The sequence below is a fragment of the Neovison vison genome, chromosome 13, assembly GCF_020171115.1.
Source record: "Neovison vison isolate M4711 chromosome 13, ASM_NN_V1, whole genome shotgun sequence".
NCBI lineage: Eukaryota > Metazoa > Chordata > Mammalia > Carnivora > Mustelidae > Neogale > Neogale vison.
Window position 1 is genome coordinate 59,420,797 of NC_058103.1, and position 72,089 is coordinate 59,492,885.

Sequence of the window (72,089 nt, forward strand, 5' to 3'; positions counted from 1 at the left end):
CTCCTGCAAAGGGTATACAGAGGGTGGTTGTCACATTCACTTCCTAATCCCTGTCAGCCAAGAAGAGGATGTAGAGCAACCAGAAGCATTTATTTGGAGTTTTAGGAATTGCAATTTCAGAGACACAGGATAGATTGGAATTGAAAGCATCTTCTAAATTGCAAATGGGCAGTGTGAGTTTATAAGGGCAAAAACTACACAGTTACATAACTTGTTTTGAATGAATTATGATTGGTACTTGCAGAGTTAAACTATCTAATACTCTATTGGCTATTTAGGTATTAGATGTTACATTATCTCTGTTTCAGTCCAAAGTAGAAGAATGTGTTCCAGAGGATGATTCAGGTGCAATTGACTGACAAGCTGCAACTGACAAAAATCCAAAAGTCTATGGTGTTCGAAAATTTGAAAAAAGAGACTTCCATAAGCCTTGCTTCCTTAATATCCTCCCAATCCTATTTTGAATGATTCTCTTAGCAATGCTTACTTCACTTGGGAATCTTCTTTCTCATTCCATAGTGGCCAACATGAGAAATGATTTAGGTAACTCACATGTTAGTAGCATGACATGATGGTAAACAACGTCAGGTGGCTTTGTGACAGAGGTGTCTGTGGTGAGTATTTGCAACAGAGAGGTCAAAGCTTTTTTATTTAATTTTAGTGTTTCTATTTTTTATTTTATTGTTTTAAAATTTTAATTCCAGTGTAATAACATACAGTATAATATTAATTTCAGATGTACTATATAGTGATTTAGCAATTCTGTACATTACTTAGTGCATAACATAATAAGTATACTCTTTAATCCTTTTCACCTATTTCACTCATTCCCTCACCTGCCTCCCCTCTGGTAACCATCAATTTATACTCTAAAGTTAAGAGTCTGTTTTGTTTGTTTGTTTGTCTCTTTTTCCTTTATTCATTTGTTTTGTTTCTTAAATTCCATATATGAGTGAAATCATATGCTATTTGTCTTTCTCTGACTGACTTATTTCACTTAGCACTATATCCTCTAGTCCCATCTGTTTTGTTGTAAAATGGCAACATTTGGTTGTTTTTTATGGCAGAGTAATAGTCCATTGTGTGTGTGTGTGTGTGTGTGTGTGTGTGTGTATACGTGTGTTTGTTCATGTGTGTTCTTTATTCATTCATATATCAACACTTGGGTTGCTTCTATAATTTGGTTATTGTAAATAATTCTGTAATAAACATGAGGGTGCATATATCTTTTTGAATTTTTTTCATATTCTTTTCTGAAAGATTTTATTTATTTATTTGAGAGAGAGAGAGAGAAAGAGAGAATGTAGGAGTGGGGTAGGACCAAAGGGACAAAGCAGATTCCCCATGAGTGCAGAACCCAACACAGGCCCAATCCCAGAACCCTGATGTCATGATCTGAGTTGAAGTCAAATGTTTAACTGAAGCCACCCAGGAACTCCCAGGGTTTTCTTTGGGTAAATACCCAGTTGTGTAATTACTGGATCATATGGTCCTTCCATACTGTTTTGATTTGCATGTTCCTGATGATTAGTGATGTCGAGCATATTTTCATGTATCTATTGGCCTTCTTTGGAGAAATGTCTGTTCATGTTTTCTGCCCATCTTTAATTGGATTATTTGGGTTTTTCTTATTGTTGAGTTGTTTAAGTTCTTTATATATTTTTCATACTAACCATTTATCAGAGATGTCATTTGCAAGTATTTTCTTAAATTCAGTAGGTTGTCTTTCAGTTTTGTTGATTGTTTTCATCACTGTGAGAGCCTTTTAAAAATATTTTATTTATTTATTTGACAGAGAGAGAGAGAGAGAGAGAATAAGCAGGAGGGAGTAGCAGAAAGAGAGAAAAGGAGGCCCTCTGTGGAGCAGGGAGCCCAATGTGGGGCTTAATCCAGGATCCCAGGATCATGACCTGACCCTTAGGCAGATGCTTAAATGACTGAGCTATCCAGCAACCCCTGTGCAGAGCTCTTTATTTTGATGTAGTCCCAATAGTTTATGTTTGCTTTTGTTTTCCTTGCCTCAGGAGACATATCTAGAAAAATATTCCTATGGCTGATAACAGAGAAACTATTACCTATGTGCTCTTCAAGGATTTTTATGTTTTCAGGTCTCATATTTAGATCTTCAATCCATTTTGGGTTTATTTTTGTGTGTAGTTTAAGAAAGTGGTCTAGTTTTCATTCTTTTGCATGTAGCTGTCCAGTTTTCCCAACACAATTTGTTGAAAAGACTGTCTTTTTCCCATTGGATATTCTTTCCTGCTTTGTTGAATTGATTGATCAAATAATTATGGATTTATTTCTGGATTCTCTATTCTGTTCTGTTGATTTATGTGTCTATTTTTGTGCCAGTACCACACTGTTTTTATTACTATAGCTTTGCAGTGACTCTTGAAATCTGGAATTGTGATACCTCCAATATTGTTCTTCTTTTTCAAGATTGTTTTGGCTCTTCAGGGTGTTTTGTAGTTTCATACAAATTTTAGAATTTTTTTGTTCTGATTACATGAAAATTGCTCTTAGTATTTCGATAGAGATTGCATTAATTCTATAGCTTGATTTAGATAGTATGGACAGTTTAACAATATTTGTCTCCCAATCCATGAGCATGGAATATCTTTCCATTGGTTTTTGTAATCCTCAATTTTTTCATCAGTGTTTTACAGTTTTCACAGTATAGGTTTTTCACTACTTAAGTTTATTCCTAGGCATTTTATTATTTTGGTATAATTGTTAATGGGATTGTTTTCTTAATTTGTCTTTCTGCTGCTTAATTTATACTAGTATATAAAATGCAATGGATTCTGTACCTTCATTTTTGTATCCTGGAATCTTACTGAATTCATTTATCAGTTCTAGTAGTTTTATGGTGGAGTCTGTTGGTTTCCTATTATGCCATTTGCAAATAGTGAAAGTTTATTTCTTCCTTATCAATCTGGTTTCCTTTTATTCCTTTTTGTTGTCTAATTGCCATGGCTAGGACTTCTAGTATTATGTTGAATAAAAGTGGTGACAGTGGACATCCTTGTCTTGTTCTTGATCTTAGGGGAATCGTTCTCAGTTTTTTACCATTAAGGATGGTGTTGGCTATGGAGTTTTCATATATGGCCTTTATACGTGGAAGTATGTTCCCTCTAAACCTACATTGTTGGTTTTTTTTTTTTTAAGCATGAATAGATGTACTTTTTCAAATACTTTTTCTGTGTCTATTGAAAGGATCATATGGTTCTTATCTTTTCTGTTATTGATGTGATGTATCATGTTGATTGATTTGCAAATATTGAACAACCCTTGCAACTGGGAATAAATCCCACTAGATCATGGTGAATGGTTTTTTTAATGTGTATTGGATTCCGTCTGCTACTATTTTGTTGAGGATTTTTCATCTGTGTTCATCAGAGATGTTGGCTTTTCACTTTCTTTTTTAGTGGTGTTTTTATCTGGTTTTGGTATCAGGGTAATGCTGGCCTCCTAGAATGAATTTGGAAGCTTTCTGTCCTCTTCTGTTTTCTGGACTAGTTTGAGAAGAATAGGTATTAACTCTTCTTTAAATGTTTAGCAGAATTTTCCTGTGAAGTCCTCTGGTCTTAAACTTTTGTTTGTTGGGAGTTTTTTGATTACTGCTTCAATTTCATTGCTGATAATAGGTCTATTCATTTTTAATTTTTTCCTGATTCAGTTTTGGGAGGTTATATATTTCTAGGAATATTTCCATTTCTTCTAGATTGTCCAATTGGTTAGCATATAGTTTTTCATAACATTCTCTTATTATCCTTTGTATTTCTGTGGTGTCAATCATTTTTCCTCTTTCCTTTCTGATTTTGTTTATTTGAATCGTCTCCTTTTTTTTCTTTTTTGATGACTTTGGCTTAAGGTTTATCAATTTTGTTGATCTTTTTAGAGAACCATCTCCTTGTTTCATTGATCTGTTACATTGCTTTTTTGGTTTCTATATCATTTACTTCTGCTCCCATCTTTATTATTTCCTTCCTTCTACTGGTTCGGGGTTTTGTTTTTTTCTTTTTCTAGATCCTTTAAGTGTAAGGTTAGGTTGTTTATTTGAGATTTTTCTTGCTTCTTGAGTTAGGCCTGTATTGCTATACCCTTCTCTCTTAGAACAGCGTTTGTTGCAGCCCAGAGATTTTGGACTTTTGTGCTCTCATTTTCATTTATCCATGTAATTTTTTATTTCCTTTTTGATTTTTTAGTTGATCCATTCACTTTTTTAGTAGCATGTTATTTAACTTCCCATGTGTTTGTGATCTTTCCAGATTTTTTTCTTGTGGTTATCTAGTTTCATAGCATTATGTTTGGAAAAGATGTATGGTATGAACTTCAGTCTTTTTGTATTCGTTGAGATTTGTTTTGTGGCCTCATATGTTATCTATGTTGGAGAATGTTCCATGTACATTTGAAAAGAATGTGTATTCTGCTATTTTACGATGGAATGTTCTGAATATATCTGTTAGATCCGCATGATCCAACATGTCATTCAAATCTACTGTTTCCTTGCTGATTTTGTTTGGATGAGCTAACCATTAATGTAAGTGGAGTGTTAAAGTTTCCTAGTATTATGTATTACTATCAATTACTTCTTTTATGTTTATTATTAGCTGGTTTATGTATTTGGGTGCTCCCATGTTGGGTGCATAAATATTTACAGTTGTTCTATCTTCTTATCAGATTGTCTGAATCTGAATGAATCATGAATGAATCACTGAATGATTACGCAGTGTCCTTCTCTGTGTCTTATAACAATCTCTGTTTTAAAGTCTATTTTGTCTGATATAAGTTTTGCTATACTGACTTTCTTTTCACTTCCATTTGCATGCTAAATGCTTTTCCATCCCTTCACTTTCGATCTGCATGTGTCTTTAGGTCTGAAATGAGTCTTTTGTAGGCAGCTTTAGATGAATCTAGCTTTTTTATCATTCTGTCACCCTATGTCTTAAAATTGGAGCATTAATCCATTTACATTCAGGGTAATTGTTGATAGGTATGTACTTATTGCTATTTTGTTTCTGCTTTGTAGTTGTTTTTGTAGTTCTTCTCTGTTCCTTTCTCTTCTTACTCTCCTCTCTCAATTTTTGCTGTCCTTTATTGGTGACGTACTTGGATTCCTTTTTCTTTATTTTTTGCATATCTGTTACCGGTTTTGGATTTGCAGTTACCATTAGGTTTGTATATAACATCTTATTCGCATAGCAGTCTATATTAAGTTGATGGTCAGTTAAATTTGAAACTATTCTTTACTCTTCTACACCCCACATTTCAGGTATATGGTGTCCTACTTTATATCCTTTACTTTTTGAATCCCTTGACTGATTTTATAGATATACTTATTTTTATTGCTTTTGTATTTCCTACTTTTCTTACTCCTACTTATAGTCTTTCCTTTCCATTAAAAAAATGCCCTTTAACATTTCTTATAGGTCTGATTTAGTGGTCATGAATTCCTTTAACTTCTGTTTATCTGGAAAACTCCTCATCTCCCTTTACATTCTGAACGATAGTCTTCTGGATAGAGTGTTTTTGGTGCAGGCTTTCCCCCTTTCCACCTTTGAATATATTATGCCACTTCCGTCCAGATTGCAAAATTCCTGCTAAAAAAGCAGCTGATAACACTGTGGGGCTTCCCTTGTATGTAACTGTTCTCTTTTCTCTTGCTGCTTCTAAAATTCTCTCTTTATCACTACTTTTTGCCATTTTAATTACTATGTATCTTGGTGTGGACCTCCTTGGGTTGATTTTGTTAGGGGATTTTTTGTATCTCCTGGATTTGGATTTCTCTTTCCTTCCCCAGACTCAAGAAGTTTTTAGCTATTATTTCTTCAAATAAATACTCTGCCCCCCTCTCCTTCTCCTCCTCCTCTCCCCCATTCCTCCTCCTCTTCTTCTTCTTCTGGGATCTCTATAATCTGAATGTTATTATGCTTGAGGGTGTTATTGAGTTCCCTTAGTCTATTTTCATTTTGTCTTAGTCTTATTTATTTATTTATTTATTTTGGTCTCCTGTTCAGCTTGATTGCCTTCCATTGTTCTGTCCTTCAGGTCACTGTTTTGTTTTGTTTTGTTTTGTGGCCTCATATGTTATCTATGTTGGAGAATGTTCCATGTACATTTGAAAAGAATGTGTATTCTCATCTGATTCCTCTACTCTACTACTCATTTCCTCTAGTGTATTTTTAATTTCAGTTATTGAGTGCTTCATCTATATTTGGTTCTTTTTTACGTGTTCAATCTCTGTCTAGGGTCTTCCTGAAGTCCTCTTTTCTCAAGCCTGGTGAGTATCTTTATGACCATTACCTACCTCTGTTTCATTTAGCTCTCTTGCTGTGATTTTGTCTTAACTTTTCATTTGGGACATATTCCTGTCTCCTCATTTTGTCTAATTCTGTATCTTTTCCTATGTGTTAGAAAAGTCAGCTACATCTCCTGCTTTTGAGAGTAGTGACTATGCAGAAGAGGTTCTGTAGCTCCCTGTGGTGCTGTGTCCCTTGTTTATCAGAACCTGGCACTTCATGGGTATCTCCTATGTATGTTGTGCCAGCACCAAGTCTGCCATTGGAGGAAGGCTACAGCTGCTTTAAAAATCCTATCTTAGCCCTGGCTAGAGGGGGCAGGTTTTCAGAAGAGCCAGGGAAGGACACATGGTGTTAGCAAGCATTGCCTGGGTCTGTTGTGGGAGGAGACTTGGAGGGAGACCTGCCTATAGGGTGCCAGTCAATGGAAGTGTTCAGGGACGGGGTGGTGTTCAGGGACAAGCTAGGTAAAGAGTGTTCCTGCCACCCTGGTTGCTGTAGATCTCTGTGTTTCTAGTCTGGGGGAGCAGGGGAGGGAAATGGTGCCCATCAGCTCTTTTGTTGAAGTCTCTCAAAGATCCCTTTCCCTCCAGCACTTACTCTGAGGTTAGTAAATAAATCTTCACATATACCCCAGGTGCCACTCAAACTTTGCTGCTGTATTGTGTCTCCATGGGGCTGTGTGTTGCGCTCTCTCTTTAAGGTGGGGATTTGGTTTCTTATTGCCCTCTGGCTCTCCCAGAGCAGAGCCCACTGATTTTTAAAGTTCCAAATGGTAAGCCCTGCTGATTGTAAGAACTTGCAAAGTTAGGCCCCTCTGATTTTCAAAATCAAGTATTCTAGGGATTTGTCTTCTCAATGCATATCCCCTGTGTCTGTGGTACCTGGTATGGCATCTTTTCCTTTCCTTTCTCTGTACCTGCGGAGTTCCCTCCCTTCCATGGACAGCCCTGTGGGTCAGTTTGACTCTCTACCGAGTCTCTGCCATTCCTACCCTCTTCAGTTGACCTCTTCCCTTGCTTTGAAGAGTTTGTTCTGGCAGTCTTTGGGTCATTTTCTGGGTTATTTATACTGACATGGGTGTTAATTAGCTGTATCTGTGGGATGTAGTAGGTTTAGGATACTCCTACTTTGCTGTCTTCCCCAGAAGTGATGAAAACTACTTTTTTTTTTAAAAAAAAGATTCATTTATTTTTTGAGAGAGAAATTGAGAGCAAGAGCACAGTGGGGGAGGGGTAGAGGAAGAGGGAGAGAGAGTTCCAAGCAGACTCTATGTTGAATGCAGAGCTGATGCAGGGCTCGATCTCACAACCCTGAGATCATGACCAGAGTCAAAACTAAGAGTCAGACACATAACCAATTGTGCCATCCAGCTTCCCCAAAGCTTCTTTAAAGAAAACTTTATGTTAATTTTAAGAGAATGCGGGTATTTTATTATAGGGCATTAATGTCTTGAAACAGAAAGAGTATAAGGATTTTTGTGTCTTGTAAACATTTTTTTTAAATAAAAAATTTATTTAATTGAGAGAGAGACCATGAGCCAGGTGAGCAGAGGGAGAGGAAGAAGCAGACTTCCCACTGAGCAGGGAGCCTGGGACGGGGCTATATCCCAGGACCCTGAGGTCATGACTCTGAGCCCAAGGCAGACATTTAACCTACTAAGCCACCTCGGTGCTCCTACATTGGTTTTTAAATAGAATTTTCCTCTTAAAATTCTTTTCTATTTTGAGTATCATACATGGTACTTATTAAAAAGTGTGGAATATGGGCTTTTAGGGACATTCAGAAGGGGTCTTGAGTTGGGGGCTGAGACATAATACATGGTCATAGGACAAAGAAAAGTTCTCTGGTTATGCCTGGGTGCACTTGCTGGAAAAGGACACAGACAGGCTGACATACAAAATTATACTCTGATGCATTTGTTGCTTTTCTCTCCTTATTTGTCTTCCTGGAATTAGGAGAAAACTAGTTGCTCTTGTCCCCTAAGGCACTTTAGTGTGAGAAATTTTCACCAATTTGAAGAAAAATGGAAAAAAATAAAGACAACATAATGAGTTTTTCATAATGTTAATTTTCTGCTTCAATTTAAACAAATTCTTCTTTGAGAACTTCTTGTCTTGTTGTTTTTAAATGGTTCTTTTCTGAAATGACAGCAAGAGTGGATAGCAGCTGATTTTCTTTAATCTGTTCACCAGGCCAAGCAAACAAACAAACAAAAAAAAGGTAAATATATGTTGGCATTTAAATTTTTATTTGTCCCTCAAATCCAAAGCCTGAGGTCAGAGACATCCATGTCAGAGATGCATTTAAAGCTAGGTTTATCCTGCAGTGCGGGAAGGCCTGGGGCCTGGGTTTGGCCAGCTCCTCCTCACTGACCCAGGTCCCGTGACTGCTGCCCTTCTGAATTAAATATCCATGCCAGTGAATGGAATGTGATATAGTTGAATTCCTCCTGATAAGCTGTCTGAAGGGCTGTGAAATGTGACTGCTTTGACTGACGCTCCCATTTTCTCTTCCTCAAAATAAGTCAGATTGACAGGATTCAAAGGGGACATGAAATTGGTTCTTATGGCCTGATTCAGCAAGAAAGCCAGGATCTGCAGGATCCTGCTCCATGAAAAACATTCTGATACGAGGAATGAGCGATTGTAAGGCCTGCCTCCACGAGCTGAGGAAGTTTTTCTGTACCCATAGCTGATAAACTGCTTTTGCAACTGGATCCTAGTCAGGATCCTATGTTGGTCCTAGTCAGGACTCCAGTGCTCCTGAGGCTTTCAGACTTCCTGCCTTGTGCGTGAGCAGATAGCATTCAGCCAGGAGTCATGCTCATACCCTTATTACAGGAATTTTCCAAATAGCTTCTGAGGCATCAGCTATTAGGGAATAATCTGATGATAATTTATACTTTATAACACAGTTAGTACTCCCATTACATATTTATCTCGGACTGGAAAACAAACTATCAGGTGAGGTAAAATATTTATAGAGTTTCTTCTAGAACCTTTGTCCAGGTTCTTCTCTTTTCCTTCTGGGATTGCCACTGTGCCAGCCTGAGTCTCTGATAATGCCAGTTTGACTATGAAGAGCGACAGTATATTCTGTTTGTCTTAACACTTAGATTATCAAGGAACTTTTGCATTCTGGAACTGACTTGGGGGGATCTGTCCTTATCTTTCCTATACAATGGAGCCCTTTTTCCTTAGTTGGGGTGAAGAACTTAGATCTGCCTCCTATTGTGGTAATGAATGCAGAAGGATGAAGTGGAAGGGAGATTTCAGATATTCCCAAAGGGAAATGACCTGGCCTCTGGTCTGTCCTACTCCATTCCTGATTGTAGGCATGTGCTCTCCCATCCCCATCACCTGATAATAAAGCCAGGCAGTACATAAGGCCTCAGACAAAAGGTCCATTAGGCATCCCTGTGATTAAAGTTGATTAGCTAGAAGTCACTGGGAATTTTAGTCCAAGACCAGTGGTGAATCAGATCCAATTTGCATAAACTATGAGGGCTTCATTAAGGCTAATCATTTTCTCTATCCTTTGGTAATAAATCATCCTTCTATGGGGCTCATTTAGATGGAGCTTGAGGATTTTGCCTTCAGAATTCAACACATTAAGATCACTTTAGCTGTGCTCTTTGGCCTCATTTGCTGGGATGGCAGCTGTCTGGAGTCCCATATCGAGCTACATCCTTGAAAAAACTTCCTAGAAATGTAAGCAGTGATTGATTGGGGTCCATGTGCCAGCAGCCAAGACCCATACAATAATGAAGTGTACATCTTTTAAAGCACCAGTAGAACACATCTTACTTGTTTAAACTGATGAAGTACTCAGGCCACATAGCGCATTGTGTTGAGCCAACTGATGATTTAGTAATTTTGCATACTCTTCTTGAAATAAGTCTATCTAAATCCAGGAAACCTGACCAGGTGTGACCTTCCAGAGCTCTTATGTAGATGATTCTTTCTTTGCAATTACTTGTGAGAATGAGGAGATGCTGCTTATTTTGTCCCAAAGATGATTCCTTTTGGTCTCCTGTAATTTGTACATGCTTCCCTGTGTGCCTGGAGCCCTTCCCGTCCCCTCACAGTCCTCTTTGCCTGTGCCTATTGAATATCCTTTCTGCTTATTTATCTGTTGTGCTCTGTGAAAACAGGGATTCCAGTAATTATGTATGGATAAATTGTGAGTTATGAGATGGTGGCTCTAATGGAATATTATACAGCCCATTGAAAGAATGATATGGATATGTAAAGATGCCCTTCTATTTCGTAATATAGTTATTGAAAAAAAGCAAGCTAAAAAATATTGTGCATAGGATGATCCCATTTTTTGTAAAAAAAAATAGTGCTTATGTGTATATTCATGGAGAAGGAAAAAGTGTAAGTATACAGAAACTGGATATAGGGTAAAAAGGTGGGGCTTTTGTTTTTAACTTCATAAATTTATATATTTTAATCTGTTAGATTGAATCTGTATTACTATTATAAGCTGAAAACCCAGTAAACAGTTTTAAAAACCGTGAAATTATAGATGATGGTTGCTAATTATTATTATTTTAAAAAAAAACACTGTATTCATTTTCTAGAGGTACTACAACAAATTACCCTAACCTGGATGGTTTAATAAAAGAGAAATTCTTTCATGGTTCTGGAGGTTAGAAGTCAGAAATGGAGTTAGAGCCATGTTCCCTCCAAAGGCTCTAGGAAAAGAATCATTCTTTGCCTCTTTAGCAGTTATCAGTAATCCTTGGCATTCCTTGGCTTGTGGACACATCACTCCAATCTCTGTCTCCATTTTCACATGGACTTTTCCTCTGTGCTTTGCTGGATCTTTATATTTCCTTCTTATAAGGACAGCAGTCATTGGACTTAAGGTCCTCCTCAATCCCATATGACCTTATCTTAACAAAACTAATTATGTCTGCAAAGACCCTATTTCCAAGTAAGGTCAAGTTCTGAGGTTCTGGATGGAGATGAATTTGGGGGGGGGACATAATTCACCCCATTACAAACACTAACTAGGGCCACAACTAACAAGCTTTGTGTGTTAAAACATCTTTTCTGAAGACTGTGGTCTGGACTGCTATGTCACCAATAGTCTGTGGTCCCTCATTGGACTGGTGCAAGATGTTGCACCATCCAAGTGATGATGCAACATCCAAGTGATGTTGCCACTGCTACGGTTTTGGAGAACCTAACAATCCTTCAATGCCTCACTCTTCTAGCCTTAGACCAGAATCCGCTTGACCCTACCATGCCAGTTCTGGGATGAAGCAACTTTTAGTTCCTTTTTAAATCTCTACTTTTACTTTTGGTATGAGGTTTTCCTTGATTTACAAATTTAATTTCTTTTTCCTTCCTTCCTTCCTTCTTCTCTCTTTCCTTCCCTCCCTTCTTCCTTCCCTCCCTTTTTCCTTCCTTCCTTATTATTGTCTACTATATACAAGCTCTGTAGGGGACAAAAAATGAATTTCCTTGCTTTTGAGGCTCTCATAGTCTGGCTTATGAATGTCAATACTGTACTTAGAAATTCTAAGAGACACATTTTAACATTTCTAGTATATGTGCTGCAAAGCGAGCACACATTTTACCATTTCTAAAACCTGGATATTTCTTACAGTCGATGGTGTGACATAGTTTAATTGATAGCATTAAAATTTCCTGATGTTAAATAAAATTACATGTCTTACAGTTAATGCCTTCAGATTCAATGAGATATGGTAGCATGAGAAATTGGGCAAATTACCTGCCATTGCACTTGATAAAAATCTGCTGTGAATGATTGTGAGTTAGGAAATAGGAATCTGTAGTTATTTTATTTAAATATAGTTTTTAAAAAGAAAAATATTTATGCTTACAGGTTTACTATTGTTGTCACTTTTTTAGTTGAGGTATAATGGACCTATAACTTTGTATTAGTTTTAGTTGTGCAACATAGTGATTCAATCTTTGTCTATTTTGCAAAATAATCATAGTGAGTCTGGTTCACATTTGTTACCATACATAGTTACCCAAGTTTTTTTCTTTGGAAAACTTTTAAGATCTACTGTTGGCAACTTTCAAATATATAATAAAGTATTATTAACTATAGTTACCATACTGTACATTACATTATCATGACTTTATTTACTTTATAACTGGAAGTTCATATTTCTGACTCTATTCACTCATTTAACCTACCCCATACTTCCTGCCTCTGTTGACCATCAATCTGTTTTCTGTATCTATGAGCTTTTTTAAAAAGACTTTTTATATTCCATATGTAAGTGAGATCTAATAGTATTTGTCTTAGTCTGACTTATTTCACTTAGCATGATGACCTTAAAGTCCCTCCCTATTGCAAATGGCTATTTCATTCTTTTTTTTTATGGCTGAATAATATTCTCTTTCTCTCTACACACATACACACATATCTATATCTTTATCTATATATACCATATATCATATATATATCACATTTTCTTTATTCTTTCATCCATTAATTATTTAAGTTATTTCTATATCTTGACTATTATTAATAATGTTGCAATGAAAATGGGGATACATTTGTTTGAGTTAACGTTTTCATTTTCTTTGGATAAATACCCAGAAGTAGAATTGCTAGATCATATGGTAGTTCTATTGTTAACTTTTTGAGGAACCTCCATACTATTTTCCAGAGTGGTTGCACCAATTCATATTCCCATCAAAGTGTCGAAGGGGTTTCCTTTTGTCTGCATCCTCACCAACACTTGGCTATTTCTAATTCCCTTATTTCTTAAATTTATTCTATAAATATGATCCTGCACCTGTTACGTATAAGACTAAGTACTCTTTTGAAAACAATATTAGAACTACCTTTACCAAGCAAGAGATCTGGATATCTACAAGACAGAAACATTTGTGAACCAGGGTAGAAGGCAAATTTATGGTCAGTAATGTGCAAAATTATGAATAATTTAACTTTCTTTTGGTAAGTTTCCTCCAAGAAACTGGGTTTTTGAATTTATTATCAGTTAAACCAGAGTTTTTCAGGTGGAAAATTCATCAGTATCAATTGTTTTGCTTTTTCCCAAGCCTCCAAACAGCTATCAATACTTAATTCTGTTTGTACAAAGTATCTTTTGTGTAATGCAAATTTCTGTTGCTTTCCCCTAGGGGATAAAATATATAGCAAAGGGAAGAAAATGTAAGATGAATTCTGAATCTAATACATGAGGTTTTTTTTTCTTTTTACATAGTGTTTGTGTCAGAGTCAGAAACAAAATCTAATTTAGAATACTCACCAGCTTAAAAGAAAACAGTTTTATGTGGCAAACCTACTGCCCCAGAAAACAAGTAATTAAAGGACCTCTTAAAATAGCAGCCATAAAACTGACATTCTGTGGGAGACCATGTGTTCATTACTGTTCTTTTTATTGAGGATCCTCCCTGGGCACTGTTCTGAGAAATGAAATCCACTCTCAGAATGAGTACTTCACCCAAGGACTTTGCATCCTCTTCTGGGGGAAAAGGTTAGTGCATGCCTGGTGTATGTAGGATAGTTGTATCATGTCGGGTGGAAATATGACCTTGTTGTTATCTTTATTTGGACATTATGTATGGCTTAAGGAGATCTGTATGGGTGCCAGATTGATATGGGATGGACTTGTGGTAGTTAATTGTGTGTGTCAGCTTTGTTAGGTCATGGTAACTAAATAGTCAAGCATGATTCTATATGTTTCAATGAAAGTATTTAATTTTTTAAGAGTATAGCTGACACAATATTCATTAGTTTCAGGTGACAATGAAAATATTTTATGGATGAGATTAACATTGAAATCCCCAGGCTTTGAGTAATGTGAGTGTGACTTATCCAATCAGTTGAAGGGCTTAATAAAAACAAAACTGACCTCTCTGAAAGAAGGAATACTCTGCCAGCAGACCAACTTTGGACTTGAAGTACAAAATCAAGACTTCCCTGGGTCTTCAGTCTGCTGGCCCAGCCTGCAGATTTGAACTTGTCAGCCTCCACAATCATCTGACCTAATTCCTTAAAATAAATATCTCTCTCTCTCTCTCTCCCATCTATTTATACATTATATATCATATTGGGTTATTTTTTTTTCACCTCTCTAATACAGAACTCTGACTAATACAGATCATGAGAGACAAAGCTTAGAGAGGCAGAAGAGAATTTTTCCTGTGTTTAAGAACTTGGGGCATGGCAGACACTATTCCCTTAAGCTCCCTGCTGTTTTCTTGTTTAGGCAAGGAATTATAGGAGAGTCTGTGATGTTACTCCGGCTGAAAGAGGTTGGGGGAAGCTTCTACAGAAGGCCAAATGGGTCTTCCTTTATATTTTATGCTACTGCAGACGGGATCCTGTATTTCCCCCAGTTTCCCCAAATGGGAATTGGAGTTAGATGTTGGAATCATTTATTGGTGCTAGTAATGAAACTTTGGTTGTTCCTACAAATTTTGCAATACATTTGCTTGAATTTCCTAGTTTTTAGGAGGGAAGGTGCCCTCTCCACAATGTAAATAAAGAAATAAACATGACGGCCCACATCTTCCCTCTAAGATAGGACACTACCACTTCAGAGGAAGGAAGCTCCACCCCAAGACTGCTAGGAGTGGGGGCTGTTGGTATTCAAGTAGGTCTTCTGTCATACAGTCCTCACCTGGTCTGGCTGGAGCACTCCTCATCTGTGAGGCTTTCCAAACTTGGATAGATTTCTTTCTCCTCCACACTTTCCATCTGTACTCTTTTTCACAGCAAAACTTCTCCAGTCATCATCTTTGCAGCCTCACTTCACTTTCTTCCATACCTGACTCTATTCAGGCTTTACTCTTCATTATGTTACAAAGACCGCCCCAGTCAAGGTCACTCTTGACCACCATGTTGCCAGATTCAAAACATTATAGCTAAGTTATGACATTATGCTAAGTTCTCATCTTCTTTCACATCTCAGTGGCACTGATGATTCAGTTCTCCTTGAAACATGTTTTCTTTAGGCTTCTGTCCAGTACAATTAAAATGGGGTTTCCTCCTAGCTCATTTGCTATTCCTTCTCAGATATCTTTGCAGATATTTCTGCTGCTTAACCTTGAAAACATAGAGTATCGAAGAGCTCAGTCCTGTACTCTATGTAATTACTCTGCATAATCAGGCCTATGGCTTTCAATACCATCCATACGCCTCACAAATCTACATTTCCAATTGTGGCCTTTGCCCTGAAATCCAGGTTTGTATATCCAATTTCCTACTTCACATCTCTGTGAACTATTCCCTGTGTTTGTAATCCCTAATCCCTTCTTCTTATTTAAATTTCAATTTATATAGTGTCTGTATAAATATTATCAGCTATGTTCTATTTCTTATCTGTCATCTATCATCAATCACTCAGTTTTAATTCTATGCATAACTTGTGCCAGTATATATCCTTCTTTCCTTTTAAAAAAAGGTCAGTTAGTTAACATACAGTGTCATATTAGTTTCAGGGGTACATTATAGTGATTCAGCAATTCCATACAACACCTGGTGCTCATCACAGTAAGTGACCGCCTTCATCCCCATCACTTATTTTGCCCATCTCCCCCCACCTCCCTCTGATAATCATCAGTTTGTTCTCTATAGTGAAGAGTCTGATTCTTGGTTTCTCTCTCTCTCTCTCTCTTTTTTCCCCTTTGCTCACTTGTTTTGTTTCTTAAATTCCACACAGGAGTGAAATAATATGGTATTTGTCTTTCTCTAACTGATTTATGTTGCTTAGCATAATATTCTCTAGCTCCATCCATGTCATTGCAAATGGCAAGATGTCATTCTTTTCTCATGGCTGAAAAATACTCTATTCTATATAGATACCACCTCTTCTTTATCCATTCATCAGTCAAAGGACACTTGAGCTGCTATATCTTGGCTATTGTAGATAATACTGCTCTAAGCATCAAGGTGCATGTATTCCTTTGAATTAGTATTTCTGTATTCTTTGGGTAACTACCCCACAGTGCTATTGCTTCCTCATAGGGTAGTTCTATTTTAAACTTGCCAAGAAACTTCCATACTGTTTTCCACAGTGGCTGTACCAGTTTGCATTCCCACCAGTAGTGCACGAGGGTTCCCATTTCTCCACATCCTCACCAACACTTGTTGTTTCTTGTGTTGTTGATTTTAGCCATTCCAACAGGTGTGAGGTGGTATCTCATTGTAGTATTGATTTGATGGTAAGTGATGATGAACATCTTTTTCTATGTCTGTTGGCCATCTGTATGTCTTCATTGGATAAATGTCTGTTCATGTCTTCTTCCCATTTTTAATTAGATTATTTGATTTTGGGTTGAGTTGTGTAAGTTCTTCATATATTTTGCATATTAGCTCTTTATTAGATATGCCATTTGCAAATATCTTCTCCCATTCTATAGTTTGCCTTTCAGTTTTGTTGATTGTTTCCTTTGCTGTGCAGATGCTGTAGATGCAATATTTTATTTTTGCTTTTGTTTCCCTTGTCTCAGGAGACATATCTAGAAAAATGTTGCTTCAGCCAATGTCAAAGGAGTTACTGCCTGTGTCCTCTTCAAGGACTTTTATGGTTTCAGGTCTCATATTTAAGTTTTTAATCCATTTTGAATTTATTTTTATGTATAGTCTAAGTAAATGGTACAGTTTTATTCTTTTGAGTATAGCTGCCCACGTTGGATATTCTTTACTGTTTTGCTGAAGATTAATTGACCATGTAGTTGTGGGTTTATTTCTGGGTTCTCTGTTCTGTTCTGCTCCGTAGACCTCTGTGTCTACTTTGTGCCACTTCCACACTCTTTTTATTATTACAGCTTTGTGGTATAACTTGAAGTCCAGAATTGTGATGCATCCAGCTTTGCTTTCCATTTTCAAGATTGCTTTGACTATTCATTTGACTATTCAGGGTTTTTTGTCATTTCATACAAATTTTAGAATTATTTGTTCTGGTCCTGTGAAAAATGGTATTTTTGATAGGGGTTGCATTAAATATGTAGATTGCTTTGGATCATGTGGACATTTTAACAATATTTGTTCTTCCAACCATGGAATATCTTTCCATTTCTTTATGTTGTATCAAATTCTTTTTTCTTTAATTAAAAAAGATTTTATTTATTTGAGGTGAGGCCCATGAGAGAGCAAGAGCAGGGATAGGGACAGAGGGAGAGGGAAAGGCAGACTCTATTGAGCAAGGAGCCCTGATGCAGGGCTCTATGCTAGGACCCTGAGATCATGATCTGAGCTGAAGGCAGGCACTTAACTGACAAAGCCACCCAGGTGCTCTGTCTCAAGTTCTTTCATTGGTGTTTTATAGTTTTCAGAATAGAGGTCATTTACCTCTTTGGTTAAGTTTATTCATAGGTATCTTAATATTTTTGGTGTAATTATAAAAGAGATTGCTTTCTTAATTTCTGTTTCTACTGCTTAATTATTGATATATAGAAATGCAATAGATTTCTGTACATTGATTTTATATCCTGCAACTCTACTGAATTTGTGTTATAGTTCTAGAAATCTTTCAGTGGAGTCTTGGGTTTTGTATAGATAGTATCATGACATCTGCAAATAGGGAAAGTTTGACTTCTTCCTTGCCAATTTGGATGACTTCTATTTCTTTTTGTTGTCTAATTGCTGTGATTAGGCCTTTCAGCATATGTTGAATAAAAGTAGTGGGAGTGGACATCTGTACCTTGTTCCTGACCTTAGGGGAAAAGTTATCGGTTTTCACTATTAAGGATGATGTTGGCTATGGGATTTTCACCTTCGGCCTTTATCATTTGGAGATATGTTCTCTCTAAACTCACTTTGTTGAGGTGTTTTTTTTGTTTGTTTGTTTTGTTTTTTTTTTAAATCATGAATGGATGTTGTACTTTGTCAAATACTTTTTCTGTGTCAACTGAAATGATCATATGGTTCCTATCTTTTCTTCTTATTGATGTGATGTGTTTTTTTGATTGATTTGTGAATATTGAACCCCCTTGCAACTAAGGAATAAATCCCACTTGATCGTGGTGAATGAGTTTTTTAATGTATTGTTGGATTCTGTTTGCTGGTATTTTGTTAAATATCTTTGCATCAGTGTTCATCAGAGATATTGGCCTGTAGTTCTCTTTTTTAGTGATGTTTTTATCTGGTTTTGGTATCAGGGTAATACTGGCCTCATTGAATGAATTTGGAAGTTTCCCCTCCTCTTCTTTCTTTGGAATAGTTTGAGAAGAATAGGTATTAACTCTTCTTTAAATGTTTGGTAGCATTCTGTAAAGTCCTCTGGTCCTGGACTTTTGTTTGTTGGGAGTCTTTTGATTAGTGATTTAGTTTCTTTGCTGGTTATTGGTCTGTTCAAATTTTCTATTTCTTCCTCTTTCAGTTTTTTTAGTTTATATGTTTCTAGGAATTTATCCATTTCTTCTAGGTAGTCCAGTTGTTAGCATATAGTTTTTCATAGTAGTCTCCTATAATTATTTGTATTTCTGTGGTATTGGTTGTTATTTCTCCTCTCTCATTTGTGATTTTATTTATTTTAGCCCATTCTCTTTTTCCTGTTAAGTCTGGTTAGAGGATTATTAATAATTTTTTTTGAGTTTTTCAAAGAAGTAGCTCCTGGTTTCATTGCTCTGTTGTTGTTGTTGTTGTTGTTTTGGTTTATATATGATTTATTTCTGTTCTCATCTTTATTTTTTCCTTCCTTTTGCTGATTTTAGGTTTTGTTTGTTGTTTATATCTTTCTTACTTGTTTACTTACTTATTGTATTTTGTTTTCTACTACTTATATGAAAATTCCCTGAGATTACAAGAGTGCCTGACAGAGTAGAAGCCTAATAAACATTTCTTAGAGACATGATTGAGATATTACCACTTATAGCTCACCATTTAGCATCCAAGTTTCTACTACTATGATATGTTGCTATTATTCATATATTTGTCTGGATATCTACAGATTTAATATTTACAGTGTAGAGTTAAGTCCAAATGGTGTTTAGAAAGTGTTCCTATTTTTAGGCAAAAATATGAGGCCTAGCAATGGAAGGAACCAGTTGCAAATTGCATACCTAGTCTAGCATACTTGGCCCCTACATTAACTCCCCACCCCTACCAACAATTCTCTTATTTTTGACATTTCTGTCTTAGGGACTATCTTTCCTCATGCAGTCCTGGTCTCTGTCACTTCCTCTGCCTGATGTTTCCAGTGAGGATGACAGCTTCCACCTCCTTTGTTACTCCCTTTTGAGGTTGAGTGGAGCTAAAACCCACTACCACAGTAGGAACAGGATCTATGCTTATTCTTCTTCGTAGCTGTCTTTATTTATCCTTTACTTTTGAAAGATAATTGCACTGGATGCAAAGTTTTAGGTTGATGGTTTCTCTTTTAACATTAATTTCACTGCCACTTTTGCCTTGCTTACATGTTATCTGACAAGAAGTCCACTGTAATTCTTACTTTTGTACCTTCTGTGGGTAAGTTTTTTGTTTGTTTGTTTTTATCTCCCTTACCCCAGCTTTCTCAAAGATTTTTTCTTTATCTTTGATTTTCTGTAGCTGAATATCATATCCCTAGGTAGACATACATATGCACATATATGTATATGTTTCCTCTCTTTTCTATCTGTCCTTCTATCATTCACTCATTCCTTCCTTCCTACCTTCCTTTCTTCCTTTTCCTTTTAATATTATTATTTAGCATGTTTGTGTTAAGCTAAACGTTTTACTCCTTAATGGTAGCTTTTATCAGAATAGATAATTTAGTTGAAGATGGCTGCCTGATGAGACTTTTCAATACTGATTTGAAATGCAAATTAATACAAGCAATTACCAGATACTATACATGGTCTTAAAATGGAAGGCTTTAAATGACATTTCCCTGGCAATCTGTGAATCCCAAAGATCAGACATTCTCTTTATTCAATAAATTAAATATGCATCCAAAGCCCAGTTTGAGTTTACCATCATATAGTCATTCTTACTGTAGCCAGTTCTGAAATAGGGATGACCCTATCAACAGTTACCTAAAGAATTATTTCCCACTTGGGAATATATATTTTGGAAAGAGAGATACCCTGTGTTTCAGGATGGGTTGTGATGGCTTCGGAGGATGAAGACCAATGTAACATTTTGGGAGATGGATTTTTCCCCCTCAGTCTGACGTAGGAAAATAACATTTATTGAGGGTTTCTTGTTTTGTTTTGCTTATATCAAACACTTTATACTCATTCTATAGTCAATGAATATTTAATGAGTACTACCATGTTTTGGCCATATAGTTAATTGCTGGGGGTGCAGTGGGGATGGGACAGACTCAGTGCCTTCTCTCATTAATCGTTTATTTTGGTTGGGAAAATAAAATGAATCCAGAGAATAATAAGTACCCTGATTGGAATAGAGGATGGCTGAGTGAATGGGTAAGAAGAGGGTGCATATTAAATAGGGTAGAGCAAGTAAGGTCTCTTGAAAGGTGACATCTGTTTGCATTGCACTGTTGGAGAACCAGCCAACCACTCATTTTCTAATTTTTACAACAATGCAAGACAAAGGTAACATTAGTTAAGCTGGTAGTGAAGAAATAAATTATTCAACTAGATTAAGTAATTTTTCTAAAGTTACATGGACTTCAGATTATCCATTTGTCTCTAAAGCTGTTCATTGCCCATCACATCCCCCAGACACTTATTCCCCAGCTGCCTCAGGCTTGGGCAGAAACAAGCTCTTTGTTGATCTAATCTTGGACTTTAGACATGGAACAGAGAATTTCCTAAGAAACCTAATGTAGAGTCACCTAATTTTCAGTAAATACATAAAAGAGAAGAAACAGTAGCCACTTAATTTAATTACCTTTTCATAAAAAAGATATTTTAATATCAAAAGTGTTGAAGGGGTATTTTCTGAGACTAAAGGACATGAATCCAAATTAAAGAAATTAGCTTTATGGAACACATTATTTTGTCTTTATTTTACTTATTTTACAAAGAATCACTAGAACCACAACATAAGTGGGTCCATTTGAGAACTGATGGACTCAATGATCTTCAGTGTTGGGGCTATCTCCAACCTTGAGAATCTTAGGTTGATGTAAACCTCCTAAGCTTGATGTGTAGAGGGGCAACACAGGGAGATGATTTTCTGTGGGGATATAAACTATTAATTGAATCAGTCCAGAAAACAGTAGGTCATCATGACCTAAATATTTTCGCTTTGTCTTTTCACTTGAAATTTTTATCTATTTAAGGAAGAGGAGATGATGCATTCACTATTCACTAAAAAGTTCAAACTCAAAGCTCATTACAAAATAATTTATAAACTGTTTTCTTTTTTTTAAAAGATTTTATTTATTTATTTGACAGAGATCACAAGTAGGCAGAGAAGTAGGCAGAGAAAGAGGGGGAACAAGCTCCCTGCTGAGCAGAGAGCCCAATGTGGGGCTCGATCCCAGGACCCTGGGATCATGACCTGAGCTGAAGGCAGAGGCTTTAACCCACTGAGCCAACCAGGCGCCCCTATAAACTGTTTTCAATAGGCATTTGCTCCATTGGCTTGAATAAGAGATTAGATTCACTGCCTTTCTTATTAATTAAAGAGTTAGAAATGACCATTTGGACTTCTTTTTTTTTTTAAAGACATTTATTCAGCATTATTATTTGACTATTACATTTAGAAATCAACAGCATACATGCAAAAAAAATCTACATTAAAACCCTTTATTGGAATGCTTTACACTTTTCACAGAACAGAAGCTAAAATAACCTGTTATACATTGGTCACAAATAAAGTCTTCAAGTTTTTTGCTCATACACACAAGTATTGTTGAAAACATATCTTCTTTGTAACAGTGAGCCCTGTCACCACTGTGCATGACTGCGTTCACAAATCTGTTGTAGTGCATAGCTTCACTATCACTTCTCTGGCTCTCCTCTACTGCTGAACTTTTTTCCTGGCAGTAATTAAAACTTTCTTCCACTTCCATAGCTCTTGATGCTGCTGGAACTGCCAGAGCCACCTTGGTTTCATGGTTTGACAAAGTATTGGTCTCTACCAGCACCACTGGCCAGAGCTTCTGTCCAGAATTTCTTCCTTATGGGTCCAAAATTTGAAAATTGATCGTGGTAATTGCCAAAATTATAGCTTCCACCACCTCCAGAGTTTCTTCCATCATTACCAAATCTGCTATGGCCATCCCTGATACCACCATATCCACCATTACCTTGACTGCCACCAAAGCCACCTTGCCCCCTGAAGTTTCCTCTATGACCAAAGTTGTTATTCCCACCAACATGACCTCCACAACCACCACCAAAGTTGCCAGAACAACTTTCATCACTTTACTAGATGAAGCACTAGCCATCTCTTGCTTAGATTAAGGCTTTCACAGTTTTGGCCGTTCACAGTATGGTATTTTTTAAATGACAATCTTGTCTACAGAGTCATGGTCATCGAATGTTATAAAAGCAAAGTCTCTCTTCTTGCCACAGCCCTGGTCAGTCATGATTTCAACCACTTTGTTTTTCCCATACTGTTCAAAATAATCTCTCAAATGATGTTCTTCGGTGTCTTCTTTAATGCCACAAACACAGATCTTTTTCACAGTTAATTAAGTGGGTATGAGGTCTTTGAGAATCTTCTCTTGAGACAGCCCTCTTTGGTTCCACAGCTCTTCCATCCACCTTATGCGGCCTTGCATTCATGGCTGCATCCACCTCATCCACAGGGAAATATGTGACAAACCCAAAGCCGCTGGAGCACTTGGTGTTTGGATCTCTCATGATCACACAGTCTGTAAGCATTCCCCATTGCTCAGAATGGTTCCTCAGACTCCCATCAGTTGTTTCAAAGCTCCAACCTCTAATGAAGAGCTTCTGCAGCTGTTCAGGCTCTTTGGGAGACTCTGGCTTAGACATGACTGCAGGGGGAGGAGAGGCTTTAATGATGCCTACTTGACTGACAGAAAGCAACCATTTGGATTTCTATGAATAGGAATGTATGTGTGTGTATCTTTGTCATGAATATTCAAGTATTGATCAATTTATGATATTGAGATAATATATCTTTTTCCTAACAATGAAATATAAACAAAACTAGAAAATGTAGAAGAATAAATACTATTTAAAATTCTGTGAAAACATAATGACAACTTCAGAAGAAATAATTATGCATAACAGCAGTAATAGCATCCTTGAGGCTGTTTCTATAGCATTTCAAGTACCTGACTGTGTCAGTTGTGCCAGAGTTCATCTCCTAGAGAGACAGGATAAGAAGTGTTGGGCTAAAGCCTCAAGGATCAATTGAAATTTCAGTTCTGTACATAAGTAAAATAGTGAAGGTACAGGCTATTTGAGTGTCTGGCACTTTTTTTTTTTAGTCAGTATAACCATTATTACCTTCACACTATTTTATCTCCCTCTTCTAGGCTTGATAGCATGAGCTAAGAGCAATTGATTTCACAAAGCAATTGAAAGGATAAAGTGAACAAATTATGAAAAATGTACCAGACACAGGTGAATGCATACTACAATATTAATAAAGCTCTAAAATACTGAGAATTAGTTTGAAGCTTTCCCTCTGATTAATGTTTAATGTTTAATTTTTTTTTTAATTTCAAAAGAAGATAAGGATGGTACAAGGAAGAAGTGGGAAACCTATAAGGAAGTCAAATTGCTTGTAATCCCACTACTAGGATCAGCACTATTAATATTCTTCTGAATTCTTTCTAATCTTTAAAATATATATGTAATATATAATATATATAATTTTGTTTTAATAAATATATAGTCATATTATATTAAATAACTATTACATTTATTTCATTATCTATTTCTGTATTTTGTTATGTATAATTATTTATTAAAATATAATTACAATTTTCTATCCTTTCATTAAATAATATTATGAGGTATTTTACATAGCAAGAACTTTTTTTGCAACAGATATTTTTGATACAAATGCTTTCTGTGATGACCTAATATTTTTCAAATAAAAATATTAAACTTTTCTAATTAGTCCCCCACTCTTAGCATTAAGGGTGTTTCTAGTTTTCCCTTCTTAAATATAATACTACAATAAACATTTCTGTTTGAAACTTTGAAATATTTCCTTAGATTACATTTCTAAAAGTAGAATTGCTATGGTTTTTTTTTTTTTTTTTGGTTTTCCATTTTTTTTTTCCAATTTATTTATTTTCAGAAAAACAGTATTCATTATTTTTTCACCACACCCAGTGCTCCATGCAAGCCGTGCCCTCTATAATACCCACCACCTGGTACCCCAACCTCCCACCCCCCCACCACTTCAAACCCCTCAGATTGTTTTTCAGAGTCCATATGGAATACTATGCAGCCATCAAAAGAAACGAAATCTTGCCATTTGCGACAACATGGATAGAACTAGAGCGTATCATGCTTAGCGAAATAAGTCAAGCGGAGAAAGACAACTATCATATGATCTCCCTGATATGAGGGAGTAGAATTGCTATGTTAAAGACTATAAATTCTGCTAGGAATCTTTACAGCAGAAAAGTAGAAACAGTCTTCCAGTATGGTCTAACTTTAACTGTATCTTCACCCCAACAGGTGTTATCATTGAAAAAATACATTTGATAGCTTGATAGATGAAAACAAACTCATTCTATCAATATGAATTTCTTTATTATTTTTTCTTTTTTTAAGTGAGATTCATTCATGCATTTGCTCATTAAAATTTCCACAAAGCGTCATTCTGGCAGGGCATATGACCTGTGCAGTTGCATGAGGCTCCAATGCTCAGAAGTGCCTTCTGCTTGGTTTAACACTCTGTTGCCATCTTGGAATTCTTAAAAATTTTATCTTTGCACTTATGTTTTCCAAGTAAAGTCTGATGGAACAATGGAATATGTGTATGAGCAGAGGAAATAAATGCAATATGTGAGTCCACTGTGTATAGTGTTTTGATGTTCCATAAGCAGAGAGTTCTGGGAGACACCGCACACATGGGAGCTGAGTGAGACTCAACATGGGTACATGATAAGCATGATACATCAAAAATTGAGTAACTAGGGAAGGTGCTGATAGCTCCAAGTGGCCATGCTTTCTATTTGTACAAGAGTTCTTTTTTTTTTTTAAGATTTTATTTATTTGATAGATAGAGAGAGAGATAGAGCACAGAGGGAGTAAGAAGGAAAAGCAGACTACCTGCTGAGCAGGGACCCTGACATGGGGCTTGATCCCAGAACTCCGAGATCATGACTTGAGCTGAAGGCAGCTGCTCAACTGACTGAGCCACATAGGCACCCCCCTCTCTGAGCTTGCTTCTAATGTAGAAAGAAGGTAATGGTTTTCCAATAAAAATGAACAGCCAAGGAATCCTATCATATCCTTTCTTTTTAATGTTACTTTCTTATGTAAGCCAACCATTATAGTCCTAATATGATGATATAGGAGGGAAGAAAAAGATAATACAACCCACAGTTCCTTTTTTTCTTTTTCTTTCTATTTTTAAAGATTTATTTATTTATTCTAGAGAAAGAGAGAGAGCACATAAGAGGGGGGGGGAGACTGAAGGAGAGGGAGAGAGAAAATCCCAAGCAGATTCCACGCTGAGCATGGAGCTGGACAGGCCAGATCTCACAAAACATGAGATCATGACCTGAGCCAAAATCAAAAGTCGGATGCCTAACCAACTGAGCCACCCAGGTGCCCCACTTCCTTTTCTTTTTTCTTTTCTTTCTTTCTTTCTTTCTTTTTTTTTTTTTTTTTTTACTTTAGTCTTTTCTTGCTCATGATAAAGAAGAGATTGTTGTGACCCAAAGCAGGAGAGTAAAGCCCTAGAATAAAACTGTGAATGCATAGTATTGTTCATCTGATGTACGTAAGAACTATTTTTGATTCTCCTACCAGATGGAAATGGAAAAGACATATCTTCCAGCTCAATTTGGACATACCAGAGACTATGTTAAAAATCTACTTGTAATGACATTACATCTGGTATATTAACTGCAGTTTAGGCTTCTACTTGGTTTAAGGTGGCATTAGTTAATTGTCATATGCTATGATCTAGACTGCTATTTGCAGAGGATAAATTGATTAATTAAATAAGGATATGATGGGACTATCACTTCTCCCTTTGAGGGTGATGCATTAATGTCTACCATTCTACCTAGGATATACTATAATTTGTTCCACTGTCTTAGCTGAGATTGGGGAGTGGCAATTTATCACTTTACCTTCATTAGTATAGTAGTTTTATTCATGGACAAAGGAATCTCTGTTAGGGTAGTGTCTGAGTATGGTGAGTCCAATTATACATTTGGGAACTCGGAAAATAGTACTGGGTATGTCTGTGGACTCAGTGGACTCGTTGTAGGTTGACCTTAGTCCAGGAATCCATTTATTTCCCAACTTTCACAAACCCCTACTCTAATAGGGGGGGTTTAGTGGTATTTTGACCCTTTGGGTATTAATTTTTGATTTTGATATTTGGGAAATATTTTCTTCTCTTTAATTTTCTGGAAAAATTTGTGTAAAATTGGTGTCATTTTTCCCTGAAATGTTGGTAGAATTCACCAGGGAAGCCACTGGTGAATGAAGGGATTTTAAAAGTAAAGTTATTTGATTGCTAAAACTCATACAGGAATTCAGCAAAATGGTAGGATATAAAATGAATGCAGAAATAAGTGCATTTCTATACATTAACAATGAGACAGAAAAAAGAGAAAGTAAGGAGTTGATTCCATTTACAATTTCACCAAAAACCATAAGACATCTAGGAATAAAGCTAACCAAAGAGGTAAAGGATCTGTACTCTGAAAACTATAGAACACTTATGAAAGAAAGTGAGGAAGACGCAAAGAAGTGGAAAAACATACCATGCTTACAGATTGAAAGAACAAATATTCTTAAAATGTCTATGAAACCCAGAGCAATGCAATCCCTATCAAAATACCGTCAGCATTTTTCACAGAGTTGGAACAAACAAACCTAAAATTTGTGTGGAACCAGAAAAGACCCTGAATAGCCAAAGGAATATTAAAAAAGAAAACCAAAGCTGGTGGTGTCCCAGTTCTGGAATTCAAGCTATATTACAAAGCTGTAATCATCAAGACAGTGTGGTACTGGCACAAACACAGACAAATATATCAGTGGAACAGAATAGAGAACCCAGAAATGGACACTCAACTCTATGGTCATCTAATCTTCAACAAAGCAGGAAAGAACATCCAATGGAAAAAAGATTCTTCAACAAATGGTGTTGGAAAAATTGGACAGCCACATTCAGAAGAATGAAACTGGACCGTTTTCTTACACCATACACAAAAATAAACTCAGAACGGATGAAAGATCTAAATACGAGATAGGAATCCATGCAAATCCTAGAGGAGAACAAAAGAAGCAACCACTTTGATCTCAGCTACAGCAACTTCTTATTAGACATGTCTTCAAAGGCAAGAGAAACAAAAGCAAAAATGAACTATTGGGACTCCACCAAGATAAAAAGCTTTTGCACAGAAAAGGAAAGAGTCAACACAACCAAAAGAGAACCACCAGAATGGGAGATACTTGCAAATGTCTTATCAGATAAAGGGCTGGTATCCAAAATCTCTAAAGAACTTATCAAACTCAATACCCCCCAAAACAACAAATCTAATCACAAAATGGGCAGAAGACATGAACAGATATTTCTCCAAAGAAGACATATAAATGGCTAACAGACACATGAAAAAATGCTCAACATCACTAACCATCAGGGAAATACAAATCAAAATCACAATGATATACCACCTCAACCAGTCAGAATGGCTAAAATTAACAAGTCAAGAAAAAAACAAATGTTGACAAGAATGCAGAGAAAGGGAAACCATCTTACACTGCTGGTGGGAATGCAACTTGATGCAGCCACTCTAGAAAACAGTATGGAGGTTTCTCAAAAGGTTAAAAATTGACTACCCTATGACCTGGCAGTTTCATTGCTAATTAGTTAGCCAAAAGATAAATGTAGTGATCCAAAGGGGCACCTGCACCTTAGTGTTTATAACAGCAATGTCGGTAATAGCCAAATTATGGAAAGAGCCTTGATGTCCTTTAACAGATGAATGGATAAATAAGATATAGTGTGCATGTGTATACACACACACACACACACGATATTACCCAACCATCAAAAAGTGAAGTCTTGTCATTTGCAATGATGTGGATGGAACTGGAGGGTACTATGCTAAATGAAATAAGTCAATCAGAGAAAGACAATTATATGATTTCACTCATATGTGGAATTTAAGAAACAAAACAGAAGATCGATCATAGGGGAAGGGAGGGAAAAATAAAATATGAAAAAATCAGAAAGGGAGATAAACCATAAGAGACTCTTAACTATAGGAAACAACCTGAGGTTGCTGGAGGGGAGGGTGGTGGGGGGATGGGGTAACTGGGAGGTGGGCATTAAGGAAGGTGCATGATGTAACGAGCACTGTGTGTTTTATGCAACTGATGAATCACTAAACTCTACCTCTGAAACTAATAATATACTATATGTTAATTAATTAAATTTAACTAAAATAAAAAAAATAAATTTAATTTCTTTAATTCATATGGGGTTATTCAAATAAATTGAAAGAGCTAGATGGCTCTTTAATGGAAAGTCTAGAGGAATCACTACTTCATTTTGGTTGCAGTGTTGAGGGTGTTCCTCAAGTGTATCAGGCTCTTTTTCAGCAGAGGGGTTTAGGGTTAGAGAGCTGACTTAGATCTGGAGGTGGGGCAAGGGATTGTGATTTTCATGGAGGCCAGATCTCAGCCTTTCATTATTATTATTATTTTTTATTATATATGCAATACTCCTGTTGGCTATCCAACTCCTTGCCTCTAGGAATATGTAAGAAGGACATATGAATAAATATCTACAAATCCCTTTGAGTCAGGATCTCCTGGCTGCCATACCAATTTGTTCACCATTCTGAGTAATTATGTCCACCTCATCTATGAGGGTTAAGTGCTACATTTTGGCTTTTCCTAGTTTGGATTCCCATTATCCCTATTGCTGCTAATGAGTCCAGTTCTTCAACAGCATGCCTTAACTATCAGTACTGGTCTGCAGAGAGCCACTATGCTTGAACTTTTCACTGATTCTGGTGACCCCTCAGCTAAGATTACTTTTTGCCTTGCAAAGGAGTGTTTTCTGGATGTCTCTAGGAACATGGTCAGCTAATGGGTATTTTGAATTTATGATAGTTCTCTTGGAGCCTGCCTACTTCTCTGAGCCTGTTGATTTCTTCTTTCACAGCCTGTCGCAGCAATTCTGGCATACATGGAATGTGGGTTTACAAGCTTTCCGTTTTTCAAGCTTCAAAGAGCTGTTCCATCAGCATATTTAAACCAACATGAGAATCTCTTTCCATATTATTAAACTGAAGAACAGGGCGAGGATGCACTCTTAAAAAAATTCTCCCTTATCCAACTTTATATTCTTTATCCCCATGAAGTCTACTCTGGTACAAGCTGTCTTAGGTAAAGTTTCTATGTCGCGGCCAGCACGGCGAATCGACCAGGGAAACCGTGAGGGCTAAGAGGATGATGAAAAGAAATTAAGAGACAAAGAGATGGGGGTAGGAGGGACACTGAGGATGATGTCCAACAGTGCCAATTTTATTCCACATCTTACAATCATTTATAAGGCAGACCAGATAAGAGGAGTAATACATCAGTACCTAGTCAGATGACCAGAAGTTTCTATAACAAGTTTACATTTACTACAAGCAAACCTCATGATGCCAGGTAGTTTCTGCTAAAGCCATTAGCAAGACAGTCAGCCAGGGAGTGGGTTATGGGAGGTACAGAACAACAAGGACTAACTAAGACTAACAACAAGTCCTAACAAGGACTCCCTACTGTAGGGAGAGTGTGTGGGAAGTCAAGTAGGTGAGCGCAGGACACATAGCACAGACCCTTTCTCAGTGCACTCAACTTTCCCGTCCTTTACCTTGTCAAGGTGTCCAGACTTTGAAGAAGACACAAGTCAGGGCCTGGTTTGGTCTTCGACTCCAACCATGCTGTAGCCTCCAACATTTCTAGAAGCATGAAATTTGTGTACAAGTTATTTATAGAGAGAGTGTTCTCTAGAGAAACCTATAAATGAGTGAGGGAAACATAATAGAGCAGAAGAAGCCAAGCAAAAGTGTGTTTCAGGGGAGGTGTATAACCTTAGCCTAATCCTACAGGAGCTCTGGAATGTGAAGGTCGTCATAGAAGTTGTCCTTCCCAAACACAAGGGGGCTGTTACATCCTTATATGGGCCAACCACCCTGACCCTTAGGGTGGGGTGTAATGTCGCAGTCATCTTAAGGCAAAGTGACTCTCATCAGCTGACAACAGTTAGCTGAGGAGTGTGCTAATGGATGGGGAGTGGGTACAATGACCCAATAGAGTGCCTCCAGGTGGCACACCAAAACTAGAGTCAATTATTATGGATATTCCCTGTATGCCTGGAGAGAATATGTATACTTGGTTTCAGTACTACTTACAATACAGCCATTTGGGATTTGAGAACAGGACTTTAAAAGGAGATTCGTTTGGGGATGCCTGGGTAGCTCAGTTGTTAAGTGTCTGCTTCTGTTCAGGTCATGATCCTAGGATCCTGGGATTGAGCCCCTCATTGAGCTCCTCATTGAGCTCCTCATTGAGCCCAACATCGAGCCCCACATTAGGCTCCCTTCTTGGCAGGGTGCCTGTTTCTCCCTCTGTCCCTACCTCTGTCTGTCAAATAGATGAATAAAATCTTTAAAAAGAAAAAAAAGGAATTTCATTTAGTACTTTCTATTTTGGTTTATAAGGCATTTCATTGGATGTATAAGGACCAAAATGGATTTTACCTGCTTTTAAATAGCTGAGCTATATGAGAGGAGACCCACTATACAGATTTGTGAGGTTCGTGATAATTTTGTGCATCATGAAAATGAATTGATTCAAAGATGTCTTTTGTCCTAGATTTTTAAAATAAGATGTTGAATTGCACAAACATTGAGCATTATACATATTTTATTACTGCAGAGAGTCTGAGGGAATAACATCTAAGCTCTAAAGAAGCCCAAGAATTATTTTATTATCATGATTATAGATTAATCCATGCTTTTTAAAAAATATATTTATTTATTTATTTATTTATTTGAGAGAGAGAGAGTGAGAGAGAGAGAGTATGGGAGGGGAGAAGGTCAGAGTGAGAAGCAGACTCCCTGTGGAGCTGGGAGCCTGATGCAGGACTCGATCCCAGGACTCTGGGTTCATGACCTGAGCCAAAAGCAGTCGCTTAAACAACTTAGCTTCCCAGGCACCCCTATCCACGTTTTTTTCTATATAACTCTAATCCATTAATTTTCCTTGCTATGCACTATTCTATTGTATGAGGATGTCAGTTTATTATTGCTTTGTAAATGAACATTTGGGTCATTTCCTAATTTAGGTTAATACAAACAATACTTCTGTGAACATTTATATATATATATATACACACTGGAGTTGCTATGTTTATCTAGAGTGTATTATGTGTATGAGAGGGATTGTTGAGCATAGAAGGTAACTTTGGTTTTGCCAGATAATAGAAAACTGGTTTCCAAAGCCATACCTATTCCTCAACAGTAATTGGTATTGTCAGAATTTTTAATTTTTTCTACTTTTGGTATATAGTGACATCAGATTTAAAAAAAAAATCATTGATATAAAATATGTTTCTTAGCCATTTGGATTTTTTCTTTCATTAAGTGTCTGTTTAAATGAATCTATCTTTTTTAGCCAAGTAAGATTAAACAAGAGTAAAGGAGGAAAAATTTCCCATCTTTCCTTCTAGGTTCTTTGGCTGGCCTATTAATTAAATTGAAATAAGACAAGGAGAAAAAAAAATTATTTTGTATTTATGGGGGCTTCACACAGACAGGAGAGGGTCAAAGACAGGCAGTTGAGGCTTGTATGCCATCAAGAGCTAAGAGAAGGAACAGAATTCACAGGAATATGGGAAGAGAAAATATTTGGTAGACAAATATTTGCCATGCCATATGAATGAGTCTTTTTGTGTAAAAATAAAAGTTATCTTTGGTAATAGACCTCTTCCAGGTATAGGCTCACTGTCTAAAGTCTTTTACGTAGTTTAGAGGGAGCTAAAAAGGTCTTCCTGAGTCTGTCAGGCCTTGATTGCCTTTAACTCAAATAATGCACATGTCAAAATGGCACATTCTGGGAGCAACCTGACCCAAACCCCATCACAAACCATGTCTCAATTTCCTCATCTCAGAATGAGGAAATAAAATCTGATTCTGACATCTTAACATAATAGCACCAACTTGGCATGTCTACTTCTATCCAGGTTGGAGAACTGCATTTATCCGAATTACCTCTCCTGCATGGTTCCAAGTTACTGTGAATCAAAAGAGAAGCTCACATGAAATTCAGAAGGCTGAAGTGAAGCAGAGATATTTTGGAAGATTGGGAGAGACAAAGACAGTGATGGACAGACACAAAGTTATGTGGTAAGTACCAGGATGATGTTTTCCTCCTGATTTGTGTTCAGCTCATTTCCTTGGCGCCTGGCTCCTGGCCCTGCTGATCAACAACGGTCCCAAGACTCCTACAAGGCACTGGGTTCCAGGCCCACAAATGTGATTTTCACAGAGACAGAGACTTCCCCAAAGTAGACATTTCCACAGAAGACATAAATCATAGAACCTGCATAGTTGTTGAGTATCCCTAAAGTTACCTCCTGTTTCGTGAGCTGACACTTCTTGCTGACATGATTAGCAACTCAACTCTTTACTCAACTCTCTTATTTCCCACTTCCAGACCTTCATTTGCCCAGCTCCTATCACTTCTTTGTAGACTTTTATTCCTATATAAAATTTATTACTCTATAGCTTGTAGCTCTGATATCCTGATTTAATTCTGATGGGGTAGTTTTTTGTTTGTTTAAAGATTTCATTTATTTATTTGACAGAGAGAGACACAGTGAGAGAGGGAACACAAGCAGGGGGAGTGACAGAAGGAGAAGCAGGCTTCCTGCTGAGCAAGGAGCCTGATGCTGGGCTTGACCCCAGGACCCTGGGATCATAACCTGAGCTGAAGGCAGCCACTTAACAGCAGAGACACCCAGAATCCTCTAATGGGATAGTTTTGATAGTAAGATAAAATAAACATGCAAAAGTTCTTTCAAAGGTTTAAATTGCCATTTGAAGGTAATTATTGGGTTGGGCTAAATAATGTATTGCTGAGCTTCTTACATAGAGAAACAGATTAGGTGACATTTAAAATGGTAAGGAAGACAAGCCGGCATAGACTATTATGGGCAGCGTATTTCATGAAAATATTTTATTCTGTCATTTGTCTCACTTGGATATTTGTCTGTTATCACATTGATGACAAAGTATTCCATCTAACCTTCCTTTCCAGCTCAATTGCTTGGTAAGAAAGAGGTTGTAAAATAGACCTTAGAGACTTACAGAAGTTCTGACACATGCCAGGTGTCCTCAATTAATATTTAAAGTATAGAATATTATCAAACATCCAGAGATGCATATCAAGAATACCTGAAAAGATAAAGGTATAAGGTTAAAATGAATTTTAAAAATATGTAAAAATACTCTATTGTAAATTGCCCATTTTTGGCTGCCCATGTGTCACATTAAGGTTGATCTTGCAGTGTGTCACTGTCAAAGTCTGTCAAAGACTCAGACATCTTTGCTATTATTTGTGACAGTTTTCTTGAGTCCATTGAATAAACTTAGAGCTTTATGAAGATAATAGTTTTCTGGCTAATAGAGCAATAATTGATTAGTGGATTTCAGTAGCTGCTTTCATTACTTAATGGCCCAAGTAACAATAATAGAGCTATTCAACAATTCAAGATTCAAAACTGACACTTCTGTGATCAAGAGGTACCTTAGGGACATGTAGAAAAGATTATGTGTCTGGGGTGTCTGGGTGGCTCAGTCAGTTAAACATCTGCCTTCAGCTCAGGTCATGATCCCAGAGCCCGGGGATTGAGCTCTCCATCGGGCCCCCTGCTCAACGGGGAGTCTGACTCTCCCTCTCCTTCTGCCTGTTGCTTCCCCTGCTTGTACTCTCTCTCTGTGTTTAAAAAAAAATCAATAAATCTTTAAAAAAATTAAAGAAAAGATTTTGTGAGCAGAGTTATTGTTATCAAAAGAGAGTTGGGTAAGAGCAGTGGAAGATGGGTGCTAAGTGGTATAGCAACACTTTTTTTTCCCCTCCCAAGATTTACTTACTTATTTGAGAGAGAAAGAGCAAGAGAGCACACACAAGCTGGAGGGGTAGGGAGAGGGAGAGAACCTCAGGCAGTCTCCATGCTGAGTGTGGAGTCCAATGTGGGGCTCGGTCTCATGACCCTGAGATCACAACCCGAGCCAAAACTAAGACTTGACACTTAAGCAACTTTGCCACCTTGGTGCCCCATAACATCAGTCTTCTAAATAGGTTCTGTTATTAAAAAATTTTCAGTACAACTTATATCTGCTTGTATCTTCAGTTTCTTTTTGCCTCTAATGATGTGCATCTCAGTTAATTTAATGCTGTATGTGCGTGACCTTGATCTTTTCCCTGTGGGTGTTTCCAGTATGATTTCTGTTACCAAAAAACTTATGGCAGTGCAGGAATATAAAGAGCTACACAATTGTAACAACCTATAATAAGAGACACAGATGATGAGAATGCAGATGAACAAGGTAGAAAAAAATTTAGAGAGAGAATGGCATGATTTGGAGGCAAATTGAATGTTGAGGACAAAGGAGTCCAAAGTGGCTTTGAACTTTCTCATTTGCTTTTTTAAGAAGAAAATGTTTACCACTAATGGAATTATACTGCTCAGGAAATGAGAAATGTTTTTTGAAGTGCATATGACAAGTCTGACTTTGGGTATAGTAGGATTTTAATTAATATTTTCTTAAGGAGTAATTTTCCAAAATTTTGGAATATCTAAGTAGTTGCAAAAGTACCAAATTCAGGAGAAAGGACAAGGTAAAGGATAACTACCCAGGTGATTGGTTTTTATATAGAATACACCCTAATTATTAGTACCAGGAGTGGGATTAATAGAAGATATCTCATGATGGATCAAATAGTAATTTTTAATTTATGCAGAAATAAAAGTGTGACCCTTCATTTTTTATCTCAATTATTTGATCCCCCTTTGCTATAGAGAACAAAAAAATAAGCACTGTGGCGATGAGACGTTAGTGGTGAAAAGATCTATAAAGCCGAATAAAATGTAAATATGTGGAAACTAATGACCGTTGGTTGTAATGATCAGAAAACATTGCCAGTAGCAAGTGGAAAAAATTACCTGAGGCATGGAAAGTCAGGAGAAAAAGACAACAGAGGAAACACTTACATGACTCAATGTAAATGCATGGGTTTAGAAAGCATTACTGTAATGTTGAAGACCTAACTCCTGCTGCTTGTGAATGTGATCTTGGAGTTAGGGTCTTTGTAGATAAAATCGAGTGAGGTGATCAGGATAGACCCTGACCCAATGTGACTGGCTTCCTTAAAAGAGGAGGAAAACACCAGGTGAAAACAGAGACGCACAAGGAATAAGACCATATGACATTGGAGATTGAGATTGGAAAGCGGTAACTGCAAGCTAAGGGACATCAAGATCTGACAAGCACCAGCAGAAGCTGTAAAGAGGCAGGGGTTCCATCTAGAGTCTGAGAGAAAGCCTGGCTCTGCTGACACCTTAATTTTGAGCTTCCGGCCTCCAGAACGGTGAGGGAATCAAGTTCTGTTGTTTTAAGCTCTCCAGGTTGTGGTACTTGGTGAGGGGGACATTAGGAAACAAATACCTCTTGTTTCTCTCTCTTAGAGCATCTCTTCACTTAATCAACAAATACTCATTGAACATCTACTCCACACAGGTCATTCTCTTCCTCCATATCTCACCTTTTCAACTGCCCTCTTAAGACAACATTGGGCGTTTGGAAGATTAATAATTAAGAAGAGATAGCAGAGTGTAGGCTTATTTTGCTTGATCTTTTTTCCACAGTTCTATTGAAGATGTTCCCACTAGTGTCATCTTTGACAAAGAATGATACATATAGATGAATATTTTCCAGCATTTATGGGTTCTTGGCTCCAAAGGTGTGCTAAAAGTGTCAGGTTGCTACAAAACCTTTAGATAAATAATACGCCTGATGCTAGGCCTGGAAGACTTGTTTATACAAAAAGTGGTAAGTTCAACACTGCAAGTTATCAGTAACTTGAAATTAGAGTCAGATGGTATAAAGACTTCTCAGGGAAATGATAAAATCTGAGAAGACCTCAAATTCTTTTTTTTTTTTTTTAAATTCATATAGGTGCATTGTACCTGTGCTAGAAAGAGTAATGTACCACAGCTAGACAATGAGTATGCCAGCTGGATGAATAACAGAAACTATAAAAATGCTGTGCAGTTGCTGATTGAGTAGAATGATATATGCCACTTATGCTTTGTTAGTTTTTTGCATTAGTGTGTCAAAACTGCTAACTGCAAATTTCTCTAGTAACTTAATTCTTATCCTGAATTTGTTGACCATGAGCATTCCCTATTTCTTAGGGCTGAAAAAAAATTGGTTATAATGTAGAAAATACTATGCTGAAGTTATTCCCCCTAAAACCCAAAAGTGACAGAAATCAGTCTCTATAAGTGACCTTATACAGAACCATTCAGGAAATTTAGGAAGGAATTAAATGTGTGTTTTGGTTAGGCTTTTCTGTGAGTGCCATAAAGTACTCTTACTTTTAATGTATAACAACAATAGGCCACTGATTTTGACTTATTAGAAGGATTGAGAGCAAAGGGAATACAGAGGTCATTTCCCAGGCATCAGCAATCCAAATGGTGTAAGACCTGTGTTTGTAAAATGCTTTGTTGAAAGAGTCCTTTTTCTCTACTCAACTCTTCCAACGTTGGACAGTTCAATAATATGCTAGGTCTAGTCCCTCCAATAGCATTTTAATGAGCCAAGTCTACCTAGCACAAGTTACTAAACACATATCTTCTCAGACCTAAAATTAAAAAGATGTGCACCAGGACTTCATTACACTTAAGGAAACAGGAACTGTGGAAGCATTTTTCATATTTCTGATTTCTGAGTCTATTGTATTTCCTTGAAGTCAAGTGTTGCTGCAATATTTTGGCATAACAAACCAGATGGCATTAAATATGTCTTCTAAGAAAAAGTAGAAGATGTCAGTCTTGAATGTGGATGAAAAATTCTGAATTCTTAAAAAAAAAAATTCAAGTCATGGTCAATTTAGTCTACTTAAAAAAAAAAACTAATTTCTGAACAGAAAGCCTTAAAAATAGTTCTAGTTAGAACATAATTAAAACCTAAAATCTAAAAATGACAAATTATAAATTGCAGCAAACAAATCAGGTCTATACTGTGTTAGGTACTTACAGATAAATATGTTTCAAAGATTTGGCTTGACTATGTTCCATGTGGGGACCCTAAGTCAGCCTAAGACCCATTAGGGCATGGACATTGGCAAGAGTGATGTAGTAATGGGAGAACTAATATAAAGGGTTTTTTTCTACATAGAAAGTAAGATATTAAGTAACAGACACATGAGGGAAACTTTTGGATTGCTAAAACTAGTGTGGGATATTCAGGCAATTCTATTTCTGGCATGTCTTGCTCCTGGGATTGATCATGACCTTAGAAGGAAACATCTGATTTAAGTGATATGGTAGAAAAGCCTTAATTAATGGGGAGGCTGGAAAAGATGTTGGGGGTGGGAAGTAAGTGTCAGCCAAGGTCATATGTCAGCAAATACTCAGCAGTAAATTTTCCAGGGTCAGTTAAGTTTCAGGTGATCCAAAGGTCATGGCTAACTACCTGGTCTCCAGTGTGCTAAGGACCACCAGAAGTCATGAATGTAACTGGATCTTGATATGGCATGTCTAATACCTTGACTGGAGATTTGACAACTACTAAGTATAGAGGACATTTGGTAGTATGAAGCAATACAGATAAGTATAATGGAGGCATTGTGTCCAAGGAGGACATCATTTATCAGTTATGAAAATTTTTCTTAGTGGGCCTGGCATGCTTCATAGGCTTCTGCTACCAAATTACTAGAGTTGGCACATATGATGCACTGATTTTCCCTGTCTTAAGTTGTTTATAGACTATACATGCATGGGGGGAAGGGATGGAGAACTTCACAAAGATCATTCTTTGGTGCAGGGCAATTCAATTCTTAATGTGCCAAACTGGTGTAAGGCTGATATCATTTATGGATGATGCTTTATTAACAATGAGTTGAGCTTTGTATCAGTCAGAATCCTGTCAAGAAAGAGATGATGGATCTAAAGTGCTGATTGAAGAGAGAGTAAGAGGACAAAAACGTGGCAAGTTTAAAAAACAAAACAAAACACCCCTAAGTAACAAAGAATGCTAACACAGCTAGCAATTAGCAACAGGTGCCATCTTGAGACCTAATGGGGCAAGAAGAGAAGTGGAGTTACCGGACTATGGTAAGAGCCATTGTCCTGGGAAAGAGACCACCTGAAATAGGCTATAAGTAAAGGAACCAATCTACTTCTAAAATCATAGCTTGTCAATGAGGGTGTGAAGGATATAAATACCTACATTTTCTTTCCCCCTGCTTTCTGATCTCCTGTGTCTTGGCTGAAGTCAGAAGGCCAGAGAGTCTAGAACGCACTCCACAGAATTAGCATCCTGGGGCAGAAAGCACAGTAAGGATGGACAGAAATTGGAGCTGATGGGACATAGAGAGAATAAGTAGCACAAACTCCATTTCAAGTGTTTTAGACTATCAACCTACTCATAGTTTGAATTTTAGCAAATTCAAATTAGGATTGAATAAAAAGTAGATTAAAACTCAGCACTCAAGTGCAGCATTTGGGGTTCTTTGCAATTGACTCCCTGAATTTCTTTCTAATTCCATTTGCTGCTATTATCCATGTAAATCTCTCTCTGAGCAAGTGAATTCAGCCCCAACCATCCCCAGGGCTTGTTCTGTTCATTCCTGCCTCCATGTCCTTGTTGCTTTTCTTACTGTCTGAAATATACTCCCTCATTCTCTCTAGCTAAATTCAAGTTATCTTTTGAGGCCACTTAGTTGAGCTTTTAAATCCTTGAGAGAGATTTCTTTTCCCATCCACAGTGGTCTCTTCTTCCTTTGAAATTCTATGGCATTTAATGTCTGTATCATTCATTTGGAGTACATCTCTTACTGTTTCTTGGTGGTTCTCTTTAACATCTATTCCATTTCTCCATTTGGATTATCACTGGCAAATAAGTTTCATTTTGCCTGCTAGTTTCAATCACTGAGAAGGATTCTAAGGTCAACTTGGAGATCAGAAGGTTTTGTATTCAAATTGACTAGCAATGTGGAGACTGGCCCATGAGAAGAGAATAACGACATATATGCCACAAATTTGCCATTCTCGAATTAGCCTATAAGCACTTAGATGGGTGAGAATGTGATTTATTTATCTTTGCTCCTTTGTAGCTAACACAGTGCTTCGAATAAAGCCGATGCATAATAAATGTGTGTTGATTGATTTTTTTGTGTTATCTAACAATATATGCAAATGAAGGAGCTAGTGTCAGTGAAAAATGTTGACCACTTAACAAGAACTTTTATTCCTTTGGCTTTTTTCTTTGAGAACATTCTTTGATAGTACAGGGCAAAATCAGAGTTGGAGAATGTGCAGCTAAAGGTTGAATCTGCTTTCAAAATATCATCTTTGTAGTAGTAAAATAGAGCATTGATACTGAGGTCAGAAGAGCAAAGTAAAATAAAATGATGGCTGAGGAGTACTAAGGGAGATGGCTGTGAGTGGTTCATTATCATAGGCTGCTTCTAAAAGCTGGCTCATTGATTTAATGATCATACCATATACTGAGCTGCTGAATGTTCACTGCAGTTAAAAAGAGATTTGTCCTCATCAAAGAAGTGGGGAAATGCAATTCCAGCATACAGTTTGTAAGCCAAATTTTGAGTTGTAAAATTCAAAGTGATTTGTTATTTATGTCTTCATGCTTTTGTCCTGGTCTTTCTTTAAAATATAAGCCCCATGTATTCTTTTTAGAACTCTCTTTTTGTCTGTATTCTATCTTATCTCCCTCTTGCATGAATTACTCACTAGAATTTAGCTTCTTCCAGAACCCTGGTAACACTTTTTGGTTACTAGAATGTTATTAAGAGTGATGCTTTGTGGTCAGCAATAATTAATTACTATCAATGAGTATTTTATTAATAGGTCCTGCCTGAATCAGGAGATTTTGTTGTTGTTGCTGCTGCTGCTGATGTTAGAGTGGGGAGGTAAATACCTAAGGGATTTGCATATTTAGTTCTTGACCAAGTAAATGACATAAAATGGTGTTTTAGTGGATTCAAAGGAGAATGTAATCTCAGTCTATTTCTTGGAGAGCAGGTGTCCAGGGCCAAAGCACACTGCTAAAGGATTAAGAATGTTGTTTATGTTACACTGACATTTGCTGTTTTTTTAATGCTTTCCTGAAATGATTTCTTCTTAAGTAAAAAATGCTGAGAAGAATTCAGAAGGCTTGAATATCAAAGTGCCTGAGGGAAAGTTCAAAAACACCACTACAGTTTCTCTTGTGAGCGTGCATGTGTTATGTGCACGGACCTGTGCATCCCAGGTTAGCTTTTGCTATTAATGACTAACATGGGGCTGGGCTATTTGCCACAATCAAAATTGAAAACTTAGAACTCTTGACACTTCTCATCAATTTGATCTTTCCAATTTCCTTAAGCTAATGAGGGTGGTGGTTTTATTTGACACTAAAATATTTGGGAAATGCCTTAATCTAACAATGTGACAAGATAAATTGAGTTTAAGATAGGAAATGAAGGTCCTTTAATGGAAGCAAATGTATTTCTAAGACAAACACAGTCCATCTTGTTGTGTATGAATACCCTATAATAATGTTTGAGGGCATAAAATAAGTAAAACAAAACAAAACAAAACAAAACAAGAGCTCTTCACCCTTGAGGACTTTTGTTTCTGTGAAATATTTTCTTATGCTACTCACTTCTTGATGTGAACGTGAAACTGAGTGAGAAATTTCAGTTCTTTAAATCAAGGTGTTTGCTAGCCTCACTAGGGGGAACTGAACATAAAAGCCATAAGCTATGCAATTTGTAACTTTTTGAATATCTGTGCAGTGCATCTGTTATATGCTCATATGTTACTATCATTTAATTATCATTTGGTTGGCAAGACCCGATGTTTGTCCTTGGGAATGAACTTGTAGTATAACCTTTGCTACATCTATAGACCTAGATATTGAGTGTTCATTCTTAGCTGAGACAACAGTTCAAGATACTTTCTTTTGGGAGAAAAAGATGTAGATTGGTTTCTTTAGTAGCTTTGAGGCAAGAACATCTTCTCAAAGAGTGAGCTACTAATCCTGATTCTTAGACTATTCCTTACTTTAGTAAGAAATCTAACACTCTAAATCATATTTAGCCTTTTGAACATGTACAGTTAAAATGATGTTTTATACAGTCGGATGATTGAAAATAAAATAAATTTCTTATAGTAGCTTTTTTAGTCTTACTTTTTTCTACATGGAAAGCATTTTACATTTAAAATTTTAAATCGTGTTTTCATTGCTTTATAAACATTCATTCATTTAATTTTCAAGTATTTAGTCAGAGCCTACCTCACACAAGTTATTATGAGGCATTCTAGAAATATACATTATATTACGCCCTTTATAAATCTTATTAACTGATAGAAAAATAAAGATGTATGTATACTTATATACATACATATTCAGACATGAGGACAAAAGTAATCAGAGACAATATACTATGGTAATAAAACAGAAGAATTAATCATGTATAGCTTTGGCAGATAATTTATTAAAATATTACCATGTGTTACTATTTGTCCTACATTTCCCTGAGATAACCAGATCTTTTAGTGACTCTTTGCCTTGGCAAACACCTAGTGTAGGGCTGGCTGTTGGGTACTTGCCTCACTGGCTTGTTTGTCCTAAAGCATGAGCTCATTGAAGAGATGATTTAAAGTGTGTGTCAGTGAGAAAAGAATGAGTAACTTTTTTGTAATAAAAATAAACATTTGGATGTTGGAGTAGAAGAGAATCTGGAAAGCTGGGCCATATATGATATGTGTCCCTCTAGGGAATGGTAGGCTCTCAGAAGGGATATCTGTGTGTGTGATTTACTTAAGAAGACAGGAGCCCAGGTACTGAGCTTCTGACATTTGTAAAGATTACTGGATTCTATACAGGCACAGAGGCAGAACCATCTGATCCACAGAAACCATGTGGAGTGAGTAACCAGCATGGCATAGTAAGCCTGCATGAAACAGTGATGTCAATGGTGGGGGGGTCTCCCTGGCCCTGTACCCTTGAAACAACCTAGACTGGGGAGCTCTGGTAATATTTGAGAAAAATGGGGTCAGGATTGGATTTAAAGGAAATGAAACAATAGGATTGATTGAATTTAAAGGAAAGAAAATGAAATGTGTTATTTCTTTTTCATGTGAGCTTGTGAACTAAATTTTATATCTGCTACATACAGATTTACTAGGCTTTGCTATCAATCCCTTTTAGCCCATATCTGCTCCATGGACTGATTGTAGTTCATTAGAATGGGACCAACAGATTTTCATACCATTGCTGAAAACTTGATTGCTATTCAAGGAAGAGTGTAGGCTCTCAGAAGTTACTGATTTGGGGTAAACCAGGGTATTGCAATGAAAATGATTGAAAACCTTTGGAAAGTTATAAGCTTTTGACAAGGAGAAGGAAAAGAGAGAAAATACAACTTCTCATGCCTTGTTGATAGGATTTGTGTCTCCTTTTTTCACAAAATAATAATTTGAAAAGGAGGATCATAAAAAATGGACTTTAAATTCCTTGTGTTGACTTTGATTTTCTAAGGAGGGGAATGGTCCCTGGCAACCCCAGCTGCCAGAATCCCTAGCAAAGAAACACTTACACCTCACCTACACATGGCACCTGAGCCATAGCCTAAAGCGATGGTACAGATGGCGGGGAAGGCTGTTTTACTGAAGAAGGTAATCATGAACTTCCAGAGATAGAATTTCTAAACATGGAAATGTCACTGAGAAGAAATCTTTGAATCCCGGATCACTTGTCATCAGTACTGCAGTAATGACAGGTGGAACTGAGGTCCAGGTGGGCAACACTGGAGGGATACCTGAGTCCATGCCCAGATATAGAGACTATCATACCCTCAAAGGAAATCATTCTTCAGAGTCTGTGTTTGAAAATTTGTATATTTTGAAACAGGCTTTGAATTCGTGTGAAAATGTGAATGTTCTAACTATCCGTCAGGATAAGGTTAGAGACTTGGCACCTCAGTGAACTCTGTTAACATCCTCTCTCAGGTCTGAATCTCAGTCTTGGGTTGGGGGGGCCTTCCTCCAAGTAATTCCTTTTCTCAGTACCATCTCTCAGCCCTTGATGTAGTAGCCACTCCCCATGTTTATTCCTTTGTCTCTTTTACCCCGCTTAGTAGTTAATCACCTTTCATTAGTCAATAATTTTATATTAATTTTATTAATAGTCCTCATAATTTTCCAGAACTGAGTCTTCATGCAGTTGCTTTTGGCTAATCACATGGTGATATAAGACCCACAGGATAAGAGGATTTTCTACACTTGGGGGATAGATATTCTGTGGTCAGAATTGGGAAAGCAGGAGACTCTTCAAGGAGCAATAAGAAAATTGTCCATTTCATAGGCTCATAAACTTATTCCCTGGAAAAACTAGAGAAAATATCATCCACAGTTCTGTGTTAGAACAATGGATGTGAAAATCCTACTCACTACATAAACAGGGTCCCATCCAATTGGTAAGTGAAAAATACTGCAGAGTAATTATATTTAAATTTTTCTTATTCTTCAGACCTTTCAGTGTTAAGGTAGGGGCCCAAAGCGGATGATTATGAAATGCGTGTTTTCCCAGCTTTGCTTTCTTGAATCCTGGATTTATTGAGATCATGCCAAGGACCTTTGAAGATAATGTACTTGGGCATGAGGAGTGGTAGGAAGGTGATTTAGTTAAGACCAGTAAAAATTGGGGGAAAAATAGGGTTCAGCGAAAAAGGACCCCCAGAGCAGTTGATGAAAATACCCTAAGGATATTGATGAACCTTAGAGAAAAAGTCTGTACGGTATGCATAGGAGGGCTAGTCTTCTATGGGTTTCTGGATTTCTGAGGCATAGGAGCTGAACTGCTCTGAGGAACCATGTGGTCAAGGAATTAATCAGAAGCCACTGGGGACTGAGGATCAGAGAAACCCCTTCCTACCTTGATGTGCCCAGCTTTAATAAATAGGGATGGTCAGATAGAGAACATAGCACATGAAGTTGACTTCTTTATTTATTTATTTATTTATTTATTTATATTTGTCAGAGACAGAGGGAGAGAGAGCGAGCGAGCACAGGCAGACAGAGAGGCAGGCAGAGGCAGAGGGAGAAGCAGGCTCCCTGCCGAGCAAGGAGCCCGATGTGGGACTCGATCCCAGAACCCTGGGATGACCTGAGCCGAAGGCAGTGGCTTAACCCACTGAGCCACCCAGGTGTCCCATGAAGTTGACTTCTTAAGATAAATCATATTTAGAAACATTTGTAGAGAGGAGAGAACAGGGTATGCAAAAAACCAAAGCAGGAAGTCTCATGATGTAAAAGCAGAATGGTGAAATACTTAAATTATTCCACAATTTCTACATGATTTGGCCCTTGATTAATTCTTCAGATTTAATTGCTGATAATTGCCCAACTGTATACCAAGTACCTTCCTACTATGGGGCCTTTGGACATGCCATTCCCTCATCTTGAAACATTGCTTTTTCTCATTTTACTTTCACCTGACTAAACTCACTGAAACTTAAAATCAAGATTATCATAATTTTCATAAACTTTCACATCCAGATACTTGGTAAGATGCTCTGTTGTTATACACTGTCATTGCACACTTTATATTTGTGTATTGCTTATCACATCTGTATTTAAAATTTCAGGTACTTTATTTTCTCAATATCTGATGCTTTTGCTAGATTCTAAGTCGCACTGGTTCATGCACTGTGTCCTGGTCATCACTGAATCCTTAGTACCTAGTATAGGGCCCAGCTCAGGGTAGGTGTTTGATAACTGTGTTTGTGAATGAATGAATGAATGAATGAATGAATGAATGAGTTAGGCTGAAACATGAGGTATGTCATAAGAAGTTCTGGAGGTGATTCAAGGGAGGCTGCAATAAAATTTTGGAGTGTTCTGAACACAAGCAAGAGGGAGTTGGCCTTCTAGTCTCTGAAGGACTTCTGAAAGTTTTCAGAGCACGGAGTATCCTATTCAATTCAGACAGTTGGTAAGAATGTTGTTCTTGGTAAACAACTTCAAATTTTGCACAAAGTACCCAGGGGATGTTGATAGCCATCTGCTTGCAAGGAGGAAGGCATTGGATTTTATGGAGTCACATTTCTTTACCTCAAGCAACAACCAAAAAGAAAAAAAGAAAAAAGAAAGGAAAGGAAAGGAAAGGGAAAAAATGCCTATAGAGAGTTCCTGGGAAAGAACTATATTTTCTGAAGTCAGCTCAGTCTAAAACTGACACACTTTGGCAAAATAGAAATGATTTAGTAGGTAATTTCCTATAGCAGTGGCCTGGCTTTTAGTACAACATATGGAATAGAAGGTCACTGTGGTCTTTTCCAGCAGGTAGGGATGTAGCATCCTCAATGCCTCCATAGTCTAGTCTCAGTTCTTTTGACCTTATGTGCCAGTGGCTTTCAGTATGCTAATACCTTCACTACCAAGATCCTGACAGTGCTCACCACACGTGAACTACCAGGACCTAATTATTGCAGTACCCCATCCAATGACTTTTGTGGTAGCACTTAGTTGGTTCTATGGCCTCAAATTAAAGCAGGAGAAAGCCCTGCTCTTTCTATTTCTGACAGAAACCCAACTCTGAGTCTCATATCTTTTCACTCCTATGGTGTGAATCACCTCAAAGAAGTTGACAGAGAAACATGGAGAACAAGGGAAAGTGAATTAGGTCCATTGTCATAGCCAAGCATGCTCTGGTCTCACTCACATCTTTTAGAAACTGTCTCCAGACAGGTTGTGCAGAATAAAAAGAGTGGTAGTAATAAAGATAGGGAAAAATAGTAATACTAGCTGTTACTGAGTACTTATTCTGCAGGGGTAGATACTTTAAATATGTTTTAGATTTTTTTTTTTATTTGACAGAGACAGATCACAAGTAGGCAGAGAGGTAGGCAGAGGGTGGGGGGGGGAAGCAGGCTCCCTGCTGAGCAAAGAGCCCGATGTGGGACTCGATCCCAGGACCCTGAGATCATGACCTGAGCTGAAAGCAGCGGCTTGACCCACTGAGCCACCCAGGCGCCCTTTAAATATGTTTTAAAGAGTTCTCATTGATCTTCAATAGTTTTATGAGGTGGGTGCTGTTATTAGCATATAATTACACGAGGCAGGCAGGGACTGGTTCCACCTCACATATGATGAAGCTGTAGCTCAGAGAAGTTATTTAGGCCTTGCTTGCAGTGGATTTGGGGCTCTTTAGCTCATAGCTTTGTGGGTGGCAGAGGGAAAGGAAAGGGTGGCATCTATGGCCCTTGCACCCTTGTTATCTTTAAGGAAGTTCAGGAATATGATTAAGATAAAAAACTTCTGAAGTCACCGAATACAACTTAAACTCTGGCAGGGAACACTTAGCAAGAGTTTCAAACCTAATGTCCCAGATTACTGAGCCTGAGACATTATGTGGGCCAAAGAGAATTGTAGTGTTCAAGTGGGTGGAGAAGAGGACACATGGGATCTGCTTCTCACAGGCATGCTTCAGGATCAGAGACAAGAAGAGAAATACAGGAGGAAAGATGTGTCTGGCTGGGGTGGAAGGGATGGACATTGGGGTGGCAATGTTACTTAACAGGGAGTTGGGCCTTGAATGTGAGGGTAAGGAATTTGGGATCTAGAGAGGAGATAACCTGAGTGACTAAGATAATTTTTTTAAAGATTTTATTTATTTACTTGTCAGAGAGAGAGGGAGAGAGAGCACTAGTGAGGGGAGGGGCTGAGGAAGAACCAGGCTCTGAGCTGAGCAAAGAGCCAGACGCAGAACACAATCCCATGACCTGAGCTGAAGGCAAAAGCTTAATGGACTGAACCACTCAGGCAACACATGACTAAGATAATTTAAGCAAGGAAGTAAGTGATGTGAGATTCTTTTGGAAGAATTAGTCTTATGGAAGAATAATTGGCAATACAGGCTGAATTGGGCTGGGGGATTTCAGGAAACAAACGAGGTAACTGTTGTAGCTATCCATGACCCCAGAGGAAAAAGACTGGAATAAGATGCTGACAGAGGAAATGAAAAGGAAGGGAGGGGTAGATGAGATGTTATGAATCATTTCCTTAGCTTGAGAATTCTGCCAATATTATATAATTACTACCTTAAGTTAATGCTAGGGAGCTAGGTAACTTATGACTAGAAATAGCACCTTTGATTTTGCTAAGTAAATTTTTCAAATTGTTACTTTCTTTTATAAAAAATCAGTATTTAATTTTTAGAAGCTGCAGTGTGCTAAAAAGTTTCTAGGCACTCTACAAATCATACAGTTCAACATGATTGCTACTTGCATGGATTGCAAATGAGCCAAGCTTTTTGTTCTGTTTTGTATTCTCTACTCTCAATCAATAAACCTTTGAGAGAGATAAATTTATCTGGAGGACTCATGTCTTCCATTATATAGAGACTTATTATGATGAAAAAAAAAAGAATCAAGGTCTAAATGATCCTTTAAAAATAAAATTGCATTTTCTGCTTAAATGATTTATTGAGAATTACGCTGGTGTTACTTGAAGCTGGTACAAGTAACTGTATCACCATTTGCATTGTTTCTTGTGCAAAAAAACCTATAGTTCAAATTCTGGTTTAAATAGGAGCCCGGAGAAACATGTTTAATTTATTAAATGTAAACAGAGGCCAAATTATAGGGAAGCTGAAAGGAAAATAATAAGCTCAACTAGAACACATGCAGACCTAAAGAGGATGAAGCCGTCTGTTTTCAGCAAATCTGGTCGGGGTGTCTTAGGAAGGGGCAATGGCTGAATCACCTCAGAATTCAGTTTTTCTGCTTATTCTTTAAGTCGTGCAATCACCCCTTCCCATTGCACACAACGCCCTTAAGTCCCTCTGAACTTTCATAAACCTTATTTTTTTAAATAAGTGGTCATTTACTTAATGAGAATTGTTGAGGTCTCTGCTATTTGTAGAGCTCTGTTACATGCAGGCAATGAATGGATACATGAGGAATAGAAGAAACCATTCCTCTGTACAGAAAGTTCCAGAAAAGCAGGTGTTAAAAAAAAAAATCATGAAAAGAGTGAATTAAAGGGGCATTTGGGTGGCTCAATTGGTTAAGCATCTGCCTTCTGCTCAGGTCATGATCACAGGGTCCTGGGATTGAGCCCCACTTCAGGCTCCCTGCTCAGCGGGGAGCCTGCCTCTCTCTCTCCCTCTACCTGCTGCTCCCCTTGCTTGTGCTTGCTGTCTCTCCTCTCCATCTCCATGTCAAATAAATAAATAACATCTTTTTTAAAAAAGTGAATTGGGCTTCTGGGTGGCTCAGTGGGTTAAGCCTCTGCCTTTGGCTCTGGTCATGATCTCAGGGTCCTGGGATCGAGTCCTGCATCGGGCTCTCTGCTTGGCAGGGAGCCTGCTTCCTCTTCTCTCTCTCTGCCTGCCTCTCTGCCTACTTGTGATCTCTGTCTGTCAAAGAAATAAATAAAATCTTTAAAAAAATAAAAAATAAAAAAAATTTAAAAAGTGAATTAAAGATAACATGGACCATGACACAATAGTAAGTAAGGAAAAAAGGAGCCACAGGGATATACAGTGCTTGATGAGGATTCTGGGAAGCCAGATCCTCCCTATTCTGAGTTGTGACCTGAGATAAGGTGCTTACACTGGCTGGGCCTTAAAATGATCATCTAAAATATCATCTAAAATACAAAATCTTGAAACACCCAATACCATATTTATGTAAAATTATCAATTTGGGTTAATATTAAACATAGAAATTGTTTTATTAACATAATTTTTTTCTGAAGTTGGTAAAAATTCATGAGTTAGCATTACTTAAAGAACTCTCAAAGATTTTGCATTGTTTGTCCAAACAACCACATTTAGCATTTTTTTTTTACATTTTCCTGTTATAGCAGAGGTTGCAAATGAGTATGTATTTATCTATATAAACTATAAACCCCATAAGGCAATATTATAATTTTGTTTTAAATAGTCATGTTTATTTTGAACAAATTAAAATAAAAACTCTATTATATTTACCCACCTATATACAATTTACTAAGTTCTTCATTCATTTCTAGAGATTCAGTCTTCCTTTTGTATCATTTATCTTCAACTTGATGAATCTCCATTAGCATTTTCTGTAGTGTATTTCTGGTAGCAATGAATTCCTGTTGTCATTTACCTATAAGTGTATTTCTTTCACCTTCATTTCAACATGATGCTTTTGTTGGATCTAGAATTTTGAGTTGACTGGTCTTTTCCTCTATCAGTCATCTCGAATAATTGATATTTATAGAACTCTAAATGAAAACCAACAACTGCAGAATACACATTATTTTCAAGCTCATATGGTAACAGTCATCAAAATAAACCAAATGCTGGTGTGTAAAGTAAGTCTGAATAGAAGATCAAACTAATAAAGATTATGTTCTCAGATCATAAAAAGTCAAAAACAGTAAGCTATCCACAAAACCATGAATGTATTTGTAAATTTAGCAATACAATTCTAAATTCATGGATCAGAGAAGGAAACAAAGAAAATTAGAAAATATTTCAAGTTAACAAAACTATAACCTCTTAAAATTTGAGGAATACTGAAAAAAGAGTTAGAGGGAAATTGTACTTTAACTGCCTATATTAGAAAAGAATAGAATTCTAAAATTAGTGAGATGATGTTTTATCTGAAAACACCAGAAATAAGAGGAGGCCCCAAATAAGCAGAAGTAGGGAAATAATAAAGTTAAGAAAAGAAAACAATAAAATAGGTAACAAACAATATAGAAAATTAACAATGCCAAAGCTAGTTCTCTTAGATCTGTCAGAAAAGGAATATCTTAAGACAAATCCCTGTCCCCCAGTTTGAAGAGACAGATAGAGAGATACAGAAAGCTTCAGCTTACCAGAGCATAAGCCTAGCAGTGAACAATGGGAATTTAAAATTAAAAACACAATATTATTTGCGTTAGAACTTCAAAAAATGAAATACATAAAAATCTTACAAAGCAAGTACAAAATCTATATGAAGAAAAATCTGTAACAAAACTGATGAAAGAAGTCAAAGATCTAAACATATGGAGAGACAAGCTATATAAAGATGGATAAGAAGCTATTATTTGGATGTCAGCCCTTCTCAAATTTTTCTATTGATTCTCTGTAACGCCAATAAAAACCCCAAGAAGTAATTTTGTGGATATCAACAACACGAATTTGAAGTTTATATGGAAAAACAAAAGAACAAGAATATTCAAAACAATATTGAGGGGGAAGAACAAATCCATAATACTGACAATCCCCATCTTTGAGACATAATTTAAATCTACATTAATCAAGACAGGGTGGTACTGGTAAAAGGATAGACAAATATATCAATGGACAGAACAGAGAACACAGAAATAATCACTGATGAGTATAGTTAACTGGTCTCTGATAGAGGAGCCAAGGCAATTCAATGCCTCAACAAATGGTGCTAGAATAACTGGACATCCATGGGCCAAAAAATGAATCTAGGCACAGGCCTTATACCCTTCACAAGACTTAACTCAAAATGTAAAATGTAAAACTATTAAACTCCTAAGAAATAACATAGGAAAAAATCTAGGTATCCTTGGGTCTGGCAGTGACTTCATTTTTTTTTGTAAGTTTTTTTTTTTTTTAAAGAGTTTATTTATTTATATGACTGAGAGAGAGTGCATAAGCAGGGGTGGTGGGAGAGAAAGAAGCAGGTTCCCTACTGAACAAGGAGCCAGATGTGGGATTCAATCTCAGGACAAAGGGATCATGACCTGAGCCAAAGGCAGACACCCAACTAACTGAGCCACCCAGGCGCCCCTGGCAGTGACTTTAGATGTAACACCAAAAGCATGATCCATGAAAGGAAGACTTGATGAGCTAAGCTTCATTAAAATAAAAAATATTTGATCTGCAAAAGACACTGTTAAGAGAATGAAAAGACAAAGCCACAGACTGGAAGAAAAGACCAAACACATACCTGATAAAGGACTGGTATCCAAAATATGAAAAGAGGTCCTAAAACTCAGCAAGAAGAAAACAAACAACTCAATTTAAAATGGGAAAAAGACCTGAACAGACATCTCTCAAAAGAAGATACACCTACATATGACAAATAAGCATATGAGAAGATACTCAACATTATATGTCATTAAGGAATTACAAATTAAAACAATGGGATACCACCTCACACCCATTAAAATTATTAAAATTTGGTGGCTCAGTTGGTTAAGTGACTGCCTTTAGCTTAGGTCATGATCCTGAAGTCCTGGGCTTGAGTCCCACATTGGACTCCTTGCTTGGCAGGGAGTCTGCTTCTCCCTCTGACCTCTCCCCTCTCATGCTCTCTCTCTCTCAAATAAATAAATTAAATCTTTTAAAAAAAATAAATAAAATGGCTAAAACTCAAAACATTGCCAGTACCAAATGCTGGTACGGGTGTGGAACTACATGAACTCTCACTCATTGCTGGTGGGAATGTAAATGGTATAGCCACTTTGGAAGACAGTTTGGTAGTTTCTTATAATATTAAACATACTCTTACAAGATGATGCAGCTATTGTGTTCCTTAATATTTACCCAAGTAAGCTGAAAACTTAAGTCCACACAAAACCTGCACATGGATGTTTATAGCAAGTTTTTTAATAATTACCACAAATTGGAAGCAACCAAGATCTTTTTTAATAGATGATTAAACCATGGTTTATCAATACAATGGAATATTATTGAGCAATAAAAAAATGAGCTATTAAGCCAAGAAAAGATGTGAAGGAAGCTTAAATGCATATTGCATGCTTAGCGAAATAAGTCAAGCGGAGAAAGACAACTATCATATGATCTCCCTGATATGAGGGAGTGGTGATGCAACATGGGGGCTTAAGTGGGTAGGAGAAGAATACATGAAACAAGATGGGATAGGGAGGGAGACAAACCATAAGTGACTCTTAATCTCACGAAACAAACTGTGGGTTGCTGGGGGGAGGGGGGTTGGGAGAAGGGGGGAAGGTTATGGACATTGGGGAGGGTATGTGCTTTTGGGTAAATTGGAAGGGGAGATGAACCATGAGAGACTATGGACTCTGAAAAACAGTCTGAGGGGTTTGAAGTGGCGGGGGGGTGGGAGGTTGGGGTACCAGGTGGTGGGTATTATAGAGGGCACAGCTTGCATGGAGCACTGGGTGTGGTGAAAAAATAATGAATACTGTTTTTCTGAAAATAAATAAATTGGAAAAAATTAAAAAAAATGCATATTGCTAAGTAAAAGAAGCGAAGTTTAAAGATTTATTTTTATTTTTTATTATTTTTTAAAAGATTATATTTATTTGACAGACAGAGATCACAAGTAGGCAGAGAGGCAAGCAGAGAGAGAGGAGGAAGCAGGCTCTGCTGAGCAGAGAGCCCGATTCAGGGCTCGATCCCAGGACCCTGAGATCATGACCGGAGCTAAAGGCAGAGGCTTAACCGACTGAACCACCCAGGTGCCCCGCCTGGCACGTTCTTGCCTCTCTTCTTTCACATCTGCAATATCTAACAAAATAATTGAATTTTTACTATAAGCTTTTCCAGAAATAAAGTTGCAGACCCAATGCCTTCATTGTTAAATTAAAAATTATATTAAACAATTAAGCACTGAAGGAAGAAATTATATCATGTCCTCAAAAAATCTTGCAAAAAGTCACAGAGGAAACATTTATCAAATAATCTTGTTGAGGTTAGCATTAGTATGATACTGAAAATAGACATTGGTATTAAAGGAAAAATAAACTAACCTTTATAAGCATATACAGAGAAAAAAAAATTTTTTTAATATTTTATTTGAGAGAGAAAGAGGGTGTGTGCAAATGCGTGTGTGAGAACAAGAAAGATAGAGAGCATGGAGGGAGAGGGAGAAGCAGACCCCCGCTGAACAGAGAGCAGGTTTCTAGGATCGATGCTGGGATCCTGAGATCATGACCTGAGTGGAAGGCAGATGCTTAACTGAATGAGCCACCCACATACCCCATACACAGAAATTACTAATAAAATATTTAAAAATTAACACCAGCTCTATATCAAAAGGATAATACATCATGACCACATGGAGTTTATTGGTTTAACAATCAAAAATAAATAAGAATACAAAAAATGGGGGAATTAATATGATTGTATCAATAGATGAAGAACAAACCCTATACAAAATTCAACCTCTAGTCATGATTTTAAAATGAAATAACTCTACACAAAACTGGAACACCAGGAAACTACTTCAATCTTCAGTAAGGCATCTATGGAAAAACCTGCAGATAGTAGTATACTAATGGTTGATATTAAATGCTTTCTTCTTATATTCAGTGAGTATGTCTACTCTTATTACTTACTCCAAAACTGCATTGGAGGTTGTAGCTGTTGCAATAAGGTAATTTTTAAAAAAGGCATAAACAGGAATGGAAGAAGTGAAACTGTTGCTATTTGCAGATGACATGACTGTTTATGTAGAAAATCCTCAAAAGCCATAAGTTATTAAGTCCATAGTTATTAAAACTAGTGAATGAAGTTATCAAGTTTTCAAGATAAAAGGTAAATAAATGAAAGTCAACTGCCTTTATATCATCTGACAGCAAACAGTTGGAAAAATGAGTTATTGAAATTAAATGTAATTATTCAATTTATAATAATACCATTAGATAATTTGACAAAAATCCATGCATGACTTTAACACCAAATCCCACAAAATAGTGCTTAGAGGAATTACAGAAACTTATCTAAATGGAGCAGTATACCATGCTTTTGGACTAGAAAACTCCCTATAGTTAAGATATCCATTCTCCCCAAGTTGATCTATCAGTTCCATGAAATTCTAATAAAATATACCAAGATTTTTAGAAACTGGTAAGTTGATTTTCACCTTATTATGAAAACTCAAATGACCTCGAATAGTCTCAATAATTTTTTAAGGGACATATTTGGAGGTCTTACATTTCCCGATTTAAAGACCTACGATAAACCACAGCAATTAGGACATTGTGGTGTTGTCAAGAGGATAGATAAATACATCAAATAACAGAATGGAGAGCACAGGGATAGTCTATACTTGCATGGTCAATTGATTATCTTTTTTTAAATTGAAAACTTTAATTCCAGCATAATTAACATAATATTATATTAATTTTAGGTGTACAGCATGGTGATTCAACAATTCTATACATTACTCAGCACTAATCATGATAAGGGTAATCTTTTTTTTTTTAATTTTTTATTTTTTTATAAACATATATTTTTTTCCCCAGAGAATTTTTCAGGCTATTATCAATGGGCGAGTGTGAGGCGATTTTTCAGGCTTTTGTCTCCCTGTACCCAGGGGTACAGGTCTGTGAATCGCCAGGTTTACACACTTCACAGCACTCACCAAAGTGCATACCCTCCCCAATGTCCACAACCCCACCCCCCTTCTCCCAACCCCCCTCCCCCCAGCAACCCTCAGTTTGTTTGTGAGATTAAGAGTCACTTATGGTTTGTCTCCCTCCCAATCCCATCTGGTTTCATTTATTCTTCTCCTACCCACTTAAGTCCCCATGTTGCACATGATAAGGGTAATCTTAATCCCTTTCATCTATTTTGTCCATCCCCTCACATGCCTCCCCTTTCATAACCATTAGTTTGTTATCTATAGTGAGGAGTCCATTTCTTGGTTTGTCTCTCTCTCTTTTTTTCTTGCTCACTTATTTTGTTTCTTAAATTCCGCATATGAGTGGATTCATGATATTTGACTTTCCCTGGCTGGCTTATTTTGTTTAGCATTATAATCACTAGAGAGCTCCATCCATGTTGTAAATGGCAAGGTTTCATTCTTCTTCATGGCTGAATAATATTCCATTCCATTCATCTGGGATATTTGGACTGCTTCCATAATTTGGCTATTGTAAATAATGTCCACAATAAACATAAGGGTGTATATATCCCTTTGAATTAGTGTTTTTGTATCCTTTGGGTAAATACCCAATAGTGTGATTATTGGATCATAGGGTAGTTCTATTTTTAACATTTTGGGAAAACTCCATACTGTTTTCCACAGTAGCTGTACCAGTTTGCACCCCTACCAACAGTGCATGAAGGTTCCTTTTTCTCAACATCCTCTCTAACACTTGTTTCTTGTGCTGATTTTTAGCCATTCCATTAGGTGTGAAGTAATATCTCAGTGTACTTTTGATTTGCATTTCCCTGATGATGAGTGACACTGAGCATGTTTTTATGTATCTGTTGGCCATCTACATTTCTTCTTTGGAGAAATTTATGTTCATATCTTCTGCCCATTTTTTAACTGGATTATTTGTTTTTTTGGGTGTTGTAAAAGTTCTTTGTATATTTTGGATACTAACCCTTTATCAGAGATATCATTTGCAAATATCTTTTCCTATTATGTAGGTTGCCTTTCAGTTTTGTTGATTGTTTCCTTCACGTGCAGCAGCTTTTTGTTTTGGTAAGGTCCCAATCGTTTATTTTTTGCTTTTGTTTCCCTTGTCTCAGAAGACATATCTAGAAAAAAGTTACTGATGTCAGAAGGATTACTGCCTGTGCTCTCTTCAGTAATTTTTATGTTTTTAGGTCTTACATCTAGATCTTCAATACACTTTGAGTTTATTTTTGTATATGTTATAAAAAAGTGATCCAGTTTCATTCTTTTGCATGTGCAGCTGTCCAGTTTTCCCAACATCACTTGATGAAGAGGCTTTTTCCCATTGCATATTTCCCCCTCCTTTTTCAAAGATCAATTGACCAAATAAATGTGGTCTTATTTCTGGGCTTTCTATTCTATTCCATTGATCTGTGTGTTTATTTTTGTACCAGTACCATAACTATTTTGATTACTACAGCTTTGTAGTATAATTTGAAATCTGGAATTGTGATACCTCCAGCTTTAAACAAAGCTTTTTTTCTTTTTCAAGATTGTTTTTGCTTCTTTGGGGTCTTTTGGGGTTCCATATGAATTTTAGAATTTTTTTGTCCTAGTTCTATGAAAAATACTGTTGGAATTGCATTAAAGTGCAGATTGCTTTGGGTAGTACAGACATTTTAACAATATTTTCTCTTCCAATTCATGAGCATGGATTATCTTTCTACTTGTTTGTTTTGTCTTCAATATCTTTCATCAGTGTTATAGAGTTTTCAGTGTACAGGTCTTTTACCTCCTTGGTTAAGTTTATTCCTAGGTATTTTATTATCTCTGGTACAATTGTAAATGGGAATGCTTTCTTAATTTCACTTTCTGTTGCTTAATTATTAGTGTATAAAATGTCAGATTTCTGTTCATCGATTTTTTATCTGGCAATTGTATTAAATTCATTGAGAGTTCTATTAAATTTTTGGTGGAGTCCTGAGAGTTTTTTATACATAGAATCATGTCATCCACTAATAGTGAAAGTTTTACTTCTTCCTTACCAATTTGTAAATTTGTTGGAAAAAAAAAAAATCCTGTCTCGTCTCTGACCTCAGGGGAAACACTCTCAGTTTTTCATCATTGAGTACGATGTTAGCTTTGAGTTTTTCATATATGATCTTTCTGATGTTGCAGTATATTCCCTCTAATCCTACTTTGTTTAGGGTTTTTTATCATAAATGGTCAATTTATTTTCAACAAAAATGTCAAGACAATTCAATGGGGAAAGAAGGTCTTTAACCAAGTGGTATTGGAACAATTGGAGACATACTTTTTAGAAAGGAACATTACCTCTTACTTCATACCATATATAATAATTAATTATAAAAAAATAATAAGTCTAAATATAAATTGAGTACTATGAAACGTTTTAAAAAGCAGGAGAAACTCTTTATAAAAATGAAAAAAAAATCAGACTTTATACAAATTCAAAGATTTTGCTCCTCAAAAGATATCCATTAAGAAAACAAAAAGACAGGGCTCCTGGGTGGCTCAGTGGGTTAAAGCCTCTGCCTTTGGCTCAGGTCATGAATTCAGGGTACTGGGATGGAGCCCCACATTGGGCTCTCTGCTCAGCAAGGAGCCTGCTTCCTCCTCTCTCTCTTTGCCTGCCTCTCCGCCTACTTGTGATCTCTGTCAAATAAATAAAATCTTTAAAAAAAAAAAAAAGAAAACAAAAAGACAAGACATAGATGGGAAAAAAATGTTCCACTATGTATATTTGACAAAGGACTTGTATCCAGAAAAAAGAATGATTTTAACTCAATTACAAGAAGAAAAGCAACCCAAAGGAAAATTTGAAAAAACTACTTGAATTTTGGCTTCACAATTAGGTTACACAAATTTTCAATTTATATATTACTCTTTTTTTAAAAGAATTGTTTATTTATTTGAGAAAGAGAGAGAATGAGTGGTGGGGTGGGGCAGACGGAGAGGAAGAAGCAAATTCTGCTGAGCAGGGAGCCTAATGCAGGGCTTGATCCCAGGACTCCAAGATCATGACATGAGCTGAAGACAGACACTTAACTGACTGAGCCACCTAGGCACCCCAACTTATATATCTCTTATATTCTGTTGATAGAAATGTAAAATTGTGGGGCGCCTGGGTGACTCAGTGGGTTAAAGCCTCTGCCTTCAGCTCAGGTCATGATCTCAGGGTCCTGGGATCGATCCCCGTATCGGGATCTCTGCTCAGTGGGGAGCCTGCTTCCTCCTCTCTCTCTGCCTGCCTCTCTGCCTACTTGTGATCTCTGTCTGTAAAATAAATTAATAAAATCTTAAAAAAAAAAAAAAAGAAATGTAAAATTGCAAGCCACTCTGGAAAAAACTATAGGTGTCTCAAAAAGTTAAAAATATACATACTATTTGACCCAGCCATTTTGATCTTAGGTATTTGATCTTCATTAGTAAGAAATGAAAATTTATGTCCACTCAAAGACAGCTGCTAGATAGACAATAGTCCAAAACTATAAACAGCCCAAATGCCTAACAATAGCTGAATGATAAAACAATAGGTAAATGATAAAAAATGTATGTCCATACATTAGAATAGTACTTAGCCATAAAAAGAACTGCCATTGCATGTAGCAACACAGGTGAATCTCAAAATGTTATACCAAGTGAAAGAAGACAGACACAAAAGATTTTTAACTATATTTTTAACTATATTGATTTGTTAATCATAAAATTCATATTTATTTAAGTGGGAAAAAAGGCAGATTAATGGTCAGCTCGAGGAAGGGTGTAGAGAAAGAGATTACAAAAGAGTGTGAGGAATCTTTTGGGGAGGTTGGAAATGTTTTGTATCTTTATTATGGCCTTGGTTTCACAGGTGTATACAACTATCAAAACTGAAAATTATGGTCTTTAATTAGATTTAGTTTATTGTAAGTAAATCATTTTTTGAAAAGTAACTTTCAATAAAGTTAATAAGAAAAGAAAAGGACATGCATAAATCCTTAATAGATCACTTCTTAAATAGCCGGGTGATGGGTATTAAGGAAGGTGCGTGTTATTATCAGCTGGGTGTTACACACAAATAATGAATCATTGAACACTACATCAATATCTAAAAAAAAAAAAAAGAAGAGAGAGAGAGAGACATGTGGAATTCTACTAATAAAATAAAATAAAAATAATTAACATAATAAACTACTTGTCAGATTTAAAAAAAAAAAAATAGAAAAATAGAGACCTGGAGGAGCTTGAGTGAGTTTTGCGTTTTGTTTTTTTTTTAAAGATTTTATTTATTTATTTGACAGAGAGAGACTCAGTGAGGGAGGGAACACAAGCAGAGGAGTTGGAAAGAGAAAAACCAGCTTCCAGCAGAGAAGGGAGCCCAATATGGGGCTGTATCCCAGAATCCTGGGATCATGACCTGAGCTGAAGGCAGATGCTTAACTAACTGAGTCACCCAGGTGCCCCTTCACTGAGTTTTTAAGGAAAGCATTTGGAGGTAGACACTAGTGATTCTTTTTAAAAGATTTTATGTATTTATTTAACAGAGAGATAGAGAGCACAAGTAAAGCAGAACAGCAGGCAGAGGAAGAAGGAGAAGCAGACTCTCCACTGAGCAGAAAGCCCCATGTGGGGCTTGATCCCAGGACCCTGGGATCATGACCTGAGCCAAAGGCAGACACTTAGCCGAATGAGCCATTCAGGTGCCCCTAGACACTAGTGATTATTAATGTCAGGGTGATTCAAACATTTCAGATTTGAAATGCCATCTGGAACACTGTATAAATACATAATTTCTTAGCCACAAATTACAGAATCCAAATCGATAGAACCAACAGATTTTTGTTAAGTTTGGTGTAAATTTGTTTCACAGCAAATCCTGACCTGAAATGATTTGAAACTATTTATAGTCTTTATTTATTTCACTCAATGTATGTTTTACAGTAGACATATAAACGTATTTGTTCACAGGGTATTTCCCTTGGCACTGCCTCAGTGTATCACATACAGTATATGTACTGGATTCTTTCTTAAATCTGAAAAATTCTGAAATATATCTAACCCTATGGGTGTCACACAAAGGATGTAGAATTCTACTAATGGGTCAAGAGTTTTCTCCTGCTGTGCTATGAATTTAGTTAAAAATGCAGCCCTTCCATTTCTTATGGATGTGTGATATGCAAATCCATAGGCATCTTACGTAAAACTAACCATTGTTCACTAGTAAAATAAGTGTATTAAGAGGATCAACTAGTAATTAATACTTAACTGAATGTTATCTTATTATTGTAGAAACAAGTTAAAGTATTCCACTAATGCTTGTTACTATTCAGCAAGTTCCATTGCACATGCATACAGGCAGATAGATGGAGTTTCTGCAATTTTAGGAAAGAATGTTTTGTATAGCAGTAAACCATCAGTGTTACCTTGACTTGCTTGATGTTGGATTGCTGCTCTTCTTTCTAACAGATGACTATTGGTTTGTCTTCATTATTATCAATGCATTTTATTATAGATTGTTTGGTTAGTCTTACAGTGAAAAAGAAAGCATATTTTAGGGTTGTAATCTCTTAATATCTGACTTTAAAACATGTATACATGACATTTTGAACATGAATTACTCATATCCGTTTACTAAAGCAGATATCTGAATATAAATCCTCAAAAATCTTACACTTCATTGATATATCACTGTGGTTTTTTTCCTGCCAGAAAGTGGGGACCAATAGAGGAAGTAGGTACTGGTAGCTCCCCCAACCACAGAATCTTTGTGGTAAAACAAAATAAATAAGTTTTAAGAACATTGCTATGGAAATGTTAAATGGTAACACTAGGTTAGGACTTAGAACTAAGTTTCACTGAAGAACAGAACCAGCCTTAGCAACTTGGTAAGAGCTACAGAGCACCAATCTGAATAGGACTGAGGGCTTTCCAGGGCCCCAAGTTACAGAAGTTCCTAGGAGCAGTGGTGAGAGAGACGGCTGCATGCCAGTGCAGAGATGTCTGACACAGGGGAAGATCTCCGGAGGCCAAGTGGGAAAGGTCTGTCTTAGAAAAGATCTATCTTGGGAAAGGCAAAAATGAAACATTGAGGTATGGTGGGGGATGGGGTGTGGGTGGGCATTTAAGGCTTGTAAAAAATCATCTGAAGCTCAGAGGAGTATATTCAGAGAAATTCTTTTATACAGGTAGGAAACAAACAAGCAAAAACCAAAGACTAAGCCTATGGGCTAATCTTAGGGGTCAGTCAGGGGATAAATTGAGAAGCAGGTGAAGGTAAGGCCAAGATTTCCTCCAATTCAAATTTAGCTTCAGTGACAGTTTGAGCAGCTTAAACTGATTTTAAGAACCATAAAGAAGATTTCAAGAATTATATAATAGATATTTCAGGTACCATTTTCAGAAAGGAGTTAGGAACTTGAGCCCAGGAATAATGACTAAGAGAATAATAAACATGTCTTTATAGCCTTGCGGTAGAATGGTAGTTGTGACTGGAAGATGAAAAGACGACAGGCATGTGAGACACAGGTGGTAGGGAGTGCTGGGGTGGCAGTGCAGAAGGCAGTCTCTGGGATGGCCCTCAGGGATCTCGCTTCCCCATATTCACCTCTATATGTAATCCCCTTTTCCGGATTTGTGAGTTGCTTCTAGTGAAGAGAGTACAGCAGAAATGATGAGATGTTGCTTCCAAGATTATGTTACAACAAAGCAGTGGCTTCTGTCTTGAGACCTCTGAGATCCCTCTTCTGGAGGAACCAAGCTGCCATATCATGAGAAGGTCCTGGGGAGAGGTCTCTGTGGCAGGGGACCTAGACTTGCCAACAAACACCGTGAATTTGGTAAAAGAGGCTCCCACTTCCTCCACCCCTGGTCAAGGCTCCACATGAAACTGTAGGTGTGGCTAATGGCTTGACTGCAAGTCTCTTGAGAGACTTGGAGCCAGAGGCATCTGAGTAAGCCATGCCCAGCTTCCTGACCTATAGAGACTGTAAGATAACAAATGTTTGTTTTAAGACGCTAATTTTCAGAGTAATTTGATATGCAGAAATTAATAATACACAGGCTGTCCCATTTTACAGCCAACACTAGGGTTTTTTGTTTTTTTTTTTTCTAAGATCTCTAATAAATAAGAGTACAGGACCTATGACCAGAGCGTGGAGATCATGGACAGGGTAGCTTAGTTAGGAATGGGGACTGAGTTGGGGTTTAGATATATTCAGTAGAGGAATTAGATAATAATGGAGTACAGTGCTAATGTTTTGGAGTCAGTCAGACCTGAATTTGAATATTCCTCAGTATTTTTATCTGTCAGATGGGCCTTTGTATAGATTAAATGCAATTTAAAAGTATTTTACAGGATGCCTGGCTTTCAAGCGCTCAAAAAATGACTCTTACTGACAAAAAGCTAAACCCATTTATTTCTTCTTGCTTAGGACAGGTTATAATATTAAGTTTGTAGTGCTTATCTGATGCTAACTGAGACAGAAGTCCTCTGGAGCCCTGACAGAAGTCCTCTGGAGCCCTATTAAAGTTAGGCATAAATGGTCACATGAGTTGTCATCTGACTATAATGAGATCTGGACAGGCAGTGGAGGAGGTCATTGAGAGGACATGACTACCTGTTGATCCTTGAGCTTGAGCTTGAGCCTGGTGTTTAGACCTTTACCTCCTTCCCAGTTTTGTGTATTCTGCTTATCTTCCCCATGCTAGAAGCTGTCCCAAGGACACAGCCTTGAGATAGTGATGTAGTATTAAGATCATCTGAACGGTGTATATGTTTGAACATTTTAAGGCCTCTATATAAACTTTTAGACTTCTGGCAGGTAGGCGAAGAGATCTAACTCTCCCGCAGCCCCTAAGACAAGCCTCGTAAGTGAATTTCCTACCTTTTTAGACCTGGCATCTACCAATATGGAGTAGGCCTGTCTCTCTTCAGTCTGTCCTTGCTGTACATCCTTTGTGTACAGGGACAGTTTGCAAACCAACAATGGAAAGATGAGTGAGGCTGAGACAAACATCAAAGACGACAGGGATCTCTTTCAAGAGAGGAGGTAGCTAGAATGAAGTGATGGTTCTATGTATTGTGGACTGAGGTTATCATTTTGAGATGTGTCAGAAATTTAGGTAGTATGGTAGAAGGAGAATGTGGTACTGTGGGATTTAAAATTTATGATTTAATTTCAATTTCTGGTATGCAGAGGTCCCTCTGTGGGACTAAGCTAGTGAAAAAATCAAACTCACCCATTTCTGCATTGTGATCGTCAATTTTAAGAGCCCCAGGAGAGATGAGGTATCTTTGGTCCGATAACCATGAAACATTTTTATGTAAGTGGGTTATTGACATTCTCCAGTTGCCCTTTTACTTTCCTTTATAGTTACAGAATCAAAATTAAGTCAACATATACATATTTCTAGCTAGACTGATGTTTTCTAAGCTGAATGACCTTCAGCTTAAAAATTTACATTCTTAGCGGACATGCATGTATGCTTGCTTTCTATTGATAATGTCATGAAAGATTGTGAGGGAACCTTGCTTTTTGTATAATTAGAAGCATGATGTTCAGAACATAATTTGAATAATGAAAATATTTGCTCTTAACTGAAGGATACTGAATCAAATTCATCTGCTGATAGCACTCACTAAGAAGAAATGGGAGAATAAGATGAGAAATCTTAAATACAGAATGCTTTTATAGGGAGATTTATGTTCCACAATTAGGTGTTTAAGATGTGAAAGATGATTGATATTATGACCTTCTTCAATTTGATTGAAAACAACATCCATGAATATCTGTTGATGGTGGAAACAGTCACAGCTAAATATGAAGACACGAACTTCGTTCCCTGAGAGCATTATTACCAAAGATCTTGAAGAAGATATTAAAATAAGTCACTCCTAATCCCAGTACTCAAACACAACTTTTCATTCTTTGCACCTTGCTTTCTGAGACTTGTATGTGACATACATGCTTTCGTGCAGCTTTTCTATGCATAAAATCATACAAACATTTTTGTTATTTCTATATAGCATTTTAAATGTCCTTTTAAATGGTTGCATAAAACACTATCAGGGTGCTTGCTATAATTTACTAAAGCAATCTTCCTTTATAAGAAGTTTGTTATTTCCAAATTACATGTCATCTTAAATTATTTGGACTGCACCTGATCTACAGAGATGCAGCGGTCCTAGGTTTTGCACACTAGTGTCATTATTTCAGTGCAACAGAATAAAGTGACTCCAATAGTTTTAACCAAAATATAACACTTTTCAGTTGCAGATATAGATAGATAAGAAGAAACATTTGACAAATAGCTAGACAGAATTCATTTCTACATCATAGGTCCCCATTTAGTTCCACTTCTGTGTTCCATGGAAATTTTTTTTAGTGTTAAAAAGAGAAGTGATATTAAAAAAAAAAAGAGAGAGAAGTGATATTAAAGTGAGTTTTAATTGTCTCCAAAACACAAAACTTTGTTTCAAATTCAATTATTCCCTTGATTGAATTTTTATTTTGTTTCTGTAGAATAAAATGTAAGTATATATATCTGTGCAGATATTTAAGTCAAATTTGCACAGAGAATGTAGTTTTATTTGAGTTGAATTTACACAGAGAAAGTAGTTTTTAATAATATGTATATATCCAGGAACCTGGGTGGCTCAGACAGTTAAGCTTCTGACTCTTGATTTCAGCTCAGATCATGATCTCAAGATCATGAGACTGATCTCCATGTTGGGCTCCATGCTCTCAGTATAGAGTCTGCTTGAGATTCTCTCCCTCTCTCTCTGCTCCTCCCCCAGCTTGAGCTCACACACTCTCTTTCTAAAATAAATAAATCTTTAATATGGATATGTCTTAAGCTATTGTTTTTATGTGTGATTTGAGCATCCTGAAATCCAAATTTTATAAAAATATGTAATATATATCTATATATTACACACGTATGTATATATATAAGTGTATATGTGTGTATATATATGTGTGTGTGTGTGTGTGTGTGTGTACAATTTTGCTTAGCTAGCCTGCTAAGCTGACAAAATTTTTATCCATTTCTTTTTGTTAGGTTGCTGACTTAGAGAAATAAAAGCATTCTCTTCTTTGGAAGATAAAAATGTTGCAATATATGTATCTTTGGACATTTTTGAATTATTTACTTTAACCTAGTGTAATTTATTTTATTTGATCCCTTCCAGAAGCAGGATCTGAAGAAATTGAACTGGGGCCAAAAGCAGGATAGCATGGGAGTCAAGGTTCAGTGTTAGAATCTGGCCAAAAGAAAGCAGGCAAGGAAGAGATATCCTAGTAATCTAGGATAAGCAGGATGGAGATCTGCTTGTTTAGTGCATTGTGGACTAAAAATAAATCTAATCAACATTATTAATTATATTATTTCAAATCTACTACAGTTAACTGGAGTCTTAGTCTATGGTTCTTACATGGTGAGAGATCTTAAGAATTCCTTTTAAGACCTGAACAATGCACTTTTCAATCTTGAAGGAAATCTCACACAGTACACAACATTGGATAAACAATACTTATTCAAAGTTAGTATTGTTAAGGCTACTCATTACATCATAGATTTGCTTTGGGCACACAATATTTTTCCTGAATTTATAATTAACTTTATCCTTTTGTTTGTCTCAAAGTTTATGTGGATGGTCTATACTTAGAAGCATCTTTTAATCCTGCAAATAATAGCTGCATGTAAAACAGAAGAAATAATGGAGTCTTCTGTGCAGAACAAAGTAGTGTATCACTATGTCCAGATCTTTTGTTAACCAAAACAAGCACATTTTAAAGCAAGTTGTCTCATGCCTGGCTGTCTAGTAGCTTTCATGAAAAAATTATTTTTAGAAGAATTAAAAATGGCCTGTATCAAAAGAAGTCTTTTCATTTGTAACATAATGTGTGAAAAATGGAGTATATCTAAGATCTATTTCTCTAGAACTGAGTGAAATAGGTTCAAAGACAGTGAAGCTGTATATTGTCCAAATGAAGAACGAATCAGACATTTTGCTCCTCCTTTTTTGTTCTATTTTTATAAATAATATCTTCATTTTTCTGATCATAAAAGTATCATATAGTCATTGTAGAAAATTTGGATTATATAGGAAAAATATAAAGAAGAAAATAAAAATCAGTGGCAGTCCCCCAGCACGCACAGCTCTTCCTTGACATAGTCAATTCAGTAAGACATTTTCTTTAGAAATAATGGTTGGTTCAGGAATAAGTATATGACTTTAGATGGGTGAATTAGGCCCAGTGAGACTCAGTGCTCTTCCCCTCCACCCCAAAACTGTTAAGGGAGCCTAGAAATGCCAGGGGGCAGAATTTACCATGGGGAGTCCCCAGTGGGAGCTGTGTTGGGGGGATAGAGAAAAAAGGCCCAAGTTTCCAAACATGATTTTGAACCCCCAAATCTAGCCCTGTAAGAAACCAACAACTCAAGACATGTAAGTTAGTAATTTTTACCTCTTTTTTTTCCCTCCCTAATTTAGTGAGTATTTGTAGTAAGGTGTTTGTCAGTTGTATCCAAAAAGCTTCTGGTTTATCAGCCCATTGACTAAACCCCTGCTCTGTGGAGTTACCCACAGCAATTAAACAGTCAAAATTCTTTATGAAACAATTCTGCATACCTAACACTTTGGTGAGAAACATGGAAAAAAAAAAAACAAAGAAAGTAGATCATTCTTGTACAGGGTTGTAGTTAGAACTCATTTCTATTGTTCCTATCAATTTATTGACTTCTCTGGTTATGGGGTATGTCAAATACAGAAAGAACATTGAATTCCTCTAATCTGGGGATCAAATATGTTGGCTCTGGTGCTACAAAACCTTCCTCTCTTATCCAAGGAAGACACTCCAAATGGATCATGACACTCAGTTGACTGAGCCTAAATTTGGCCTTAGGTTCTTTGCATTCCAGAAAGTCACAGCCATCAACTGGAGTCAGTCCATTCCCCTCATTTAAAGACAGGAAAGCCTAGTACCTGTGGGTTTAAGTAACTTGTTCATGATCACCCAGGTAGTCAGTGACAGTGAGCTCTTTTTCTGGTTATTGCTAACTTCTTCCAGGTAGCTAAAATCATCATCTGTAAAAATCCCTCAGTGGGTACCTGTGCTATTCATAGAACTTTATTGGTTTAGACAAATAATGTGACATATCTTATACTTCTTATTTTAAAACATTCATATCTGTTACAAGTTGCATCAGTTACTACTGTGTAATAGATAATTACAAAAATTTCTGACATACATGCAATAAAAACCACTTATTTTGGTGTGGTGCATGGCTCTGCTTATCTCTGCTGGTCTCAGCTGGAGCACATAAAGTTTGGGTCTACTCTACATGTTTCATTCTTCTTGGACCAGTGGACTAACTTGGATGTGTTCTTCCTATGGTGGGGCCCTCTAACTAAAAGAAGTTTCTGAGTCCCAGCTTACTTAATGTCTCATTGGCCAAAGCAAGTTACATCACAAGGTCAAAGGCAAGGAATAGAGAACTACACACAACTTCTGCATCAGGAGCTAAAATGTTACATGGCAAAAAGCTTGGACAAAAGGAAGAATGAAAAATTTGTGTCAATAATAAAATTCACCATATAAGTCAGAAAGGAAAATTATAGGATGCCATAAAAATACATAAATGGAGGAAGACCAGATCTAGTTTGGGAGAGCTTTTCATAACCAATATTCTCTTTATGGAAGCCATTATATGGTTATCAGCTGAAGATATAAGAAACTTCCATGCAGGGATAACAGCTTATATAAATGTTCTCTGGAGGAATAGAGAGGCCAGAACGTATGAAGCATTGAAGGCGTGGGGTAGAGGAGTGGGAGATAATATTAGAGAAGTGGGTAGGGCCTGGCTGTTCAGATAGTTCTATTATCTAGTAAAAGGTGAGATGCAATTGATTGGTGTTAAATAGAGAAGTGACATAAATGTAATTTTTTTTTGGAAAAGATCACTGGCTAGAACGCAGAGAATTAATTTTAGGGGGCAACAGTGAAATGGTAAGAGCAAACAACAGATCCTACTTTCAAGTAGGGCAATAGGGTGAGGACAGAGAGAAATGAACACAATCAAGAGATAGTTTGAGGGTAGAATCAAGAGGACTCAGGTTCTTATACCGTATGTTTCTATTCTCTTTACCTCAATAACATGTACTTTCTTTCAATTCCTACACTCACCAGGTACCTTCTACTGCAAAGTCTTCATTATGCCATTTGTTATAACTGGTACACTCCTCTACTTTCTTTGCCTATTTTAGCTCTTAATCATCCTTCATATGTAAGTTTCAACATCACTTCCTTAGGGAAGAAGGATCTGATCTTTCAAAAAAATATTGTGGATCTTCATAGCATGAAATGACTCTTTTGCATAACACTGATAGAATCAAAATTTCACATTTGTTTTATGGTCTTTTGCTTAGTGCCTATCTCTGCCCACTAAGCCTTGAGCACCATAAAGACAAATACTGTATTTGGGTTTATTTATCACGATGTTCCCAGTTCTGAGGTCAGTGCCTATATATGCAGTAGTTATTTAAAGTGTGTGACTTGAATGAGTGCTTCCGAATAGAATATTTGGATGCATATTGGGTACATAAATGCTTAAGGTGATCAGTTGTTATAGGTGTCGATATTTCTGAAGTTAATTTCCATCTAGTAAAATGAGGATGAAACAAAAAAAAGCTGAAAATTAAAATCAGCAATAATTTTCAGAGAGATAACTAAGTATTTAAGCAGAAACTGAATATGCTTCTCTATAAAAGCTTTGATGCCTACAGCAAGGGCACCTCTGTGACCTGATGAATATGATCAATACATTCCATAGATTGAAGATTAAAAGTAAGCCACTGAGTTGCAATAAGAATCATATTAAAATTCATAGCACTCTTAAGTGACAAGAAGTCTGTTGGAGAAGAACCCAGGTAAAATTTACATTTGCGCTGGGGCATCACCTCTGTGTCATGTTTCCTCCCCCCAGTCAGTGAACGGAGGCCCCAGAAGCCCTTGAAAAAGGGTCACTTTGAGCCTTGAGAGTGCAAGAAAGAGATTAGGCAGAGCATCCTGAAGTAATCATGGAGCAAAAAATAAATTGCATCCTTTGCCATCAACAAAAAAGATGCATCCTTTGCCATCAACAAAAAAGAAATTATAGCAAACGAGGCTATCCCAGAGGCCATTTAAATCTCCTTAAACTTTTGCTTCATTCTAATCGCTATACCCAAAAGACCTTTGAGTTTGTTCTTTATGGTTTATAGTTTTGTATTCCAGAAAACTCCAAAAGAAAACATGAGATGGGAGGAAAGAAGCAAAAAGACTTTGGGAAATAAATGTTTATAATTTAGGATTTCTTAATGGCATTTTTCTCTCTCTCTCTCTGTGTGTGTGTGTGTGTGTGTGTGTGTGTGTGTGTGTGTGTTACCGTGGCTGCAAAAAGTATACTCTAGAAAGGACTGTCACTTGAATGCTGGGTGCCCTGTGCCCACTGTCTTAGATCTTTAGTTACTGCCTCTACTAGTAGTACTAGTACTACATTACTACTATATTAGTAATACTACTACTACTTGCAGTTACAGTTGGAATGTTACTGGACTACATCCAATATCTTAGGTTACAATGAACCTTTCAGAATATTTTCTTGGGTAGCACAGTGTTAGGCGAATAGCCCAGTCTGATGAATCCTGTGGTCTGCTATTCCTTCTGCCTTGATTGCCTTATTCTTCAATTGGCGTAAGGGGTTTGCTTTCTCTCTGTAGGGTAACAATGCAATTCAGAGTTCTAAGAACTTCAAGCATTTGGACTCATTGCAAGTGAGATTTTTTTCTTGTACTCAATATGAAGAAACTTGTAAAAGTTGTTCATGGTGGCCTTTTCATGGAAGACAGTGCATATGGTAGTTTTCATCCTTGGGTATTTTTAGCAGTTTCAGGCTCTTAACTCTTACCTGTTCTTTCTTTTTTTTTTAATAAATATTTTCAAGTGTGTGTGTGTGTGTGTGTGTGTGTGTGTGTGTGTATAAATATATATATATATATATATATATATAGCTTTGAATTTTTTAAAAAGATTTTATTTATTCATTTGAGAGAGAGCAAGAGGAGAATGAGCGGGGTGAGGGGCAAAGGGAGAGGGATTAGCAGACTCCTTGCTGAGCAGGGAGCCCAACACAGGGCTCAGGGCTTGATCCCAGGACCCTAGGATCATGATTTGAGCCGAAGGTAGATGCTTAACTTGCTGAACCACCTAGGTGCCCCAGGGTTGTATATTTCCTTTGAATCCACATTCTTCTAAGTTACTTTGGTGGTTATTTTCAATAAAGCATTTTTTTTTTTTTAAGATTCAGAAACAGAAAAAAATGTGGTGAAAAAACTCCGGATGTAATTTTTGTGAGACAAATTGAGTAAGTATTAAGAAAATGAACATTCCGTCCATGATGAAAACTTACAGAATGTGAACTATGCCATTTCTAAGCTACTGTACCTAGACTGACAAAGTGTAGGTGATTTGAGGTATGAAAGTGAAGGCTTTTAGAGCTGCAACCTTCTGTAGAATATTTTTCTTCACCAGTTGTGCTCAGTCACCCAAATTTCTAGATTCTATTCCAAGCTAAGGCTTTAATCAAAAATGTAGTTTCCTGGGCGCCTGGGTGGCTCAGTGGGTTAAGCCGCTGCCTTCAGCTCGGGTCATGATCTCAGGGTCCTGGGATCGAGTCCCGCATCGGGCTCTCTGCTCAGCGGGGAGCCTGCTTCTCTCTCTCTCTGCCTGCCTCTCAGTGTACTTGTGATTTCTCTCTGTCAAATAAATAAATAAAATCTTTTAAAAAAAAAATGTAGTTTCCTGAGTCTACCATGGTAACTGAGACTATGGCATCATTTTCTGAACAATAATTCTGATTGCTGATAATTTCCTCATGAAGCCTAGAAATCAAAACTACCAGTATTTATTAAGTTTTCACTATATGTCCAGTGGATTTTAGAAAGCAGAAGTGATATTATCTGCGTCTGGGGAGCTTTCAGTCAATGAGGAAATAATATAAGACAATAGATGATCAAGAGGTAGGTCTGTGTTACAATCTACAAGCGTTGTGGGATGCCAACTATGGGGAAGATGACAGGATTTGGGGTTACCTGAGAGGGAGGTAAAACGTGAGCCAACTATGAAGAGCGTGTAAGCTTTGAAGGGATCGATATGATGTAAGGAAGAAATACTCATAAGGAATGAAGAGGGGAACATCTGGTTATAGCAAGATATAGCAATGAGTGAGGCCTGGGTGAAGGGGATTAAGGTATAGGAAAAGGGAAGAAGTAAAGGCATCAAGGAAGTAAAGGAAGGTAGTGGAATGTGGCTTGAAAATTGTACACCACTGCAGCCTCCTTTAAAGCCTGTACTTCTTACTTTTTGTTCTAATAGTTTGTTTGCCACAGAAAGGAGTTTGATCCTCTATTGAACAAGGGAATTCATGATGAAATTAAGCATGTTTCAGTAGGCTTAACAAGGCAGTTATCCAAAGATTGCAGGAGAGAGGAACTAGAATTAAAAGACCAAGTAGGAAGTTACTGCAGCCATTTAGTATAATACAGTGAAGACATAAATCAGGGTTTGGTAAACTTTCTATAAAGGGTAAGTTAGTAAATATTTTAGACTTCTTAGACCATACGATTTCTGTGGCAACTACTGGACACAACATATAAACAAATAAGCATGGCTGTGTTTTAATTAAACCTTATTTACAAGACAAGAGTGTTTATTTGGTCTGTAGGTCATAGTTTATGAACTTCCGGTCTCAACCACATGGTGACATGGAAATGAAAAGAAGGAAACAAATTGAGATGTTGAAAAAGCTGTTATATTCTAATATCTGCTTGAATAAAGGGGTTAGGAGATGAATGAACCAAAGATTTCAAACAATGCGTCAGTCCTTGAAATGTCAGTATGAGATTCATCAATGTGGAGATCACTAGTTAATTCACAAGTTATTTGTTGAAAGAGAAGAATAAAGTTAAGGACTATTAAGATAGAATGGGATAGAGTGGTGATTGGCCTCTGGGATGGTGTTGATATTCTGTTATCTGACCTAGATGTTGGTTACACTGGAGTGTATACTT

General features: G+C 36.9%; 1 long non-coding RNA gene and 1 pseudogene across 1 annotated transcript; one reads left to right on the forward strand and one right to left on the reverse strand.

Annotated features, from left to right (window-relative positions):
* Positions 1-22,213: 22,213 nt before the first annotated feature.
* On the reverse strand, positions 22,214-23,167 carry LOC122893748 (annotated as a pseudogene).
* Positions 23,168-32,624: 9,457 nt separating this feature from the next.
* Positions 32,625-45,548, forward strand: LOC122893751. The gene is made up of 3 exons (XR_006381677.1): positions 32,625-32,748; positions 32,953-32,954; positions 45,536-45,548. It is a non-coding gene; the product is annotated as an uncharacterized LOC122893751 (long non-coding RNA).
* Positions 45,549-72,089: the final 26,541 nt, after the last annotated feature.